Source organism: Anguilla anguilla, chromosome 1, assembly GCF_013347855.1.
Source record: "Anguilla anguilla isolate fAngAng1 chromosome 1, fAngAng1.pri, whole genome shotgun sequence".
NCBI lineage: Eukaryota > Metazoa > Chordata > Actinopteri > Anguilliformes > Anguillidae > Anguilla > Anguilla anguilla.
Window position 1 is genome coordinate 19895438 of NC_049201.1, and position 71103 is coordinate 19966540.

The window sequence follows — 71103 nt, forward strand, 5'->3', positions numbered from 1 at the left end:
GGGGGGGGGTTACAATAAAAATAAAACTCCACAAAGAGCAGTGAGTATTGCGGGTGCATTTCTCTTCTCTAGGTGTGGTCTAGGTTCGCTGTTCCTCCGTGTAATATTACCATCTGTAAAATATAAAAAGTGAGAGGGAGCCTGCGGCTTAGCTTTGCTGCCGGCCCGGTTAGCACGTGGTGAGGCCGGCACTTTGTCCCGCCGGTGCCGAGACGTCGGCCGAACGCTGCCCGGAACACAGGGGCGCGCGCAGAGTGCCACAGCCAAACCGCTCCCCCCGGATCAGGGCAAACAGGCGGAACCTCGCACACCACAGCGCCCACTCAATTCAATAATCTCTCTCTTCTCATATATACTTTAAAGTCTCAATAGTCTTTATTTGTTTCATTTCTCTCTCTTTTTTTTTTTTAAACTCATGTTAATTCGTTTGTTTGTTGGCTTTTTCCTCCCCGTCCAGAAGCCTGTTCCTTTTCGACCTGTGTCCAGGAGAGAGGGAGGAGCTGGGGCGGGAGAGGGAGGAGCTGGGGGAAAGTGGAGGCGGGCGGGGGTCGGCGGGCGCGGCTAGCGGAGCCACAGCTTGAGCCGCAAGGCGTCCACCCCGTTTAAATAGTACCGGAAGAGCCGCTTGTCCCTCACAAAGCCCAGGTTCTCGTACAGCTTCAGGGCAGACTTGTTGGTGATCTCCGTCTCCAAAACCACCTGCAGAGAGAGCGCCCAAAAACAACAGTCAACACGCATTTAAACACGCACACAGTGCATATAACGTGTACATCTACTGCAATCTCTTGGCCACACTATATGCATTCCACCAATTAATCTGTACTGACAGAAACTGCATGTCCAGTAAATTCCAAAACACAATTCTGTTAACTGCAGAACACTTCACTAGATTTTGTCGAAACATTTGGACAGACAGGAGCACATTCAACCACCAAGACATTATCACTTTCGATATCTATTAAAAGTGACAATATCATTTGATTACCACGACTGAGAGAAAATCAGAACCTGCGCTCACTGAATGGAAACCAACTAAATCCAAAAGGATTTGATTTTTCAGCATTTTCTCTGTGCTCTCAATGAGTGAGTGTTTTTTCCGAATGCCTTGGTTTACTCTTTTTCTCTTTTTATTTAAAAGCTAGTAGCACACAAAGCAATGACTCTACACAGGTAACAGAACGGGAGATTATGGGACCTGTCTGCCAAAATTCTACACGTGGAATCTTGGAAGGCTCAGCCAAAGTGCTTGAACAAGCTGGAGATATGAAGCACATGCAGGGTAGTGATGGCATTGGGTGTGTAGTGTTGTATGCGGTGTTTTGCCTTTTTTCTGTGTTTTTCCTTCATTTATATCTGATACGATAGTGAACATCTGAACTTCGGAGGCAACCTGAAATGCTTCCGGAAAAAAATGACCACTTGTATCTTCTGGATGTTGATAAGACAGCCAATCAGCAGTAAGGCTTTGCAGCTTACATGTGATTGACAAAAACAGATCACATGATCACATGGAAGCTCAATGACCTTGCTGCTAATTGGCTGTCTTAGCAACATTCAACAGTCATCTGAAGTGATTTTTTTCCGGGAGGATTTCATGTTGCCTGTGACGTCTGGATTCACTACCGCATCGGGTATAAATAAAGAAAGAGGGAAAGAAAGGCAATAGAATGCATGGTAACGATGACAAATTTTGCACTCAGAAAATATTAATTATCAAAGGACTACATCACCCAGCCCAATGTCGTAGTTTTGCAGTCACTTCAACACATCATTATTTTGACTAATATGTTTTACGTTTTATTAGAAAAATAACTGGATGGGTGATAAGGAGGAGGAGTCGGATCTGACTGCAGAAAGCCCCATGTTATGCAATTTGGCACCAAAGTGAAGTTATTCGAACACAATCGCTACACCCACTGCTTGGCTCTAAATAACGCATATCTAGCGCTAATTGCACTTGTCTTTGTCTACCATTTAGAAGTGAAAGGATTCATTTATTTTACATGCCATCCCCTCTCATGTTCCTATGTGTTAAGGCTGTTCTTGTGCAGCCTTGTGGAATATTCTGAAATATACTGTAAATATGCTGACTGTTGAAAAGTTTCAAGCACAGTAAAAAAAAAACACTGCAATATCTGAAAGTGGCTACTTGCATTTGTCCACATAGCATGAAGTATATACAGATTATATTATGCCGCAGCCATATTATCAATACGATATTTTACGTCAACCTATTTTAAGCACATTCCATTAGGGGTGCACCGATCATTAATTTTTATGGCCGATTCTGGTTGCTGATTTTTTTTTTACAGATTTTTAAAGCAGCAGGCAACAACAAAAAAAAAAACATACGATTGTTTATTTGCTCGAAAGGTTACCAATACATTAAAATTCCAATTTATCATTATTATTATTATTATTATTATTATTACTATTATTAACAGAATTCTTGTTTTATTGATGTCGTAGCCACACCGTGAAGGAGCCCTGATTCAATGTGGCTGAATCTTTTCTCAGCTGCTCTGAGTGTGCTTTGATCGATCGATCGGCCGATCGGTGCACCCCTACACTCCGCTCCTGTCAGGCCTGCTGATGCACTGAGTCAGGAGCCTGCGTGCCGCGGGCCTAAGGGAGCAGCAGGGCTCTGTAGTGCAGCACGGGCCTAAGGGAGCAGCAGGGCTCTGTAGTGCAGCACGTACCTCATCGCAGTCCCCCTCCACCATGGCGTAGATGGCTTTCTTCACCAGATTGGTACCTGAAACACAGGGGCACAGCTCAGGTCAGGAGGAAACGGCGAGACCTCCGAGGGGCGGGAACTGCACCGCGGTGGTGGGCACCATGAGCAGAGCGGCGGTGGGGATGTGAGCACAGCGGCAGTGGGGATGTGAACAGAGTGGCGGTGGGGATCTGAGCAGAGCGGTGGTGGGGATGTGAGCACAGCAGCAGTGGGGATGTGAGCAGAGTGGCGATGTGGATGTGAGTAGAGAGGCAGTGGGGATGTGAGCAGAGTGGCAATGGGGATGTGAGTAGTGGCGATGTGGATGTGAGCAGAGCGGCGGTGGGGATCTGAGAAGAGCGGTGGTGGGGATGTGACCACAGCAGTAGGGATTTGAACAGAGTGGTGGTAAGGATGTGAGCAGAGTGGCGGTGGGGACCTGAGCAGAGTGGCGGCGGGGATGTGAGCAGATCGGTGGTGGGGACGTGAACAGAGTGGCGGTAGGGATGTGAGCAGAGTGGCGGTGAGGACCTGAGCAGAGTGGCGGTGGGGATGTGAGCAGAGTGGCGGTGGGGACCTGAGCAGAGTGGCGGCGGGGATGTGAGCAGATCGGTGGTGGGGACGTGAACAGAGTGGCGGTAGGGATGTGAGCAGAGTGGCGGTGAGGACCTGAGCAGAGTGGCGGTGGGGATGTGAGCAGATCGGTGGTGGGGACCTGAGCAGAGTGGCGGTGGGGATGTGAGCACAGCAGTAGGGATTTGAACAGAGTGGCGGTGGGGATCTGAGCAGAGTGTCGGTGGGGATGTGATCAGAGAGGCAGTGGGGAGGAGAGCAGATCGGTGGTGGGGACGTGAACAGAGTGGCAGTGGGGATGTGAGTAGAGCGACGGTGGGGATGTGAGTAGAGTGGCAGTGGGGATGTGAGTAGCAGTAGCACTGAGCATGCTTACCGATGCCTTTCCTCCGGTATTTGGAGTCCACAGCGAGCATGGCGATGTACCCCCGGCGGAACATCTTCTTGTGCATGTCCAGCTTGCACACGATGGCACCCACACACTCCTGCTGCACCATGGCCTGCACACAACACACCGGTGAGGAGGGCAGATCTGCACATCCAGCGCCCACTCACACCACAGCCCACCCTCAGTCCCACTGCGACGCTAACGTAGCGCTCGGCCAATCCATTTAACCTGACACCCGGGCTATCGACCAGGCCCAGCCTGCTCTGTGTCATAGTAATCTACGAGCCTTTGTATCTCTATGGTGGAGAAGTAGACTCACTTAAGGAAGAGCTACAGAGAAGCTAACAGGGCGATCAGTGCCGTTAAACAGGTGCGCCGGACCTGTGTGAAAGCACAGAGAACTTAACTGGATTCCACCTCCGTAAGAGGAGCCCGGGGCCACAGGAACGGCCGCCGCCGGCGACGGACACGCGGCGCACGCGACCGCTCGCACGTGGCTTCCGTTAGCGACGGCGGCGGTGTCCCGGGCCGCCACGCGGCGTCCGGCGGACCCGTGCAGGCCAGCGGCTCGCGGGGACCCGATTATATATAGATGCCGCGGCGGCGGCGGCGGCGGCGGCGTTCTGGAGCGTAACCCGACACCCCGCTTAGCAACCTTGGGCTGCGCGCCCGCGTGAAAGCACAGCGCGGGCCTGCAGCGCTGCGGACGCGGAGCGGATTACAGGCTCATCCATTGCGGAGGATGACGGATCGCAGGAACCGCTCAAAACATTTACTACTCTGGCACGCACCGCTACCGGGGCGGGAGGGGGGGGCGGTATCGATTTCGTGGAGATGGGACGAAGCGACAATGCATCACGTCGCTCTCGTCAGACGTATCCGTAATCAGTCAGAGGACAGTCTTACGGGAGACCGATCTTCGGTTAAATAGATTTCTTCTCTCTGGTTGTCTTTATTCTCGGAGGGAGGCGTAAAGGTTTCTGAAAAAAAAAAAAGTCCACACAGGAAAACGTTTCGCTGCTTTGTGCATACTCACTCAACAGTACGATGTTTCGCTTTTGCATAATATCTCCGAATTTGAGGCGCTGTGTTCAATATTCACAAGCCACGTCCTCGTGTGAATTTTCAAAGAATATTCATTAGTCCACGGTGACACAAAAGGTCTGAAGCAAATTAATTCATGCACTGCTCAGGCCTGAACAGGGAACGGCTCAAATTCTACAAAGGGAAATGAAACATTCTGCCTCTCCTCCAGCTGATACGCCAGATAAAAGGAGTAATGCTTCAATGGAAACTTCAGCAGAAATCTGAATACTGAGCTGTGTGAATTAGCTGTTGAAACTTGAGTGAATTTGCCCCAGTTCAGGACAGGAACCTAGACTACCAGGCCCAGGGTGCAGATGGCCTGTCATCAATGGAGAAATTCCTTGATTCCGGCCTGCTTCATGAAACAATAATACAACAAAAATACAAATACCTGAACACAACATACAATAAGAATCATTCACTACCCCACCCTCCAAAGTCATCTAGTTTCCTCAAAACTGAGAACTGAAGTAGGGTATATGCAAGCAAGGCATATGCCAAACTGAGAACAAGTGTGACAGGTCCTAGTAAATCTTTCCTCCAGTTAACTCGTACGGCAGACTTTTCACAACCGACCACGTGCCCTCAATTCCAGGATGAATTGGGCAATTCTGCTTTCCTTGCATGTGTGTACAGCTGCAGACAGCACAGTAAACATAACAGCCCAAAGCCGAAACACCACTCATTTTCCCTGCTTCAGAAGCACTGAGTTCGCAAATTTCAGAGCCAGGAGCCAGGCCTCGAATGTGCAATGGGGACTGCTTCCTGGGGGTTTTGAGAGTGTGTGTGTGTGTGTGTATGTGCATGTGTGTGTGTGTGTGTGTGTGTGTGTGTGAGAGAGAGTGAGTGAGAGAGAGAGAGAGAGAGAGTGAGAGAGAGTGAGAGAGAGTGAGAGAGAGAGAGAGAGAGAGAGAGAGAGAGAGAGAGAGAGAGAGAGAGAGAGAGAGAGAGTGTGTGTTTTTGTGTTTACTCGTGGTCAAGGTTCTCCCTTTACGAAAGCAGGACCGCATGAGTCTCAAGTCATCTGGTGCTGTGCGAGCGCCGAGGCGCTATCTCGAGCCCAGCATCGCAGAGGGAGAAAATAAACGCACGCCGGGCGTATCGCCTTACAACAGCATGCCAACCGCGAGGGCTGTGGCATTCCAAAGTCCTTCAGCGGCCCAGCCCCAGCCCCAGCGCCAGCGCCAGCCCCAGCCCCAGCCCAGCTCCCCAGCCCCAGCCCCAGCCCCAGCCCCAGCCCCAGCACCAGCCCCAGCACGGCACTCCCACTCAAACCAGCGCTGGCGGAAACAGGGCCGGGGGAACCGGTCCGCTGCGTCCCAAACGGCGGCTGTCCCAGGACGCGTTTTCTCTTTTCTTTTTTTTTGTGGTTTTGTTGTAAAACCCTCTCACGTTAATGCAAACCCCGCTTTCCTGGAGAAACGCTCGCCAACACTTGTGAGGAAAAACCTGTTTTTCGATGCCCCGAGCAATGACAGCCTCCCTCGAAACGACTGTGAAGTCTGCACCTGCGTTCGTGAGGAGCTTTAGAGTGGAGCTTCTTGTGTTCAGTTATATCACCCACATCTTGCCTAGTATATTTTCTTTTAATGAATATACAGGTAGAATTGGTATGTGGTGATTTTAGGCTGACAACAAAACTCACCAATTAAATCAAAAGGACTTATTTTATCCTCTGCTACTTTCCACAGGGCTAAGAGGCTCTGAATACAGAAATGGGTAATACTCAGTTGTGCCCACCCAACATTACATTACCATCCCTTCTTGAGTGTATTCCTACCTGAATGTAATCATTAATAACATTTACAACACAATGACAAGAGCAATGACAAGGGACAATGACAAAGGACAACAATGACATTATCAGTAGTAAAATTGAATCACAGTGATGTGATTTGTAACTTATTCACTATAAACCACACCTTACAAAAAAACCACCTAGCCACCCATCTGGAGGGCTGGCAGCACGACTTATCTGTACAGCAAGCAATACATTTTGTCAATTCATGCCATTGACAGACCCACATTAACCAACAGAACTGTATACGTACCAGAAAGCACAGCTGAGGCCAATTGTGAATGAAGTACCTATAGGTGTAAATTGAGTAAGGTTCCGACAAGTCCTTAGTGATCAGCCTCATGATGTCCGGCATCTGTAATTCAGACTCGTATCTGACATACTGGATTGCCCCATCTTCCTCCTCAACTCCTTCGGCTTTGGAATTGAGATCTAGCCTCTCCATTTCCGACACCGGGGTCTGCAGAACAGCGGCGGCATCAAGAGCCGCCGCCAACTCTACTCCAGCCCGCTGCGTTTCAGGGCCTCTCCCACCCTCCGCCGCCTCTCCGTCAGGAGGGTCATCTAGGGAGGGTTGCGGTTCAGTCCTGCTATGGTCGCCTTTCCTGCTCCGCTCCTCACCGGCACTCTGACCTAACGTCGCCTCGGTTCTGGCCATGGTCAGCATGCTGTTGATACTGTTGTTGTTTGAATGCGAGTGGTTCTTCTGTACACGCGGACTGTGTTCCTGCTGGTAATCGCCACAATTTCTGTCGTTTAAGTTGTTGCTCTCGGCAGTCCCAACCGGGGCCTCACTTGCGCTGTCACAGTGCTCTACCGGTACTCTCTGGCTGTCAGGCGGTCTGTGAGCCCGGTGGTGAAGGTGGCTGTGCGTACGGCTATGATGGGTGAAAAGGAGGCCGTCCTCCGCCGAGCTGATTAAGCCGTTGAGTTGCTGTTGTGTCGATGTGTGGAAATTTAGAGCTGCCGGGTGAGAGTACAGATGATTCTGGTTCGTTTTGCTCGTCCCCTTACCCTCACTTACGTGTGGTTGCTGTCCTGTCCCGGGGACCAAAGTATCTCCTCTCCCGCAGCCTCGTTCTTCCCCCTCCCCGGGTACAGCGCAGACACCCCCGGGGAAGAGAATAATTTCGGCCGGGGATGCAGGCAACGCGCTAGGCCCAGGCGGCACTTCAGCCATTGCACTTCATTCAGGGAAATTTTGGACGAAAAATAATCAAGACAGGTATATTCCAGCAGCAAGTGGCGTGTGGGCGTAGTTCCAGTTCACCGGTGGTAACGTAAAATTTACCAGAGATTTTCCAGTCCACTATCTCGTGTCTCCTCTAGTAGTTGCCCGACTCAGTACCCTCGGCTTCCCTTCCCTGCTCCCCGCTGCCGGAAAGTGAAGCGACCGCCAGCGAAGGGGGAGGGGGATGCTTTACGACACTCAGGGGAGCAATGACTTAGGTGCTTCAGCTAACAGTATTCTGTTAACCAAACTATGATGATTTATGTTTAATGATTAAATAGTGATTAAATAACATTAAATGTTACACTAGTTGGAAATGAACTCTTTTAATTTAGTAAAATGACTCAATATTCATTTATTTAATGCAGAAGATAACAGTAACATTCAGAATACCATACATTTGGAAATATTTGCTGTTTTAATCTTTGTAAATAACCTATATATGATTACAGGCATTCAAATAAATGGTGCCTTTCGATTCTTCCGAAAATCGCTTATCGCGTGTTGGATGCGTTTGGATTCTTCTATTTTTCACGTTTTAAAAGCAAGATTCCTAAGTGATAAACGTGCACATCGTCTTGCTGGTCCAAAAGAGCAACAACACGTTACATATAATAAAATAGTTGTTAAATTGCTGTAATGTATTGTAGAATTGGTTGCTAAATTCATATTTGGTATGTACCAGTACTAGATAAACTATGCATGCTTTAGAATGTTAATAGCAATGAAGTAAGTCATTATATTATTATATATGGCGCATAATAGGCTCCATAAATTTGAGCAAGTGGCAAAGTGAATTCTTGTGTTGATCTTGGGCTGGTTACTGCTTAGATTAGTTGATTCATACAGAGCAAAGACATCTGCAGCCGACATAAAAAGACATTAGGCCTACGCTAACACACCCAAATGAAGTATCGCTACAGGGTGTGTTGTGCATGCAAGAAGATATGAAAGGAAACAATGTTCTATTAGATTACATTTACCTAGGAACAGTTCGCAATATTTTCCACTAGAGGGAGACATAGTCAAGGTAACAGGAAACGATAAACGAATATGCCAGCGCCAATGCCACTGCTAATGTAGAAATGTTCGATTCTGCGCGCACCTGAGTCTAAATTTTCAGCTCAGAGATTATGCTGAATAAATAGATAGGGCTTTATATTATTTTTATCTTACCATATTCATATCAGAAATCTGGATCCTCCTCACAATATTTGTTTACAAATTAAACATTTTGCATAAATTATATTGCATTCTGTTAAATCTGAACTAAAATTATTGTTTGTATCTTTACATACAAAACAAATGGCTCTTTTTATCAAAGCTAAATCTTTGTTGTAAAAAAGTAAAGAGAAAAAAGTAAGATAATTCACCAATCCACTGGTGACTGACATCACTGTGGTGAAGACTTAAGGAACTTAAAAGGGATCTTTAACTTCAGTTATGGGATGAAAATCTGCCTGTGATATGAGTGATGTGGGAAGCCCAAAATCACTGGTCTGTGTGACTGCAGTAGGACAGCGACTGGCTTGAGAGGAGTGAAAGCCATCTGTGTCATTGGAGCCACTGCCCAACAGCTGATGTCATTGTCCACCTGCTCCTGCTGGTCCTGACTGAGGAATGCGCTTCGGCAGGGCTGTACGGTCCCACAGACTCTCTACCCAGCTACAGCCAGTATTCCCCTTTCCAGTGCTCCCTACACTCCCCAGCTATTGCGAGTCGATGCTTTCCATACAGCACTCTCAAAGTGTCCTGCCCTCTATTACCCTCCACTGCTCTCCAGACCTCTAGTGTCAGGGAGCACTGCACTTCCTTGTACTTTCTACTTCCTTCCTAGTCACCTCACCTGCGACAGGGGCGTGCTCTCGAACTGTTGTCACCGGTCATCTCATTGACCACAGATGTGGGCATTCTAGAAGTTGCCTCATCAAGAATTCACTTAGCTGCACCCGGTGTGCTGCTTCTTCTTATGGCACTGCCTGTGGCTGTGCTGCTCATGTCCTCCTGTCCTGAAGCATTGACTGGTACACCACACTGTCATTCAGTACCACTCACTATTATTGAGGCTGCTGCTTCCCAGCTCTTCCTATCATTAACATTAGCTGACTAAGTTACAGTTCAAATCAATTAGTCAGATATACAGCTAAAACTGACCATTGCTGCTAGGGTGTTAAGCAAATTATTGATACCATTAATACACTATATAACTGCAACTCTGAACTTGAGATTTTGCATGCCAAGTTGTTTCTGAAATGATGTTACTTTCAGAAAAAAGTGGCACTTGCAGGGCATCATGGGTAAACCCCATGGGTAGACAATTTTCTGAATTATTTTTATATATTTATTTTACATCCACATATTTAAACTTTTGGCTAGTTTGCGGTAAATATTTTCACATTTGGAAAATAAACAGAAAATATATTTAATATTAAATATAAGGTGTGCTTTTTGAGCAGGCTCAAATATTTAAATATCGCACTTGATTGAAATTCTGAGTTCTCTAAATGGCTATTCTAGCAATTTTCAAGTAATCTCAATTCCGAAGGAGATGTACTAACACTTTTAAGGCAATTTCACCCATCAGCAGTGATTTCATTTACAGAACGCACTAGAGACTTGTCTTGTCGCTCCTGACACTCCAGCTTTTCAGCGACGCTTTCCACAAGAAACGCTCATTGTTTTTCCTCCAGCTCAGCTGCCACTGCCATTAATTGTTTGCATGGCTTTATCAGCCATTGGGCTCTGCCTTCTGTGAGCTTTCTCCAGTCGGTTAGCCGCTCCTGATTCAATTTGCCATTGGCTTGGATAAATTGCCCTCTTTTTCCCCTGGAATCAATTTCCTCCCTTTAACATGGCGGGGAGGAGAGGCAGACACGGATGCGCTCCCTGCCTCTCTATCTTAAATATTGACCGACTCCTAAATATTGACTGACTCGGTAATGGGCTCACGGAAGCTGCGGCTGCTGATATGTGCGCTCCGCTGAATTCGCCGGCAGTTTCGCTTCCCCAAGTTTTATTTTTCGCTCCCTCCCCGAAGGACTCGCGCATTCTTCCCCCGATGCACCTGCGAATTTTGAAGAGTCGCGCAGGCCGTCGTGCTTCCCTTATCTCCGATTTGCTTCGTCCGTGGCTTTTACAGATTCCTGAGTTCAGACGGAAAGCATTCGTGTGTAGTTTAAAAGCAAATTAAAACCAGCCCATTGACTTAAGATTTATTTAATTAACGACGAGGTCTGTCTGCCAGCTAGATGGAGCCCGGTGACTGCACAGCTTTTTGAAGCCTGTCTGGCAGCGGATTTGGGCATTGTGGAGCCTTACCCCTGTCCCCGGTACTTCAGAAACATTTCCTTTTCCAGCTCAGTTCACACACCCCTCTTCTTAAAAAGGCAAATTAAAAAAAGAAAGAGGGGAAGGGGAAGCTCAGAGCTACAGTATCTGCCGTCCCGTGCTTCTACATAAAAGGAAGCGAGGGTCGCTGCGTGAGCAATTGGTTCCAATTGCCAGAGGATTGGTCACGGTCAGTCTTCGGGGGGTGGAAATCCACGTGAGAATGTCGTGTCTCTATCAGCGAGGGGGCTGGAGCGGCAAGCGGCGGACAATGGAGCTCTCACAACAGCCTGGGCGAAAGCGGAAAACACGGAACCATCGAGGCTCGCGGTCCACCTCTTCGCTTTAACCCCGCCAGCGCCAACGTAGCGCGCACTACCAGCTACCAGCTACCAGCCCCGGAATTACCCTGCTACTCAGCCCGAGCCGCTCTATATGCACACGGTATGAAGCGGCCGCGTGGCGGAACGGCAAAATGGAGGTCCCGGTCAGAAAATGAGGCCTGCTGTGACCCGCGAGATGGGCCTGACTCTCAGACTGTTCCGGAATGTTCCGTTCCGAACCTGGAGGAGCTGTCCATCACGATTAGGTGGCGCTCCCTATCTGTTGCCGCCATACGAGGATTGGGGGGGCAGAGAGAGAGAGAGGAGCATGGGAAGAGAGAAGCGGATCCGGTTTGCTGTGGCGAATTAAGCCGCCCCACCTCCCCAGACTCAAAGGAGGACGGGCGCTGACTCCAAGCAGGAGAGGCCGGCGGGGCGCTCGCGCTGGGAACCTGGAAAGAGGGAAGACAGAGGAAGACAATGGTGGAGTCTCCGCTTTGGGCAGACTGGGGAGCGGGGGGGATTAGCACAGGGGGTCAGAGGTCAACTGGGACCAGGAAGATTTCCCAGGCTATAGGGACATAGAGGTACAGCTCGACATCACATCCCCACACACACACACACACACACACACACATACACAAAGTGATGTCAGTTGACTCCCGTCCCATATTATCAGTGTCAGTGGAAACCACTCAACCATCTCAGGAAAAACGGCCCAGTGCTTAAGATGACCATCTAAACACATCTGCACACAAAAGGGCTTCTCCAAGCCTGAGCAGTGACAAACTGAAACCGCATAACGTTGATTTGGGATAAATGAGTCAGGGCTAGGGACAGACCCTGGTCTATGACATCCCCTGGGCTCACTGCATAGCTATAAATGCACTCAGTGTTTATGTATGCGCACTATGTTACTGAAGAAACATGCCCAGCCCCATTCACAGCAGTCTTGTCAGAACAGTCTTCCTCAATCCCATTTCCTGAATTGTAAGGTTGGAGGCACAAGAGCCGAACTGAGGCCCAGCACAGAGGATGGCCCTACATCACCTACCTCCCGAAAATGTACCCCCCCTCCCCCCCACCATACCACCACCCCACCCCTTCCTGTCCTCTTTTCACAGGAGCCCTCGGCACTCAAGCCCGGCCTTTACATCTGTCGCCCCAATTAGCCATTCAGCTGCCCAGCGAGGGGACCCTCCAGCCCCTGAGAGAAGGGCGCGGCGTGGCGGGGCGGCCCCGGGCCCGGAGAGGCCCTGCCGTCTGAAGGGGCTCGCGGGGGCGCTGGCTGACAGACAGACAGAGGGGGCTGGAGTGGGGGGGGGGGCGCGGGGGACGGGGAGGCCTGCCAGTCCTCCAGACGGGCTCCCTTTGTGGCGCTGACGCGGCCCCGATAAGCCCCCTCCCTCTCACAGCCTGAGCCCTTTGCCAGAGCGGCCCCCGGCTCCGGCCCGGGCGACGGGGCCCCGGCCTGCCCGCTTGTCTGGCTGATTGAGAGGCACTAAATTAGGGGCCTTTGGAGGAGGATGAAGGGGGGGGGGGTGTGGGGGTGTGGGGTGGACGCTCTGGAGACATGGGATGAGGGGACCGTTTCCAAATTCCGAAATCTGCTGAATGGCCACCGTCAATACCGAACAACATTCTTAATGAGGACAACCTGTCAACCCGCAGGACCAACGCAACTTTTTAATGTCATTTTATTAGAAAGGCGCAGACTTGAATTCCACGCCGATTTGCAATTAAGGAAAACGTGGTATGCATAAACAGGCTCTTCATTTGCCTATTATTTTCCCATTCTAATTCCAGACACTGAATTGGACTGAACAGGAGGCGCTGCACTGAAACCATTTCCCATTTAAAATGAAAACTAAAGCAATTCAGTGGCTCTGCTGAAGACAAAACCAGCCCCTACTGTAAGCAGTGTTCATGTCTATGTTCTTGGAACACGGAGAATACTGATTTACAGTCAGGAAACCCAGTTAGATTTTCTTCACTTTCTCTTGCATTACCAAATTCATCACCAGACACTAAGCCGAAGGGAATAGGTCTTTGGCGGTCGCAGAAAGACCAGGCGCCATCACAGTCAGAGTAAACCATCCACTGGTATGTGGTGGCATATGGGGTTCCAGCTTTCCCGGTGTCTTTGGTCTGTCCAACAGCAGGAAGGTGCGTCCCTTCTCTGCATCCCCAGAGGTGCGCTACAGCATCATTCCTGAGGAAACGGGGGCATCGCCAGTGGAGTTCCAGATGTAATACTCGGCAGACACCAGCTCACGAGCTGCAGGGTCACAGAAAGACAGAAGAAAGGGAGAGAGTGTGTCAGGATTTGGAGGTAAACTATGGCAAACCACAATCACACACACTCTCCTGTCGTTACTGAACCCAAGGCACTAAGTGGTTTTAAAAGCAGTAACTTTGAGGCTGCACCACTCTTATTTGGAAAAAACTTTTCTGAAGTTATAATGACACACTTGCGACAGAACCCTGTCACACACAGTCCCTCACACATTACTGCTGCCAAGCAACGACTACCCCAATTAACTACACTGAAATGTGGAAATAAGACATTCAAAAAGTCATTTTGCTTGTAGACCTGAAATAATGAGAGCATTTAGTTTTCCCAAATAGCAGCATCCATATGAAATGAGTTTCCTCGTTTGTACAAACTGCATCTCATTTTACACAAGACGCTCAAGACCGTAAGCTTTCCTCAGTAATGAGTAAAGGCCTAAAGCATTCTCCATATTGACCATGATGGTAACGATGGGGTCTCTGGTCCAATTACACAAGCCTAATGACACTGTTGTGGGCCAGCTGTTCTTAAAGCTGGGGGGAGATGTGGGGGAAGGGCAGGCGTTTCGCCTCCTCGGCTGAGGGTGGCGCTGTGGCGTAACACTCACAGGTGGTGTTGCGAGCCTTTGCCGTGGAGTAGACCTGCACGGAGTGCTGGTCCACACTGCATCCGGACAGGGTCAGGTCCGGAACCCGGAAGTACAGCTGTGACACAGAAACAAATACGCACTGGCATTAAAAATTTTAAAAAAAAATTTTATTCTCCTAGGAGAGGGGTAACACATACAATTCACAGTTTACTTGGAAAGAACAAGTCATGCATTTCCATATGTTCTGTAATGTTACTACTCCGTAGATGAGAGGGAGGCTTCAGTTACATCAGTGTAATAGATAATAAGTCAAGTTAAATTTTCTGTTATATAAAATGATTTTAAGAAGCAGAATCCACACTCACTTTGATGTAGGCCGTCAGCCCTGTGCACAGAGGATCGGTTGGTCCTGAAGACTGGCCGGAGAAACTCACAGACCCCCCCAGAGACACCTCCCGAGACCGGGGAAACTTCTGTCCTGGGGTGGCAGGGAGATTTGGACATTCATTACATTCATTACAAAAACACCAGGCTGTCATGGGACACTGGAGTCCCAGGAGAAGGATAAGATAAGGCCTATACTACCCGCTGTCCGTACCTAGCACCCAAACCAGCAGGCCCTTCTCCCTGGACACCTCCAGCTGCCCTGAGCTCACCTTCACATCCACGTTACCCAGCTGACCCCTGTGGAGAAACAGTTAGGAGCCTGTTAGCTGAGCAACACGGGCTAACAACCTCACTGTCAAATTTTTGCCTACACTTTATGTTCAAAATACAGCTCGATGCACTGCACTGCACTGCATAAAACAGGAATGGCTCCACAGCAGGGGAGGGTAATTCTGATCCCGGAGGGCCAGTGTGTAGCTTTTTCTTTTCGCCAATTACCCTGGCTAAATGAGCTAATTGGCTGTACATGCCAACACTCATAGATCACTGTAAAAAGTTTCATACATAGACATAAGAACAGTCTTTGGCTGTCATTCAAGTGGTCATCAAGAACTGTAGCTAAAATGTCAGACGGTGACAATGTTAGGGCTAATTAAGTAATTAAGGCCAGAAGCTGGCATGAAATCCAGGAATGGATATGGCCCTCATTGCCCACCTCTGTTGCACAGGGTCAAATCTCAGAAAATGGCAATAGAAAATGGATGTGTGCAAGGGGACAATTAATACGAACCCTTCTAAACTTGGGTGACCTGGGGACTTAATATGTGCAGAGATTGCGTGTGCCTGTGTGTGCGTTTCACCTGTTGAAGAAGGGCAGGTGTGCCTCGCAGTACTCAAAGCTGTTCCTCACGCTCTCGTGCAGCTTCAGGCTCACTGTCACTCTGAGCTGCTGCCCCTCCTCCTCCTTCAGCTGATAGGACCCCAGGATGGGCGGGACCGGCACCTGAATACAGACAGCGCTAAGATAGCTTTACATCCGCGGACACTGACACACAGTACGAGAGTCTCTCCCATTCACTCTGTGACCTGGTGGCTCTGCCTGGTCTTTCCACTCTTTCTTTGTATTGACGTGCTGCGTCTCCCCTCCCTCCGCATAGTTTGCCCCATTCTGTATGGATCAGGGTACATCATAAGGCTGCCCTTTTTCCAATACAGTGAAGTTACAAAAACCTGCTTGAAATACCCAGGGGCCTGAGTTATTGATAAGAATTGAAAAAGAGCTGTAAAGTCTACAGGTGGAGGTTGAAAATGTATTTCTGTACTTCAGACCACTCTTACCCTTATCTTACGGTCAAGCTATGCATTATAAAAATTGGGAAACTGAGAGAGAGTGTTATTGCTACACTGAATAGCAGTTGTATTCAGGTCTTGTGTAAAAATGTTGTTCATTAAGTTACAATTGATTGTATATTCATAAAACCTTACAGCACAATATTGAACTTTAATACAATATATGATATTCTGTTATTTTCACAAATGCTTGTTCAGTCTAGACTCCTGAACACAACCTCTAAATGAGCAGACTTATGAAAACCTACTGATCAGTGGCTTAAATCGAAAGCCCTGGTCCAACTACAAGGCCTCCGTACCTGAGACGTGTAGCTGCAGAGGCGGAAGGGCTCCAGCGGGGGGGAGAAGGGGAATTTGTAGGGCCCGGAGTAGGTGGAGCCATCGCTCTCGTCCACGCTGGTGGCCGTCAGGATGCTGGCGTCCAGCGAGGTCACGCAGGGGTGGACCAGGATGTCCTGCAGGGGCGAGCCGTTGGGCGGGAGCGAGAGGGTGACCGTCACGTTGGGCAGGACCCCCTCCACCTCACACTGATGTCACGCCGGCACAGGGACGGGAAGCAGGGGATGAAAGAAAGCAAGCCGCAGGGTTAAGAATAACTCACTCATTTATAGATGAACACACCACCAAAAACACGCACAGATCAGTTTACATAGGGTCTTAAGGCTCATAAATTAGAGACTAAATATGTTTGCCTAGACAATAAACAGAATAACTACACTGGACTTGTTATTCAACAAGTATTTTAAGAAAAGCTTCTAATTTAGTATAATATGAATATGATACAAGTATAAGCTCGCTTAAAAATAAATGACCCTTGTGGTTGGTTGGTATATATTGTTCACTGGTACATGTACATGCACATTTTAAAATGTGCATTTACAAATCACGTATTTTTAAGCTTCCAGTAAAATGGTTCATGGCTGTGTGGCTCTTTCATTACCACATAGGGGGAGGGGTGCAGTTCCAGAGCCCCTGGCCTCACCTTGCAGGTGACGCTGCCGTAGACGTCCCACAGGTCCTGCCGACTGCGGCTGCCGTACTGCATGGACCGCACCATCTCGCTCAGCGCCACGTTCACCACCGCCCTACCCCGGTGGAGTCCCGCTTTCCAAGCGGGCTGCTTCTGGGTCCCCGCCGGGGCGGGTGCAGCGGTAGCGGGCCACGCGCCCGCTTGGGGTGTGTCCAGGGGGGTACCCAGGGGACAGACCTGGAGGAGAACCGAGGGCAATAGGGCCAGGCGGGACGCAAGGGCGTCCCCCTCCGGCTTACCCCCAGCTCCACACAGGAAGCTCTGCAGGCCCGTCAGCAAGGAGAGGCCCTGGGATACGGAGGCCAGGCTGGGCAAGGGGGGTCGAGGTTCGGGGGGAGCCTCCACCAAGGGCAGACAGGCCAGGATCAGCCCTCCCTGAACAATAGCCAGCACGGGCCACAGGGCCCCCCCGTCCCGGGCCTCCAGGTGCAGCTGCAGGGCTGGGGAGCGCTGGGGCCGGGCGCAGTCGTCCCGTGACACAACGAAGGGCTTATCAGGATCAGTTAGCCCCAGCTCCGTCAGGAGGGGGTGGAGGATGCCACAGTCCTCTGGAACAGCCACATACTGCCGTCCTGCCAGACACTTGGCACGCCGCTCTACTGTGGGATACCGCCTGCACACAACACCAGACAGGCAGACAGACAATGAGAAATAACAGGCAAGAACCATAACATCACAGACATTATTTTAGTGTGGGACAGGTTAATGTAAAATTCAACAGCCAGCAAAAGGTTACATACATCTATACCACAGCATTTGTCCTGCTAAGTGGCATTTTAATGACAATAAGTAAGTTAGGCTATGGACATATTAAAAATAGCTTTTTTATTCGGGGGGGGGGGGGGGGGGGGGGGGGGCATAAACTTAAAATGCAAAAATAGACTGACTTACTTTGAAAAGCGCACAGTTCCAGATTGCCCCTTCTCGTGAGTGATTATCCACAATGCACGGATGCTCATTTCCACTTCCTTAAATTCGCAGTGTAGCGAACAACTACCAATATGTGCGAATATACCGTCAGCTGCTTATGCTGTTTCTGCAAAAACATCAACCAATTAGTTCCCCAAGAGGAATTAACTGTTCTGATCACACAAAACAATTATTTTGCAAGCCAGCTACCTACCTACACCTGGCTTACTTTCGTTCTAAATTCACGCCATAAGTAACAAAAATCAGTTTCCAATCTACACTTATATGACTAGTAACTTTTCAAAATATATTCCGTGTTACAAGAAAAGTTAGTCTCCGAAGAATCAGCGTTAAAGTCATTCAACGGTTTGATAAGTAATTGCGAATTACACGAATGTCTCGTTTAAAAGGAAAAATAAAGCCGAATGAATCAACGCATTTTGACCAAATTTTCATCTGCCCATTTCGTACCACAGCAGAAATATCTCTTCCTGTTTATAACTCACGGGATTTAGCGACGCCTGCGCAAATGAAACATTACTGCATGTGACTGCCTCTGTCTCGAGTGCGCGCTCCTGGTGTTAACCATAGAGCGTACTAATGTTATTGGTTAATTAATGAGTAAGATCTTTGGGGACAGGTCTGTAATAATCTCATACTTTGACCGTGATGGAAAAGGTATTATGATATTCACTGTCAAAAACCCATCTCGAATTTCACTTTGTTTCCCCATTAACTCAAGATGTCTCCACAGCCTAATTCCAATCCGTCGTACTGGTTTTAGGAAGCTCAAGCACGGGCCCTAGCATTTCCTGTCTCCTGTTATTTTTCTGCTTGTCCCTGCACTTCTGTACTGCTGCTTATTTACCACGTTATTGGGGCCCCACCAGTGACCCACTGTTGGAATAATCTTCCGAAACGAATTAAAACAGTATTCACTACTTATATCCACAAACTGCCGCTTCATCTGACTCAGATCTCTTTTAAACTTAACTATGATAGCCAAGGAAGAGCTTTAAAATTTATATTCTCTTTTGTTCTTGCCATTGGTCTTTCTGGTCGGTGTGCAAATGGTTATAAATTCTATTTGTGTCTTAGTAAATTGTATACTGTAAAATATTATACTGCAAATCGGTGAAGGCGTTACCCAAATACAGAAACCAAATAATAATCCTCCAGCATCAGCGTTGCCATCCATATTTCCTTATGGAATATGGAATGGACGTATTCAGTCAAAGAGAATCTCTTTGATTCAGTTTACGATAGCTCGGGAACGCGCTTCTTGTGGGTGGGGCTTGTCGTCTCCATTTCCGGCCCGGACATGGCTGCTGGATGCAGGAAGCACAGAGGCTGTTGTGTACAATCTTGAACAACATCAGACATTATTTGGAAATAAAAATTGAACCGGTTGATCTGCAAGTCCACTGTGTTTCCCGGGCCAGTCCGGTTTACTGTTACCGCAGACATAAGATTTCTGTCGGAAACAAACAATGGCAGCTACAGCTCAACTATTCGAGGTGGGGCTACGAACGCACATAGCTAGCTAGCTAACGTTAACTAATTAACACATAGCACAGAGCAAGATGATTTAGCCCTCCATAATAACAGTTTACCTATGCCGAATACGTGCAACTTTCTATTTGATGCAATTGCTTTATTTAGTGTTCGCCCTCGTCTGTTATGTGCCGGAATTTAGCTCGATGGCTAACTAGCGATGTCCTTTTTATTTTCCGGCCGTTGATAAATGATTGATGTTTACAACTGAGGTCTGTTTCAAGATTAAGCCGTTGAATGACAGTGGAGGCCAGCTGAGTATGCCATAAGTCACTATTTCTAAAATATGCTATCCTGTTCATGTGGGCTATTTCGGTCATGTTTTACCGGTGTCCTGTGTATATGTGTAGGAGTAAGCATTGGTACAGTCCAAGAATCTCAAGGGATTTGACATAATTGCTTGGTTGTTTGTAGTAGTTATCTCCGATTATATAGTTGATAGAAATATGAATTTTATTCACAACCGAATAGTTAACCGCTTCATACGAAGAGGAAATGACGAGAAATATGCATTTTTTTCTGACGCTTGGTGCTACCAAAGGTCCACATAGGTCTCAATATGTAGAATTTTCTTTCTATTGTTTTAATGGCAGTAGGATAAATAACTGACCTGAAGTACAGTCCAACCTATATGAGAAGTTGCTTAAGAAAGTCTACGTCTCTCATTCTGATTGATAGCTTTGTGTGTATCACTTCAGTATATATGTAACCTGTTAAAATATTAAAGCATTTGATATTTCAGTTACATCTGTCAGATATTGTCATTTAATGTTTTAACTGTATATGTGTGTTGAAACTGCACTATGCATATAACATAATGTTAAAATATCTAGTTATCATTTTGATATGCATTGCAATTTCTTACCTTACTGTAAGGATCATGAAGGCTAGTGACACTAATGAAGTGCATTTCTTAATCCATGTGGAATAGGATGAGGACTGTTTATATCAGTTTTTATATAGTGGGCCAAGACAGGAATAATGAATAAAATCATATTATATGAAGTGCAATTCCTACTTTTTTGTATTTTAAATTCTCATTAGCATTCCACGAAAAAAGCTTTTACACATTGATGTATCGGTTTGCATGATCATTTGCTTTCTTTCACAGGAACCTTTTGATGCAGATGAGTACATTGAGAGGCTGGCATGGAGGACCCCTGGAGGGGGCTCTAAAGGGGGTGCTGAGGCTTTTGACCCAAAAAGGTACTAGTCCCATTGCCCACCCGTGACCCTGCCTAGTGCCTACAATTTCATGCAGGCGTATCCTCAGTGTCTGTGCGACTGACATTATGAGGCTGCTTCTCTGTGACTGACACATCTGTCTGCGCACTCATGTGACTGGCATCACTGCCGTGGTGTGCATGTATGTGATCTGTGTTTGAGAGTATACTGTGAGTATGTCTGTGTGTATGTGTGTGAGTGAGGGGGAGGGGGAGGGGTGTGTGAAGTCACAAGCTTTTGCTGGGACAGCCGACGGGTAGTTCCCAGCATGTGCTCATCACCCCGCCCCACAATTGTGACAGGCTCTGGCAGATGCTCTGTGTCACGTCGGCTGTTCTGCATAAGAGGAGACAACATAATTCAAAAGTTGAAGGTCCTGTTTACACGCCTGGGTTCCCCTGAGGACCAGTGACGGGCACCGCTGGGCAGTCTTCGCTGGCACGCCAAGCCCCAGTTTCTTTGCCATCTGCTCTGTCTCTGCCAGACTTTGCTGTGTAGACACTTCCGTGCGGTGCATTATGGGAAATGTCTGATTGCAGTCACAAAGCACTGAGTCATGGCTTACTGAGAGAATGTGTTTTGGAAAGGCGAGCTCGTCTTAAGCTGCACTAGCCAGTGTAAAGGGAATTACTCAGGAGATTACATAGTCATCACTTTAGAGTGTTTTTCCCCCCGTAAAGAAACTGGAGCTGACTTGGAAAAGGCTCTGTGGCCCATATGGGACTTATAATGCCGCTGATGCTGGCTGTCAGTATGAGGAACCCACAAATCCAGAGACCTGGAAATTAATTTCTCAATTCTTTTTTTTTCTCTTTCTGTACTGAAGTACTGAAAGGTTAGCAGGAATGGTGGCTGTAATTCGTCTACTCAAGAAACTGACCTTTAGGCAGTTTTCCTGCTGACTCTGTATTAGTTTCTTCATAAAGTGTTGACCGTGGACAAAGTCTCCCAACATCCACTGCAGGTCTTTAATAACGTCAGGGCCATCAGGTTGAAAATATGGTCCCAATTGACCGTTTTTGTTTTCCTGCTCTTGCTCCAATGAGCGCTCTCGTATCTTGTCCTTTCTTAAATGGAGAACATTCTATGGGCACCCTGCCATTATGCAGAAATGCCCTGGCTTTCATTCTGCTTAGGGCAGTGGTTGAGACCCGTGTGCTCTCTGCTCTGCCCCCTGCAGGCTGCTAGAAGAGTTTGAGAACCACATCGAGGAGCTCAAACAGCTGGACGAGCGCATCCAGCGGCGGGTTGAGAAGCTGGAGCAGCAGTGTCACCGGGAGGCCAAGGAGTTTGCCCGTAAAGTGCAGGACCTCCAGAGGAGCAACCAGGTCAGTCCAAACACACAAAGGCTGGGGTAGGGCCTTCTCCATGGGTCAGTTGTACACAAGGTACATTAGGTCAGTTGTAAATCAGGCATGCTCAGGTATGTATCCGATGTGTCTGTCTACTGTTCATCTCTTGGTGCTTTATTCTGCCTATAAAGTCAGCTAAAATATTCAGCCAATCACAAACTTAATCTCTGTGATTGGCTTGGTTGGGCATCCCAGCTGAAGAGTCTTAAAGGACCCTCTCAAGTAGCGAGTAATAACAGAGTATTTGGATTGGAACTAAAAGTTGAGAAAATTCTATAGACCTGCTGGACCAGAATGAACTGAGCCTTAAGTGTATGTTCTTCATGAATTTTTGACAGTGCGTGTCTTTCTCGAGGAAGGTTTGTTACAGTTACTCTGCTATTGTAAGGCTTTGGGGAATCTTTGGCGCTTTGCATGTTTGCAGTGGTCTTCTGTTTTGTTCAGCCATGACTTTATGTCTATCTGTCTTGTCTGTCTGTCCCTACAGGTGGCTTTCCAGCATTTCCAGGAGCTGGACGAGCACATCAGCTATGTGGCAACCAAGGTGTGTCACCTTGGCGACCAGCTGGAAGGTGTGAACACGCCACGGCAAAGAGCAGTGGAGGCCCAGCGCCTCATGACCTACTTCAACGAGTTCCTGGATGGGGAGCTGCGCAGCGATGTGTTTAACAACCCTGACAAGGTCAGGCTACGGCCCAGTCCTGATGTACCTTTCCAACATGAGCACCAGCTGCAGTGCCTGTATTTTTTCTGCTCTGAACAATATCACTGCTTCTTCATTTAACACTAGCTTAAAACACCACCTTCTCTCAGGAGAATTGCATGTCATATAGACTCTTGTCCATACAACCAATACGTCTCCATTAGGTTGTGCCACATATACCACTTCTCATACACTTCCAGATACGTATATAACACTTTATTGCAATTATGTATAACTTTCAATGTCTGTTTAAGAGCTGCAAACACTGACACTCCCAACCCATTGCTTTTAGTATCACTTAAATGGTCATTCCCACTTCTATGACACTTCTGGGTAGATTCCTGACCCTTCTACCAGGCACTGGTTATCCACTCTCAGATTTAATACACACTAAACCCTGAGCCGCCAAGTGGTCCCTGTGAGGTCATTGTCACTTCCATCGATTCTGTTTTACCTGTCATGTCAGGTTCTAGCTACATACCACAGCTAATGAATCATCTGCTCCTTAGTAGTCATCTCAGCTTTCATATCGCATACCTGGCTGTGAAGAAGCTTTCTATCTACCATTCCCACTTTTGCCTCAGCAACATAGCAAACTGCAGAATTTTGTTCTCATTACTGAACTAGGTGTACCACACCAAAAATGCTTCTAAATATAAAAGGGTTGTTCTGTGTAGCTTTCTAATGATGTAGAAACAGCGTTTCTGAACATTGGCATACCATCCTTATAATCTTTTGGGACGAGTTTAAGTAACTTCAGTACCACTTCTTTCCTGCAGAAATTTAGCTTTTGATAATTTAAGGGTGTGTTGTGGATTGGGGACCGGTATCGAAAGGGTTTCTTGCTTGCATGGTTTGGAGCAGGAGAGATTTAAAAATGAAACGTATGCAAGATGAGGGAAACTGAGGGGCCTCATGTTGATGGAGGAAGGACTCTAAGCTGGGCATTGGAATACTCTAAGCAACATAAGAGTTGATAACGGTTGATTCCTGCTGGAGGGAAGTCACGTGAGTTATTGAAATATGTAACTTCTAGTAATGCGTTACTAATTGCCAACCATACTATTTAATCTATCAAAACAGATTTTGCCGTGTCATGTTGCACAAGCGGGCGAGTAGAGGGAAAGCCATGCAAAAGCTGTGTTTCGAATGCCAGGAACTGCTAAGGTGGACCCTAGGGTCTGGCAGCAGGGAATGCTAAATGCTGCTTCCTAAATACAGACACCTCGTACTGTACCTTGTATAGTCCTGTGTGGCCATGACTCAGCTAACTGGGGGCGGGTGGGGGAAATGACCAAAGGAAAACAAGCATCACGCTATGGAAGTAAGGTAATTGGTCTTTTACTTTCTGGCTTGTGTGCGAAGCAGACAAATGCAGCAAAGGCCCATGCAGCCTGACACGGAGCGTGGAGACGGCGGCCAGCACCGGGGGTCCGGAGGGGGTCCGGAGTACGGGCGGGATTTTGTCTTTTTTTTTTTACGAGCATACCTCGAGCCGAGGAGGAAAGCTGTGAGTCAATAGCTGGAGGGGGAGGCTCCGCTAATCCTCCTGAAAGGGAGGGCTGGCCCGCCAGCATGGAGACAAGTGCTGCTAAACCCTGACTGCAGGGAGACGGCTACATTACTTACATGGGATTTAGCTAATCTTAGCTAGAGGACAGATACTTAGAAAGCCTCGCAGAGCAAAAAGGCGGCATCCACCTCACGGGAGTGGGGTAATGACGTTAGCCGAGGCAGGCATGTGCGGGAGCAGAATAGCTGAGGATGGCGGGGCCGCCGCACGTTTCGGGTGAGTTGGGGTGGGGGGGTTAGGGGGGGGGGTTCTCTCGACAAGGCCCCCTTGGGAAGATATCCTGGCCCGGACAGATTACTGAAGGATATTAAGAGTCTTGTGGGATTACGCCCCATTCAGAACGGGCAGGCGATAAAGAGTTGGACGCGTTGCAAACTGGGCGCCGCTGATGCTCAGGTGAGCGGAGCTGGCCGTTATCGGCCGGACGGTGTGCATGCGACGGGTGATTTAATTAAAGCCGATCTCCCGGAGTGGAGGCGCTTCCAGCCCTCTGCCCTCCCCGACGCCTGCCTCACGGGGTCCTCTCCTCTGTCCCTACCCCACAGATTAAAGAAGCCGCTGACATCATTCAGAAGCTGCACCTCATCGCACAGGAGCTGCCCTTTGACAGGTAACTTACCCAGAATGCAGCTGTGCTGCACAGGGGCAGGTGTACACCCAGAGAGGCTCCTAGCCTCCAGCCTTTAAAGAAAACAATAGAATCTCTATGTGTCCAAACCGAGTGCACCAACAAAACAGAGATGCTAAATAACCATTAGCTTCTCGTGTTCTGTAATTAAATAGAACAACCGGTAAGTACCCTGGGAATAGCTTCTGAAATTGGAGCGCTGTCCTGATTCGTTAGTGTTACGCATGCAAAACCAAAAAGGATTCAGCAGCTGTTCACAATGCCTTTGATAACCACTGTTTGTTTTGCTTTGGATTCTTTCTAACATGTGTCTTTATCTTTGCCTTTGTCTCTTAACAGGTTTGCTGATGTAAAGGCCAAGATAGCCAGTGAGTAGCTTCTCCTGAAATATTTGAAGGAAATCGGTCTTTTATACTGTCTGCAGGGGACATTCACCCTAAAGTTAATTTGTGATGGTAAATCAGTCTGTCTGCCAATAACCTGGTTAAAAAGTTGGAATATTTACATTGATGTGTTTTGCATTACTGTGGGAGCCACACACGCAGTCTAGAGCCAGTAATTCCCAAAAAGCCTGCCCCCCACCCACAGGAAGCAAGCACAAGAAACTGTACTTGACTAGCCAGCTTGTGTGTTACCTGTGATTGCCAGTGATATTTGGCTAGCGCAAGCCAACAGTTAATTTGATTGATTTCAAGAGGAATAGGATGTAACATATGATTTTGCCCATGTACACAAGGAACCATGTACACAAGTGTGAAAGGTGGCTGCTTCAGCTGTCACCAACATGAAACAAGCTAGAATATTTCATTGCTTTAATCACTAATCATAAAAGTTAGCAGATAACATTGTGTCAGTTGCTAGCATGCTAGATGGCTGGTCAGACTAGTGTTTATTTAAGCAGATAGCAAGTTTACATACTCTGACACTGTCTAGACAAAAAGCAAACCAGTAGTCTAGGCAGCTGTCGATCAATCATTCAAGCTAAAGTTCGAAACGTGGCACAGGTCTTCAGTAGCTTCTTGCACTGAAAGTTACCAGAGAAAATAACAGCTTCTTCTAAATTTCCATTTTGAACTAAAGATTACTGATCATTCCGTTTTGGATCATAGACATTTGGAATGATCAGTGTCTTTAGTGATGTAATCTTTAACAGCAGTTACCAGCAGCTTCAATTGTGCTCTTTAGGCTCATTGGAAAAGAAAGGCCGATATTACATGTATTATTCAGATGATGAGAAGGTCGTTTGTTTACACACTGTCTCTCATCCCATGCTGAATGAACCACACCCAGCAAAACTCAAAAGAGCGTGAGGAATTGTGGGAAGTGGTGATGCACAGTACAGTAGTTTTGGATGCAGGAAGATATCTAGACAGCCACAGCCTGAAAATAATATTTTTTTAAAACCTTTCAACAGTGCAGCGAACCGTTGCACTGTTGAAAAATTAGGGTGTTCCCCTTCAACATTTTCTAAACAACTAAATGTGTAATATCAGCATTTCTGGTAGGCTGTTTCTTTCTACCATGACTCAGTATTCACTGCACAATGAATAGTTTTGAGGGTGTAACAAAAAACTTAGTCAGGCTAAAGCTTATTGTGGCAGAATTTTCCAACTTTTGGTTGCACTGGAAACAAACTGTTGTGTGTGTGTGTACGTGTGCGCCTGTGCCTGTGTGTGCGCACTAATTCATTTTCAGGTAAATATCATGACCTGGAGCGTCAGCTGATCCAGGAGTTCACTGCTGCTCAGCGCAGGGGGGAGATTGGCCGCATGCGGGAGGTGGCCGCGGTGCTGCTGCACTTCAAGGTGCCTCATCAAACGCGCACTGCTCCGCCCGTTCAGCTGCTGTCCGCCTCGGGTTCACTCTCGCCATTTACAGTACTGTGCGAAAGTCAGGCGGCCCTTCTGTTTATCCAGTTTCCAGCTAAAGGAGAAATTTCTGATGAGAAAGTAAATAAAAGAAAGGGTGGTCTCTGACTTCTGCACAGTACTGTATCTGCAGTAGTTTCATGTTCCACAATAGTGCCTGTTTTAAATCTTTGTTCATATAAACATATATTGCTTTAATAAATAATGAAAACTGCAGTGGTTCTGTGAAATGGCATCAAGTACTAGAGTGCCTTTTAGCTGTCTGCCAATCAAGAGGGTCCTGGTCTACAATCAGGCCTGAAAATGAGGGGCACAGTATGGTGTGTGAGATCCTGACTGGCCTTTCTGTTCTTACACCCGCAGGGCTACGCACATTGCGTCGACGTCTACATTAAGCAGTGCCAGGAGGTGAGCGCGGTTTTTAATCTGAGCACGCTCTGTTTGTGCCGATAGGCCTCTCTGCGAAACCCCTGTTGGGTACTTGTTTGGTCTGTGGTCTCTGTAGGCATTGTCTTGTGCAGCCATACGGCAAGGATTATAATAGCTTGCGTGACTCAGTGTTTGCGGCGCCGCTGTGTCATGGCCGCTCTCTGTGTTCTCAGGGGGCCTACGTGCGGACCGACGTCTTCGAGGACACGGCCGTCTTGTGCCAGCGGGTCAACAAGCAGGTGGGCGAGGTCTTCTGCAGCCCCGAGACCGTCATGGCCAAACTCATCCAGAACATCTTCGAGAACAAACTGCAGGTACTCCAGCCATTCGCTTTCTGTCTGTCTGTTTCTGCTGTTTTTCCTCATGTTACCTTCGATCTGATGTGTTCTCTTTCCTGCTGATGTCCATCTTGGTGCTCTCAAAAATGGGGAATGAAATAAATGGGTGACTGCACCCCTTAGAATATCCCTGAAGATCCCTGTTTTAGAGCAAGAAGTTTAATAAAAGTTGAGAGCCGGCTATAATAGTACACATGGCGCAGAGGTTAACAGTATAGATATGCATTTGTACTGTCTGCCACCCAGACAGAGTGAATAATTCGAATTTCTGTACACAAATTTGGTTTACACTTTAAGCTGATATTATTACTAGGATTTTGTGTGACTTTTCTTTTAGTAACTAATACAAAATGTTAATGTATGCAATATTTAGCTTCTACACCAGTGGTTGCATTAATGGAGGATTCTGCATTTTTTACACAGAAAAAAACTGGAAAAACGTAGGAAAAAAATACACTGCATCCATAAACGCAGATATTCTGAGGTCTTTTTTTAAAGATTCAAACAGGCAATGACCCAGATTGAACCACAGCAAAAATGTTACTCCTGTTTCTCTGAGACAGTTGTTTTTTGGGGGCTGTTGCTCTGTCAGTTAGCATTTGATTAGCTTAGCTGCAGTTTAGGACAGTTGAACTGGTGCTTTTAGAGATTTAGCACGCAGCTGACGTGCTAAGTTTAATGTGATTGCTCGGTCAAAACAAGCACAGATTCAGCGGAACCGCAACTAGACTGCAGTTAAACCGGATATACTATCAGGTGACCTTAAGATCCGTCCAACTGGGGCAATTTAATGGAACGTCACATAATAATGGTGCGTGTAATAAGTTCAATTTTCTCACATCTATCAGCAAATGGTGAAATAGAAATTTGGTCTCAGTTTGTTAGTTTCTCTGATATGGGCTATTTCACTATTTGCTAAAGGAAGTCAGAAAATTGAACTGATAATCATTACATGGACCAATAGGCCTGCACATATCTCATCATTTGAGGCAGCTAATTTTTGATTCTCACAAATATCAAGCCTATTTCTGATGGTCTATTAGAAATAGAAATAAATACAAATTATGTCCTAAAATAACTGTGAGATAAGGGTAAAGAGAACTTAGGATATTTTTAATGATCAACATATCTTACGAAAAGACCGAAACGTACAATTAATTTATCATACCAACAAGTAGGCGCATTGTCCATCTAGCCAACGCTGGGTATAGTCAATATCTCGGCAGTCATTGAACTCCATTGTTGTCCAAAAAACTAACTATTAGGTATGCTAATTAGAGACTCTAAATTCCCCATAGGTTTGAGTGTGTGAGTAAATGTTGTGTGTGCCCTGCGATAGATTTCCGGCCTGTCCAAGGTGTATTCCTGCCTCATGCCCAATGCACGCTGGGATAGGCTCCAACAACCCACCGCGACCCTGCTCAGGATAGGCGGTTATAGATAACGGATGGATATATCTAAACATTGCATGTTGAAAGTCTGGCCAGAGACCCCTTGCAGTAACTTCAAGTACCCCCTGTTGAACCCAAGGTCCTAGTGCATAAGTCACTGCCATAGTAAGACACTCCTGACTGACCATTTGTTCCCAGACCCACGTAAGAGAAAAACTGGAGGAGACCCGGCGGTCCGACTCGGAGCAGTACCTCAAAAACCTGTATGACCTCTACACCAGGTGAGACCGCGGTCTGTCTTTTATATCTTCTTCACCCCTCGGGCCCATCACCGTGACCCTCCACCGACCCCGCCTGCTGTGTGTCTCCAGGACGACGGGTCTGGCCACCAAGCTGACGGAGTTCAACCTGGGCTCGGACAAGCACACCTTCCTGTCCAAGCTGATCAAGAACATATTCTCCTCCCACCTGGAGAGCTACATGGACATGGAGCGCGAGTATCTGCGTACGCGCAGCGCCATGATCCTGCAGCGCTACTACGACTCAAAGAACCACCAGAAGCGCCCGCTGGGCACCGGCAGGTAGGCGCTGCTCTTCTTTCCCTCCCTCCCCGTGCTGCCTGGCTGTTACTGTGACTTCAGTGCAAACGCACGGTGTTATTGTTAGCTCCTCTCTCAGTGGAGCAGCTCAGAGCTCATTGATCATCTAATCACTGTGTGCGTTTTCATGCACGCTAATACTCCATCTTACCCAGATTATAGCAGTACTTTGATTATTGAAATGGTCATGTAAGCACCTCTATCTTATTATCTTAATCAGTGTAAGGTCATAGTCGGCATATTCAATACCGGATTAAGACACCTGGATTTTTGCCCAATCTTTAGATTTTTGGTACTCGTAGACATCTTGCTCCGATTTCTTTCGGCTTCTTGAAACTGCGCTTGGCTGACTCATTTTTCCATTGAGGAAACATCTTCCCTCCTCAGCCATTCTGTGTTTGGTCCGGATAACTCTTTAAGTCATTACACGTGGTATCCTTATGATGGCGGCGAAATTGAACTGCCGTAATGTGGTGTTCACCCGCAGTCAGTTGAGCGCTGCTTTTATAAGACAGGGGCCCTTTCACAAGGGCTTGGCTGTGATTGAGACCTGCATGTTCAGCCCCCGCGTGTCCAGCAGGGGGCCCCCCACCATGAACCCTGTCCTGTTCCCCCACGCAGCATCCAGGAGCTGAAGGAGCGGATCCGACAGCGCACCAACCTGCCGCTGGGGCCCAGCATCGACACCCACGGCGAGACCTTCCTCTCCCAGGAGGTGGTGGTCAACCTGCTGCAGGAGACGCGCCACGCCTTCGAGCGCTGCCACAGGGTGAGTCGCCGCCAGCCCCCGACAGTCACCTCACACGTGCATTCAGAATGCCCGTCCATTTCTGAGCCGCTGTTGCCTGGATACTGTGGCCAGTCCTGGACACAAACATATACTAGCTCTGGCTGGATACACACCCACCATTCCTCTGAATCTGTGGGTTAGAATGTAGTGAGATTTCTGTTCTGTAACTGTAAATTAGACCCCCGTTTGGTTCTTCTTCTCCAGCTGTCAGACCCCTCAGACCTGCCCAGGAATGCCTTCTCCATCTTCCTGCTGCTGGTGGAGCACCTGTGTGTAGACCACATCGACTACGCCCTGGAGATCGGCCTGTCAGGTATACCCAACTGTCAGATTCAATTACAGCAGAAGTGTTAGGAATAGTGTCAGGTTAAATGGAAACCTGGGATGCCGTCTACCCAGAAGCACTCTGTATGTCCTGCTTGTCTCACATAACACAGTGGCCCAGCCATGGGTGTCCACCAGTGTGGTGAGTTCAGTGGTGCAGTCACTGGAGCTGAAGCAGTCGTGTTCAGGTTTTTAATCTGGGTAATGCATCAATGCATAATGAGCATTGTGAAACAACCCTGTTCCTGGAGATCGATCCTCCTGCAGGTTTTCATTTCAACCCTAATTTGGCACACCTGATACTACTAATTAACACTGGAGTGAAAGCCTGCAGGATGGAAGATCTCCAGGAACAGGGTTGAGCAGCCCTGCTGTAAAGAATGACGAACTAATTTATATACCCCTGCCCTGCCTGCTTTACAATGGCACAGATTGGCGATCCTTGTACCTGCTTGGAAGTCCTCTAGCCGGGTGGGAGTTGTCAAAGGTAAATGTGTGATTTGGCCTTTTCCCTGACAGCAATCCCCTCGGCGGACGCCAAGAACGCCAACCTCTATTTCCTGGACGTGGTCCAGCAGGCCAACACCATCTTCCACCTCTTCGACAAGCAGTTCAACGACCACCTAATGCCCCTCATCAGGTAAGAGAATGCGAGGACTCCAACGCTGTTGTGCGTTCCTGCCACCAGCCCCTGCCGCTGGTCCCCCATCCCAGCCAACATTCTGAAACCTGAGGGCTTCCTCAGGACCAGGGTTCAGTATCACCCCCCCAACGTCTTTGTTCCCTCTCAGCTCGTCCCCCAAGCTCACCGAGTGTCTGCACAAGAAGAAAGAAGTGATTGAGCAGATGGAGGTGAAGCTGGACACCGGCATCGACAGGTCAGTCACTGGCAGTGGCCCAGCTGTACAGTATCCACCACACACTGTTCTGTGCTCTGTTCTGACCAGCGCAAGCATATAATCACTACGTTGGTCTGTTTATGTGCACAACAGTGGGACGGTATCCTGTGTAGTGATTGAAATGGGACCGATTACTGTGGGCTCCATTGTCCCAGGACCACCAAGCAAATATGTGGGCAGAAAATGTTTATAGATGTTGAAAGTCACCATGGATAAGTTCTGTTCATGCAGTGACCATTTTCCCTCTGGAGGCTGGCAGCCTTTGTTTGATCAGCAGCTTTGAACGCCATTTCCCCTGCTTTCCTGTCCAGGACTCTGAACTGCATGGTGGGCCAGATGAAGTACATCCTGACCACTGAGCAGAAGAAGACGGACTTCAAGCCAGAGGACGAGAACAACGTCAACATCCAGTACACCACCGTACGAACTCTGCCACTACACCGCTTTTGGCTTCACACGTACTGCGCATTGAGCCAGCTGACCTCAGTAGCATGATGTTACACCCTCCCTCTCTGTTCTCCGCCTGTTCCTCCTCCCCCCCCCCCCCAGGCCTGCTCCAAGGTTTGCGCCTACGTCAGCAAGCAGGTGGAGAAGGTGCGTCAGTCCATGGACGGGAAGAACGTGGACACGGTGCTGACGGAGCTGGGCGTGCGTTTCCACCGCCTCATCCATGAGCACCTGCAGCAGTTCAGCTACAGCTCCATGGGCGGCATGCTGGCCATCTGCGACGTGGCCGAGTACCGCCGCTCCGCCAAAGACTTCCGGGTGAGAGGTCGAGTGACACGGCTCAGAACAGAGAAAAAGTGTATTATTAAAGTGATGGGGGGTGAACATTGTACTTTGGTCATTGAACATTGACCAGTGTCGATTTTTCTGTTCCCTCCCCATTATTCTAAAATGCTGACCGCACACTGTCTCCCCCTACAGGTCCCTCTGGTCCTGCAGCTCTTTGACACTCTCCATGCCCTCTGTAATCTTCTTGTGGTTGCCGCTGACAACCTCAAGCAGGTGTGCTCAGGAGAGCAGCTTACCAATCTGGACCGAAACTTGCTGCACGCCTTCGTCCAGCTAAGAGCCGACTATCGTTCCTCCAGGCTGGGCCGACATTTCAGCTAATGACCACCAGGGGTCACTGTAACTTCCTCGTAGCCAATGACACTACCGCCCAATCACACCACACCTTCCATATTTCTGCATCTACCTTCTATACTCCACAGCATCATCCCCACAAACAAACATACCCAGCTTCCCTAGACAGCCAATCAGGAGTGATATTAAAATCCTGCACCTTGTATTTCAGTCAGCTTCCTTCTGGCTTATCGTAGACTTTCAGAGGAACTCACCCAGTGAATTACAGAAACCTCCAATGGGTCTGGACTCGTGCACTTTTCAAGATATTCAAACCTGCACTGACTGCAATGCCATTCTGCCCATTCCTGTTTTACTGGGCCTAGTTTAACTGTCAGAAATGTAATCCCTCTAATATTGACAGACACCGATAGAGAGCATTTCATCTGTTCTATATCCTGGCTGTTTCTAAAACAACCATAGCTGTATTAGATAGACGAGAATGACTGAACAGTTGAATTTTTAGGAGCTCACTTCTGTTCCTTTTTTGTTGTTGCTTTCATTGTGCCAAATATGAGTGCTGTGAGGAAGAGCTGCTCTGAAGGAGCCTGCCGTTCAGCCTTGCTAAGGTCTCCAAAGCACCTCTTATTTTGGGATGGGGGGGCGGGGGGGGTCGCTACGGGCCAGCTCTGCTCTGGGAAGCGGACTGGAACTAAACCCCGGCCGCGGCACATTCTCCACGGCGTTCCCAGGCCAGAGTCCACCGCGCCAGGCGCGGAGAGGAACGCAGCAGCTGCCTTTGCCCTTTGACCCCTCGGGGGAGGTCAGTCTCATGTCGAGAACACGGTGGTCTCCCCGCTAATCGCGTCTGACGTATGTCCAGGTGACCGGCTCGCCGCTCCGGTCGAGGTGGAAGCCCCAGTGATGTCACCGAAAGCCGTTTCGCCACAAAGATCAGAGAGTGGCTGAGGCTCACCAGGAGACACTCTCACACAGACACTCCCATGCACAGGAGTAGGCTCTTTGCTGCGATTCAGAGCGGGCTTCTCTCTCGACTCCCCACAGCATCTTAGCATTTTAAAGAACCTTTGTTACAGAAACTTTTTTTTTTTTTGTCCGCGCTCTGTAGAATCTACAGTAGTTGATGGTCACATGATTGGGGCAGCATGGTTGGTGTTTTGTTTCTGTTGAGTCACTAAGGCCCAAAGCAGGGCTGTCCTTGCCTCCATCCCCATGCTGCCACTGTACAGCTCCTCGCCTTTGTTAATGATTAATAAAGAAGGTTATGTTGTGTTAAACCTTGGCATTCTTGGCCTCATCCTGGCTTTGCATCTTTCACCATGGTTATTGGGCATCTAGCACCTCATAGGTACATTTTTATAGGTTATTTACGTTAGGTTTCTATAAGCTTAGGGAGTTAGTAGTATAGTTAGTAATTAGTATATAATTACGTTTGTATATTAATCAGTCAAAATAGTTGCCTTGTTAATAGACATTAACTCTTACTCTACGACTTAAAAACGTATACATGCTATACATACATACATATAAATATATCCAAAAAAGCACAAACCACATTCAAGTATAGCATGGCATTTCAGTATGAGGGACGATCTGTGATACACATTGTAAATAACTGTCCAAATGTAAAAACGAGTGACAGAAAAGAAACAGACATTAACTATACTGAAAGCCGGGAGAAAAAGGGAAAGGCCATTCTCATCCATATCTTGGGACAATGCAAGGAATTGAAGGGAACCTCTCATTTAACCTTGCTTTGGTAATCCCCAGCCACTGAAAACGGCATGCAAGCAGTATTTTTAATGTATTCTTTTTAAGAAATATTATTAATCCCCTTCGCCGACACCATTTTCCAGGGCAATTTCGGAGAGATTACCTATTATCCATGGGAAGCACTAGGTATTTACTGACGCAACTGTGGTTAGCAACCTGCTCCAGGATACAACTGCTCACCCAGCAATTTAGCTCACGGCCTTCAGAAGGAGGTTCCCACCCCCCATTATTCATTAAGGGACTTCAATCTTTTGACTGGGGACATACCTTTTCCAGACCTTTTCCAGACTTATACAACAGCCATACATGATCCCTCAAACCCTTGCCACCCCCCAGGACTGGCTTGTATCAATCCAGAATCATAGGCTCCAGTGGTCTCTCTCAGCCCTGCCCCAGCACCACCGCGACTACTGAGCCCCTTCGGTCTCCCACACACCCAGCCTCTCCACACCATCCCCCACCCTCCTACCAACAAAAAACTAACGGCAACATTAATTAAAAAGTGCCAGAACTACACTAAATGGGCATTACTGTTAACTTGCAATTCAGCTCTCAGACCAAAACCAAATTATACTTGCAGAGTAGAACAGAAAGGCCAAAAATTTGCCGATTCTTGAAATGGATGGAGTTGGGGAAGACGGGAGAGATGGGAAAGCTAGAAGAACACAGAGTGTAGTGTTCTGTAGAAGGTACACAGGGCGCTTGGCAAAGTCAAACAACGCAATTAATTAGGCTAATATTAATATTATTAATGCCTCGGAAATTCAATTCTCTCATCCCTAATCACAACTGGATAGCTTGTAAAAACTATTTTCTTAGGCTTGGGCGCAAACACCGCCGCTTTCCAAACATTTGAAAACTATTTGTTTTTGCGGCGATTAAAGCGGGAATCCTTGGAGCCGGGCGGGGGGACGTGGGGCCTAGCCAGGGCCGATAACTGAGAACCCAGCGCAGCCGGCCCCCGGGGGCCCCGCAGAATAGGCAGGCGGGAGGGGCGCGGGGATTGTTTTGGGGTGTGTTTGAGCAGGTGGAGGGGATTAGCGGCACTGTCAATACTGGGGCGCCGGATAAGGCCCCACGCTCTCGCTCTCTCGTCCGCTTCCAGAGTGCGTGTCTCCTATAGATACACACACAGCGAGTCTGGGGACTGGGGGATCACTGTTAGAGTGCTGAACCGACTGCTGCCGTTCCTTGTTTAGTAAAAAAAAAACCTTTGGGAGGGGCGGGGTGGGCACAGGGTGAGTTGGTTCTTTAACTCTGTACTGTTTCCAGCAAGAATTGCAAAGCCATCTTTCTGAAACATGCAGGCAGATAAAGACAAGGGAGGGCAAGAGATTGCCAGAGCGTGGGCTTGTTCTGAGATGTGGAGCTGGTGTACACAGTCGTGCTCCTGGAGGGCAGCAGTTCTCATCTTCTTCACTCGGTCACTTGCTGCAACTGATACAGATTTTTCCAACTCGGGCAAGCGTTTGTCAGGAAGCTCAAAACCTGGTTTTTCAAGATGTGGATCAAGTTTCTAGTCTATGGTATTGAATCGATGTTTCACCAATCAATCGTTGTTCAACAGCAGTAACTTTTGTATGCTTTAACCTAGTGAAGATGTGGATGGGTGTTTGAGTAGTATATGAGTAATGAGTTTAAATGTTCTAGTCTATGACTAATATTATTATTGACTTGATAGATGTTCCTATCAAGGGTGAGGTATAGAGAATTAGATATAAGCACATTTTGAGTAGATAAACATGTGGCAATATTATAAATAATTTTAAATATACCAAATATTTCCCCATCTCTTGATGCCAATGCAATGCTTAGCATTATTGGATAGACCTTTGCTATGAGTCCATCGAGCATCACTGAGAGGGAACAATGAAACAGAGGACATGTAGTCATAAGATACCGAGCCAGCGTGTATGTGTTTGCCAAGGTTAAGATGAAAAGGAACACAGGGGGGCCGGACCAACAGAACCAAAAGTAACAGCTGCGGACGGTAAGTGGGGTGACGGACATGTATTCAGGAGGTGTGTTCTGACATTAGCACTGTCTGTCAGACCAGCAATGCATCCGGTGCTTCATTTGGTGACTTGGAGGAGACAGGCAGAGGCAGTTTGAGTGGATGAGGCTGTCCAAGAGGAGTCACTGTGCAGTATCACCAGTGTTAGATTAGGGAGGTACATAAATAGGAAAGATCTATGTATCTCCAGCATGCCCAAAAGAGGCTTAAAGGGTGACGTGGGGCATAGGCAGAAGTGAAAACTGAATATGTGGAATTATTGCTGGGGTAGATCTGTGTGAGAGCAATGAGAATGAAAGACATATTTGTAAATGGGGACATTCCAGAAAATGAGGTCAGCCATGTTGAAGCCCTATTGGTGGACCGAGACCTCAAGTCATAAGCTGATTGAGGTTGTGGGGAAATAAGGGAGACCTGATGAAAATTGTCATGTGTGGTGCCACAGCCTCCCCTGCCCTCAATAAGCACTGCTGAGCATGCTCAGTGCTTCCCCACCGCAGCTGGAGCACAACCAGTGATTACACCTTTATTACTCTCCTGTTACCACGACTCCCCTGTTAAACCTCCAGCCTGTGATGTCATGAGAGTAATTCTTCATCCATCCATCAAGGTGCCTTCATAAAGAATTATTCCACTCTCTGTAGTTCAGTAATATTAAAAAAGGAGGATTATTTGTTGTTGCTGTGTTTTGTATTCAAATGTAACGCTGTCAGTGATTCAGATACTAGCCTCACTGCTAAGCTTAAGCATCACTGATCCTTGTACAGCTGCCAAAAGAATGCTAAAGATCTTTTTGTATGCAAAGGAAAGAAGGGAGCTGCAAATTTGGCTTTGGTGTACAGGGACAAAAAAGAACACCCATGACTGGTGGATTCAGAGTTAAAATATTTGTCTGTTTCCCTTCTTCAGTGTGGGCTGAATAGAAGGCTCGCCGTTTGCTCTCCGAAGAGCAACAGCTTAACATATCCCAGGAGCCAAATGTGGATGAGCCATTGGGAATGCTGATCCCCTCAGCCCGTCCCTTGTCCCTAGACCTGTTCTGTTTTCCCACCTCCATGGCAACCCCACAGCCCTTATTTGATTAAGTATCCCCCGAAAGGGCCCTGCCATGTTCCCAGGGAGAGGGTGGAACGGGAGCCTGCGTCTATGGCCTGGAGAGAGTTGTCCAAGTACTCAGGTCTGCGTTGACCAAAGCAACCATTCCAAGGAAAATACACCACAGGTTTTTATACAAAATGAAGGGCTGCTGAAATATAATTTGTTATTTTGTAACTAAGTGACTATTATAATTGAAAGTTGGGGTGTCCAGTCTTTTCTTAAAATGTTCTCTGTGGGTGTTGGATTTTGTTTCAGCCCATCATTTAAACACCCAGTTCAATGAATCAAGGTGTCGTTGCAGTTCAGATTGAATTCTTTATGAGTGTCATGCTTGGCTCTCTATCACTGTCTCAGTGGCTATAACAATGAATCAGTACTATATTTATAAAATGAACTTTTAAATTATAATTTAAAAAATAATGTATAATTCTCACTCGCACATTTTGACTCACCAAAAATAACTAGCTTGTATATAACTATGTATCTCAATGTTGCTAGCTATTTCAGCTATTTCCTTAGCTACCCAGATAGTTTGGTAGTTACTGAAATTGCCAATCAGACACCAATCAAGCTACACTTACACACAGAAATGACCGCAGCTTCTTATATGTAGTGAACATGTTAGGATTCAGAAATGCTTACCATTAGTTTCATTTGGAGCAATATTTATGAACTGCACTGGCCTTTTGTCTCCCAGTCTAGCATTTTCCTACCCTGGAATAAACTGAGTATTGCAATGGATATCAACCATATCACTGCACTTTGACTACATTCCCAGCTAATGATAAAAATGTATAACTACCAAAACCACTTTAACACAAACATATCATATGTTCATAGGAAACTGCAATTGTACAGAAGCACTTGCTCTAGAATGCAATTTTTGTCTTTAGTGAAATGATTGTTTGGCACAGCTAATGATTTTCACCAACATTTCCACCCTGAAGCAACAAGTGCAGTATTGCATCTCTATCCATATAGGCTACTGTTTAGACAGTATGTTTTCTTTGATATCTGTCTCAATAATCTCAACATTGAAGCTGCCATACCTCAAATGTCTACCTGGACTGGGATTCTCTACTCAAACACTCTCTCCCTCTCATGCTGCTTCTTCCAGCTTACAGGACCACCACTGTACCAGTCATTACTTTTCATTCTAGTTCCTATTCCAAGTCCTCTCAGTATCTCTCCCTCCCTCCCAGTGGCAGCTCAGCTCTGACTCCTACTGGAAGGCCCAGTCTGCCTCCGAGCCACCAAGTCTTCCAGCGTCCCACAACCCCCTCCTCCCAGTCCCACTCTCCCCAATATACCGGCACTCTCCCTCTACTTCCCAGAGCACTGACAATAAAGCATTACAGCAGTCAATCCATGTCAACAGCAGCTTTGCTTAATTCCCTCTAAACACATTTAAGCTAAATCTTTGCCTAATGATGTACGATGATTAGTACTTGCTCTTTATTCTGCCAACGGCTCGTATTAATTGATTTATTTCCTTGGCATTTGAGGAAAGGTAGCAGTTGATGCCAGGGAAGTGTGGGGTTTCGTTGGGGAACCCCACTACAAAACAGAAAAGGAAAGTGGCAACCCCAGGCATACTTTTCCTGTCTAACTAAATCTTAATGCATTCTTCAAAATATTCACAAAAACTAAAAGCATACCGAGATATGCGCAAGAGTGGTTGCCATGTTGGATGATTTGGCATCATCTGCAGGTTACTTCTGGTCTCGGTGTGTTAGACCCACCCTGGTTCAGTGGTGTTTGGGCTGAGGTGAGGTCTAAGGTCGCACAGAGAACACGCCTCTCCGAGGTCTGTGGCATACTGTAATCGTAAGCTGCTCACACGCAGCTCAGTGGGGATAACTGAGAGGGAATCTCAGCACGGGCCCCCTCCCCGTTCCAGATGCTGTACTGGCCACTGACTTGTGCGCGAGATATGCCAGGCCCAGCACGGATCACGGGCAGTGCCAGGCTCAGCGGCGCGGCAGCCTGCAGGTGAGCGGGGGGCATCGTGCCAACGTTGCGGCCTGCCCTTCAAGGCCCCATCCCTGACGTTCCCTCATCTGCCAGGGAGAGACCGACTCTTGTGACACGTCAGTCTCCCAGGGGCCAATGAGAAACGTCCTCTGCCGTCGGACATCAGAGAATGCGATGCCACGGGCCGCAGAGGGCAGACGGAGTTTGCCGATACTTTGAAGAACAAACTTCAAATTTCCCTTCTTTCATCTCTCACTATTCTTTTTCCTCTTCCCTTATTCACAAATATTATCAGCGCCGTACCACTCTGGCTGCTCCGGAGACGAGGTCCTGGCGCCGCGCCCGCACTCTGCGCCCAGTTGGCCGCGCCCGGTCGTCTCGTTGCCCTGCAGGAACAGGCTGGCACTCACACTGAGGGCCGGAGAGGGAGGGGTGGTGGAGGGGAATGGGGGGGCGCACTCAGCTCTGACCATGCAGATTGCAGGCTGGGCAGGGACATGTAGCCCAATGGTACAGGGGGCTGAACCACACTGAAGTGTGACTGTACATTTTGAAGTGCACCCCTCACTGCTGCAAACCTTGGTGTCAGTTACATTTTAATCTAATTATGACCTATTTTGGGCCTGACACTCAATGCAAAAGCAGAACCCAAATAAACTACCAGCCATACATAATCCAGTAAAATACAGTAGGTAATAAATGAACAGGTAGTAAATTATTTCCCCTGGTACATTTCTGTATGTGGTTTCAACATATACTCCCTGATTAATCTGACTGGGCTGTGCAAAAAAAATAACCTCACCAGAGCAATTCTATCAAAGTAAGATTCTGCTAGTTGTACGAATTTGGTGTGAATATCATAAACCAGTAAAATTCATGATTTTGGGTGGAGACCATTATATTTCGTAAAATATAAAAACATTCAATACTGAACCCATCAAAAGATCACTTTATGTAAGGTTAACTTTTTTGGGCAGGTCTGCCAGTCCAAACTGTCTCAGGTCACTGTTCTGATTGTCTGGTTGGAGGAGGAGACCACAGCGTCACATATCTATTGAATATTCATATTCTTACATCTGCAGGTGTTGACTAAGATTACTGTAAAAGTGAATGAAAAACATGGCCCCTCATCCTCTACAGTGTAAGCTTAATGCTTTATCAATCCACAGTATGACTCAGATGTCATTCCTGTGTGTATACGAGAATGTGAAACAGCATATTTGTGAGTGTGGTGTACAGAGTGTAAGCGTACAGTACCGCTGCAGCGTAGGCAGGGGGCAGTAGTGCTCCAGTGATACACTCCTCCCGGGCCAGCCACCTCCTGCTCATAGCTTTTCACAATGGGAATCTGCCGGAGGGGGAAGTGTTGCTTTTTTAGGTCTGTAAGCCCATATCCCTTAATCCCCAGCCATGATTGACAATCATGATTTAGAGTATATGGTGTCCCATTCTAATCCACGAGCACTGATTTCATTTGCATAGCTTCCGTGGCCTCATTTTGGGGGAGGAAATGGCTGCCTTTGTAAGTGATGCAGAGTGTGAGTGTGTGTGTGTGTGTGTGTGTGTGTGCGTGCGTGTGTGTGTGTGTATGTTTTTGTGTGTTTGTCTGTGAAGGGGGAGAGGTAATGTAGGCAGCTTCTTTGCCTGCCTGTGCCCAAGCAGACCCTTAATGTGCCATTTGCTTCTATACCCCTCCTCCTTCTCTGCAGCCCTAAGTCCCTTTGGCACACACACACACACACACACACACACACACAAACACAGACACACATACACACATACACATTTTCCCTTAAAGACCTCATAACCAAAATAGCACTTTAGTTTCATGTCAAATTCAGAACCACATAATCAAGAGAGGGGTTGGCCAACCATACACAGTCCCTGAAAAACAACAAGAAATACCCAGGGTACACTTCTCATTCACTGCACATAGAGCCAATGCAAATACCCATGTAAACTGATTGAGATGCACTTCCCTTCTGCCCAAACTGCTCCTCATCACACCAAAAACACAGCATGCAGCACATCTTCAGAAAAGGGCTCCGTCGTGAACATACTGGTCTTCAGAGGAACTGGGCTGTTCAGGGGTGTGGAGTATGTCTGTAGCCAACCGAAGCAGCGATTACAGATGGGCTCCTGACCAGAGTTCAGACTTTGAGATGAGAGAGTGTGAAAATGGCCTCTTTTTCTTCACCTGTCCTCTGCAGAGCATTCCATCCAACTCACTCCTCCTTTTTTCTGTGGAAAAGCTAATGGCTGAGCTACTACAGCACTTCCACCGGTCACTAGGGAGCTATGAGGCAGGGGGTTACCCTGTTGACAGTTACCCTGCCTCCCTGGGCCACGCTACCGGTAATTATATCTCTCTGTGGGATGGTCGGAAACGGCAGGCTCGAGATTCTATCCAGACCAAAGGGCGCACCACTGCTCTCCACACAAGTGCCTAAGCCGGGTACTGTGCTCAGGAGCTCGTTATCAATTTTGCTAGCGCGCCCCTCACATATGAAATGGCTTACATCTGTTCAGCCACATCCTTGACTCTAGGTTCCTTTGATGCCCTCGTGTACGTCAACGCATGACTTGAGCTCTGGCAATGAGCTTCAAATGTTGTGCCCTTGTGACAGACCACCACCTTCTGGGAATGTATCACTAGCTTAAAACTGCTCTTATCTGCCGTCTGTTTAACAACAAGCTGCTATGAGCAGCCTGTAATGATGGCGGTAATCCACATGGCACTGTCTCCATGCAGGCTGTAGGAGACGGCACCCAGCATGCACCTGGTTACAGAAGATACACCTCGCGCGCAGCAGAGAATAAGGGAATACTGGTCGTGTTTGTGGCCATCGTGCCGTGCAGCATCCTGCACACTGTGTGGATCAGCTGATGTGAGGGCACAGGATTGGATGAGGCATCCCGTTATATCAAGTGAATCTGTGCAGAATTTTGCTCAGTGTGATGTTCCTAAATGCAATCAGTTCCACTAAGACTGGACCTGGTGACAGCTGTTGCCCATAAGATACAACCTGGGTACTACAAATACAGCAGATACTGGGTGCATTCACACTCAGTGATCATGTTATTCGCAAACTGAGGTGATATTTGTTCTAACAAAAAACAAAAAAAACAAACAAAAAAAAACATTTAGATCATTTCTGTTTTTTGTTATACAACTTAGTATATTTGTTATGCACATTAAAGCAGCATTACAGTTGGAAGTGTCCTCAATGTGCATGTACCTTTAATCATTTCCATAAACATATAAGAAATGCACTCCTCAAATCTGTAAATCTATCAGCCTGGCCTCAGTACAACTCTGACACAGACCTGCACGGTGGAATTTTACACAGTACAGAACATTCCCAATGTGGTTCAAACATAAAATACAGTAATTAAAACTCAAAAGCAATGCATATAACTGCATACATATTATAATCACGCACAAACACTCTCAATCGCGTTCGTTCGACAACCGCAATAATATACTGCCCGAGGTAGCCTACTTACGTTTGTTCTTTCACACACGAGCGAACGGCTCTGTCGCATTTGTACGAAAGCATGGGCTGTGCTTGCCAAGGTTTTTTTTTCCACTGTCGTTGACGATGGGAGAGGTTGGTTGATTTAACTGAAAATTTTAAATGGCATCATTATTTTATCTTTCTTTTAAACTGATTTTAAAGATTCATAAAGTACATAATACACTGATTTTACACATTTTTTAAATTACATAATATTAATGCAATTTCATGTGCTTTAATATGGTGTAGCCTATATAAAACTATTTTTTTCCTTGGAGAATCGAATCTACCCTGCCCATTCAAGTACAAGTTCAGTCGCATATTTATGTCATAGTATTTCCTGACGCGTTCAAAAGAACGTCTTCGCAGTAGCCTATCACGATAATTTGATGGGTGGGCTTTCAAATCTGGCGGTGATTAAGTTGCATGTCCGTAATAAGACTAGACTGTTCTTAGAAACAGTGCCCTTGAAATTAAGCTAAATGACTAATTGCTGCAAACTTTCGTTATTCGGAAACTCTGACTCCTACGGGAAGGTAATAAAGGGGTAGGTAACTTACTTAACGCGACCTTCATTAATATTGCAGTCGCTCAGAAAGTTATAGACGTTTTTCTTTTTCAAAATAACGAATAAACAAATAAATGTTGAAGCATATACATACTGTAAATCTTGATCTACATCTTCTTAATATGAATTGTTATTCTTGTTTTATGCTTACAAATATGTTTATAGTAATACATACATTTAATTTTGTTTATTTAAAATATTTATAATATAATAGCATTAAAATATATATGTTAGTTTTATATATTGCATATGAGCTATTTAGGTAACTAATATATTGAATACAAGTAGTTTTTTTTATTTATGTATTATATTTTTTATTTCTTTGGTGTATTCCTTTGTATTTCCTTTAGTTGACTTGCCAATTAATGGATGTCAATCAACACTTTGGTGGGAACAATTAATTTATCATAAAAATATGATATGAGCGCTTGTGTACCTCTCTTTGCTTATATAAATATGGATGCACAGCTCAAGTGCTCAATGGAGTTGGATTCTTCAGTTCTGTTGATGACACTGACTGGCATGTAACCTCATAACTCTGAGCCTGCTTATGACTTCTCACTGTGATGTAGTGTAACTGACCAAATTTTATGAGTGTGCTTTGTTAATAAACCAGTGGTCTGTTAGTACTTTTGACAAATCCTGCAATAGAGTGTTTGTGTGGAAATATAAATCGCCTTAGCCAACCAATTCCACTATAAAAAATCTGCTAGCACCAATCAGGTTGCAGGAAGCCTAAGCGAGAAAGGTTAACAAAATTTACCAGATGCTCTATTGTGAAGAACTAGCTTGTAGTTGCTCATCTGAATACTGAATCCCTACAAAGTAATTGATTGGGTGAATCGAAAGGTGGCTATTGTTTAGCAAGCACTGTAGCAAACTAACTCCTGTCACAACTCCTCTCACTTATCAAGCAGGGCAGATAACTAGCTAGCTGCAGTGGAAGTTTGGGAAAATAATGCCATATCTCTTTTGATGAACTAATGATCAGTACACCATCACTAAACGATCAGTCAGCCCTCAGTTGAATGCACTTAGCTAATCTAACTATCCTGGTGGGCCAATAGTAAATGGAATTTACCCACTGGAGCTTTGACTGCCATCCATTCATTTGTGTATCAGAAGAAGGAAATATGCATAGAAATAAAAGAACCATAAATAAAAGAATGAATACACAAATCAAATAATAAATAAACAATTATATTGAAATGTTTATATTTTTTAACAGATTTGTTTAGCAAAGTATGTATTAATGAATGTATTTATTAATTAATGAATTAATTAAATTATATTTCCACTATTATTTTCTTTACTATTCATTTATTTTTTATTTTAGCAGGAAAAAGCATTTGTATTAAGCAGGCATAATGTATGAATTTATGTAAGATGTGATTAGTTTTACATTAAGAATGAATAATATAACAGTGATTTACAGCCATTGAAAGTACAGTTCCAAATATGTGACTGGGGTGTAAATAATTAACTGGGTTGACTTAGAAATGTCAAGTTTGCATTAGTTGGTAAAGTCACAAGCCTGTAAAAACCCAATTATTCATTTTTAAGCTAGATTCATTCACATGGAATTGCTGTTCTTTGATTTACCAAAATGCTGCAAGTACCAACTGTTCAGTTCTGATTGAATATCAACATTGTCTGTTTTTTCTCGGAACATCTAGTAACGAAAATTGTGTTTGGAACCGATGCATAAGCAGAAACGTGTTTGCCGTCCCAGCTGCACAACCTAGACACAGTTACTCAGTCATTCTTCTGCTGATTTCATGTGGGAATGGGTGAGAGGCATTGGGCTTGCGGATGAGTAGATTCAGATGACAACAGCAATGAACAAATTAAAGATGAAATTGCCTTTTTGTTTGATTCTCTTTCCTCTTTGCAGTGCTTTTGCAAAAACATTCCCAAACGAGAAAAACAAGACCCAAAAATAAATCTTAATATTCAATGTTGTTTTTTAATCAATCAAATGTAAAAAAAAAACAAATTCAATCATAAAACATCCATCTCATTTTTCATGTTGCTTTTAATCGTAATAATTATCCATTCAGCCATGACGGGAGTATAAATATTTATCATTCATAAGTCCTGTTATTTAACATTTTTGCATCTAATGTTCTAATTTATTTCAAATCCTCTGCATGGATCCACTGAAAAAAAGCATTTGGTTCCTGACTAATCCACTTTAACTATAAATGACATCTCTATATATGTGTGGTTTTTAGAACGGGAAAATTGGGGAAAATTCCCCATTCATTCGTTCACCTTATTTCTCAGCTCCCTGGCTTTGTAAAAAAAAAGAATCTATAGACCAATATCATCAACAAATATTGCTTAATATTACGCATTTTAATATAATTTCACCTTGGGCATCCCAGGTTGTGCCCTGAAAACAAAAATCAGTGCTTTGTGGGATGCACTAAGCAATTATAAATGCTTAATGTGCAGTTAGTGTACCCAGCTTAACGGTGTACTTAATTACATTTTTGTAAACATGGTAAATTATGATTAAGTAAAGTTTTCCATTAAGAAATGAAAATTCCATTTGCATAATCTGATGATATGAACTTGCAGAATGCAGATTGCAATGACAAGAGGTTATTATTGCCATCAGGCACATTTGTGGCCAGCCCTCAAGGCTGGGACAGGTGCAGTGAGCCCAGTGGGTTTCTTGTGGTCTTCATTCAGGCTACTGTAGTCCAGTCCAGCCTAGCCTATTAGCGTAGGAGTGGGTGTCCTATTATCAATAACGGGGTGGCGGTGTGGGAAACACAGTGCCGTCTTTCATGTACGGTACCCGTTAATGCTATCACCACTGTTTACTGGTTTAATTGAATCCCTATCTCTTTACTTAATTTTGTTATTAAGAGAGAGAGAGCGAGAGAGAGAAAACCGCTCTCTTCTTTCTTCCATTTTGAGAAATTATACTCTTGTACTTGATCCAGCTAACAGGATTTTCTTAAATTACTTTATAAAAGACCATCTTTTAACTTTCCTCTTTCTCTCTCTATCCATTCATTAGCAGGTCTGCCTGAAGGCCTGCTAGCATCAGTTTGTGGGGTTAAAGTTGCAGAGTTAGGCGGCTCAGCGCTCACGGTGGTTTGTGTGTGTGTGTGTGTCTGTGGTGGGGCGGGGTATGTGTGTGTGTGTATATGTGTGTGTGTGTGTGGGGGGGGGGAGAATTATTAATTTCTGAAGTATTAGAAAAAATAAAGAGATTGGATTAAGAGTATTGGCACTCTGTTATCCTTTACTGGTAGCCCCAGGGACTTACTGTGGTGGAGGACATTATGCAAATGTTCCCTCTCACTCTCTCTCTCTCTTTCTCTCTCTCTCTCTGTCTATGTTCCTCTCTCTCACTTCGTCTCTCTCTCTCTCGCTGCCTCTCTCAGTCAATCTCTTCTTTTCTATAATCTCTCCCTCGGCCCATCTCCTCCCTTCGTCTCTCTGCCGTCTCTCTCTCCGTAATCTCCCCCAGCCAGCGCAGCGCTGAGACGCGCAGTGGCAGAGCAGAGCAGCGAGCAGCCTGGGAAAAAGACAGCTGTCGCAGCGACTCCTGTCATCCCGTCTCTCCTTCTCCCTCCGCAGTAAAGCGTTGATTGCGGCCTCGAGATTTCTCAGAGTGAACGGAGTGGGGGGGGGGGTGTAATCTGCATCTGTCCTCTCGCTCTCTTTCTCTCCCTCCCTCTCTTTCTCCCTTTCTCTCTCTATCTGTTCCCAATGGGATAAGGAAAAATGGACAACTCATCCTTTTTTCCCGCTCTCTTTTTCCCTCTCGCCCTTTTCTGTGGTCTGAAGGTACAATAGCAGTGACAAAGAGAGTCTCTCTCACTGGCCTGCTTCCATACGGAGGGCACACTTTCAGATTCCATTTGCAATAATCCCTAAACAAGGCCAGTGTTTGGGGAAGAGGCTTTTTTAACCAATCTCAAAAATGGAGGCTGGCACGTTTGCACACTCATAACCATTTCACACAGTCACAATCACACATGGTCAGACACGTTTGCGAATGCTCCAACACAAACACACGTGTGCATGCCACATGCCTACAACAGTATGGTCTTGCTGGGATGGCCCTGGAAGAATCTGTAGACAATTTCTTTTCGTTACACAACACGGTTCCAAATTGAATATTATTGCAGTTATGCTGTTTGTACAGTGCTTTGAATTTCTGTCAAAAAGAGGGCTTTAACAATAAATGAACTAATCATTACAGGAGTGAGGAGAAAAAGAAAAGTCTTAATTAATTTGGAGACGTGTCTAACTTACATGCACAGCGGGAGATGAGGCACTTGTGATTTTGGCTCTCTCTGGCTCTCTCCTTCTGTTTCTCTCCCTCCTTCTATAAGCTGTGTGGAGCCCCTTGGCAGGGCATACTGTGCGATTGCAAGGCCTGTGTGGAACTAAGCAGCTGCCCCACCATACCCCCACATGCCAGTCCCCAGCTTCTGGACAATGCTCATGCTGAGACTGGCATGATTGCATCATCTCCCAAGTTAATTACAGGACAATACTGGTCTGGAACTGGAATTCTTCCCATGTAACTTCAGCCCAGCTACAGGATGTAGTTCCCCATCTGACTTCACCATTATGCTTACAAACATAAGCTTAATGTTCTTGAAACTCCTCTCTTCAAACTCAAAACTACAATTCCCACAGGGCAGTGTGACAGTGCAGTGGTGTTTTTTCTTTATTATAAAAGGAAAAAGCTATACCATGGTTCAAGGTTTTCATTTGGATGAGCTCAAGAACAGAAATGGATTTAGTGAGACAAACTATTTTCACAATTATTGGCTACACAACAAAAATTACAATAGTAGGGCTGCTTACCTATGATAAAATAGCCTGAGTAAGATTGGTATTACTGTCTAATTTTGTCCCCAGTAGGAAATAAAAATGTGGTGCTGTATCTAGTCTTTCTATTGTTTATATATTCTTTCATATCAAGTTATTTCTGTTAAATAACTTGTTTTGGCTGGCCTGTATCTGATGATCATGTGACACAATGAAAAGTTAGAAATGTACTGTGGTACTATTAGTAATTGGATAATTGGACAAAAGTAATTGATAATAAAATAGTCTTGATGGGACACTACCAGTACTTTCCTCGGTATGCTTTCTGAGATCAACTTAAAATTACATTTGTCATTGCAATTTATTAATTATTAAGCTAGTTGTATAGCACGGTGGTATGCTTCCATGAAAGAAAGTTCTCCTATATGATATGAAAGTGAACATAGCCAAGGTTAACTGCTTAAATGTTACAAAGATTAAGAATTAAGATTTTAATATATAAAACATTAATTTGTCTCGTTAACACTAATCTCTAACCTAACATAATCATCCAAGTCCTTTACGTGACCATATAAATTCAGTACAGATCAGTGGATCTGCGTAAACAGCCAGGCCCAGTGGAAAATCTGCATAATTGGATTGAAACTGTCAAGGCCACTTGGAATTTTTGTGCTCACTAGAGTGAGGTCTGATAACATACATTTTTTTTGGATGAGTGTGAGCCCTACAGAGAGGGCCTTTAAGCATTAGTGTCATGGCAAAAGTGTTAGCAACCCTGCCATTTAAAGTAATGAACCCTAGATCTATGGACAAAATTCAATGATTTACACTGAGACAAGAGTGCCTGCTCTATGGATTTTCTCAGAGCCAAACTATTTTGTCTAAAAGCATGCTCTGTCGGTGTGCCCCAGGGACTCATCCATGGTGCAGTGAATTTGCCATCAGGAGTTCGTGGCTTGGTGGGGTGACAAGGAGTGAGGGAATGGAACGAGGGAGGAAGGCAGCAAGGCAAGATGTCAGCACCGGGCATCTAATCGCGCCGGGGAGGAAACGGCAGCGGTGTTTGGCTGGAGCCACTTGCTGCGCGAGGGGGAGAGCAGGCGGGTTTGATGTTCGCAAATATTAGCTTTGTGTGGGAAGTTTTTCCTTTACGAACTCATTGCATATTCAGAGGCAGATGTTGCGATGGCTGCAGCGGGGATAAGGAGGGGGCTGGCAGCCAAATGAAAGGCTGAGATGACGAGTTGCTGTCGGAGGAGCGAGTAATTGGCCCCTCGGCGACGCGGTGGCAAAGCGAGAGGCACTTGCACTCTCTCTCTCTCTCTCTCTTTCTCTCATCTCCTTTCCTTCTCTTCCCCTGTCTTCCTCCCCTCAGATCTGATAAAGGTAAACATGTAGCAAATTTGCCATTTGATGAGGCAGGATTTCCGCAAACGGAGCCGACATGATGAGGCTGTGATCTGCCCGTGTGAATGTCAGTGGGGGCCGCGGCGGAGATCTCAATTCGCTCCCCCTCTCGCGTTCTTGCTCTCCCTCCTTCTCCCCGTCTCCTTCCTCCTCTCTCTCTCTCTCTCTCTCTCTGTCTCTGTCATGTGAAAGAAGCTAACAACTCTCTGTCACTGCTCCTGGCCCTCATATATTTTTCCGGCCTTGTGATTTTCCCAATTTATTTATCTCTCACCGTTTAAGGGTGGCCATTACTTATTTTACTCCCTTTCATTTTTTGTCCTATGCCCAGCACTAAGCCCATATCCTCGCATAGACACATGCTTAGACACCCCACTGGGCCAGTTGTTTGAATCTCTGTCCTCTGCATATGTCACAAAGACCTCGAAAAAGAGAGAGTGCCACGCTTGTAGACCCAATTCAGAGTGAACTGAACTGAATTGAACTGAATTGTATTTAGGCTTTATAATCCCTCATAAAGACGTGCTCTTGGCATTCTTGTAGACATTACATTCATGACATACTAAAAACGTGAACAAATGGCAAAAAATGAAATGTGTTGTTAAGCATTTTATACCATGCCAAAATCAATGGAGAGAACCGAGTCAATCTCGTATATTACAGTAAAACAGGGAAAATAATGAATTATAATTTTTTCTGTAAATTTCTACCAGTATAAATTTTGTATATATATATTGGTAATAGGTTCTGGATTGATAACAATAAATAGTAGCTGTTTAAATAGGTCTTGGGCAGGCATATTACAGAAGTGTTATAATGGCAAAAATAATTATCACTTATTAAAATGGGCTTTGTAAAAATCAGCGATTGACATCAGGGGAAAGTCATCACTTCCCTCAGGGAACATTACATTGTAGTTTTCTCATTGTTGCATTGGATCCAGTTGCTTTGGATAGCGCACAGTGGTGCAGTGGATGGCACTCACAGCAAGAAGATCCCAGGTTTAAATCCCAGGGAATTTCTCTGTGGAGTTTGTATGTTCTCTCTGTGTTCACTTGGGTTTCCTCTGGGTACTCCAGTTTCCTCCCACCATTCAAAGACATGCAGGTTAGGTTAATTGGAGACTCTAAATTGCATAAGCGTGTGGGCCCTGTGATGGATTGGCAACTTGTCCAGGGTGTATTCCTGCCTCTTGCCCAATTTATGCTGGGACAGACTCCAGCCCTCTCCACGTGATCCAAACCAGAAATACACGAGTTAGACAATGGATGGATAAATGTATGTATGAAATATAAACAATGCAAGTTGCTCTCTACGTGCACAAATGAAGAACCAGTTACTGTCATAGAGTTGTGTCCTATACCACATGCCTTTTTGCCTGTTTTGTATTTGGTTTGTCCCATTTTCAAGATGGTTAATTAAAAAAATACTTTTACATAAACATTATAAATTATGACTGTAAGGTTTTCATAATAAAAGTCTTTCTGTCTTTTTAAATGCTTTTCATACAAAGTTGGAATACCCAACTGCATGCATCAACATTGCTCATAGCTGCCACCTCTGTTACAATCATGTGCTCTCATCCAAAGCACGAGGTCAGCCGCCACTTCTGAACACACTGAAGTCTACAAGTTGGACAAGCCCACAGACATGAGCTGGAAGAAGACACTGTATGTGTAGCGCAACAGCTGGACCACTGGTGCCCGGTCGACCAGCGGGTGTCACCAGTGCTCGACCAACCGAAAGCCCCAACCCTTCCCAGGGCGATGCTAGTGCCAGTTGCGCATTTCCCTCCAGGCCTGCCAGCCGCAGTCAGCACTGGCACAGTCCAAAATTGAAACAAGTCCTAATTTTTCTGATGGTCCTTTTAAGTTCCCTTATCAATGCATGAATGGTTTGTGAGATGTCTGGCCTTGACACAGTTGGTGTTCACATTTCCAGTGGTGACACCAGTCAGCTGATTATGAAGGTGATCCTGCTGTCTGTCTCAAATGGGTAAAAGCACTCATGGCTCTTTCCCCAATTGCTTATCTTTTTTTCACAATTTTTTTTTTCAAATGGTCCCAGGTCTCAGTACTTCCTCATGATATGGGAATCGGGACGGACCTCCTGAATAACAGTTCACGTGCTCTCTACCCTGCCTCAGACTGTGCTGTGGTCTTTGTGGACTGAGCTGTGGAAGGGACTGAAGCAGGCAGGGGGACTGGGGGGGAGCGCCGCGGAGAGCTGAACTTTGTTAATGGAGTGTCTCTGTGTGAGAGTCACCCAGCTTTGAAAGCCAAGCCCCCCAGGCGAGGGCTCTGAAGCGCTGGAATCAGACATGCACAATCAGTTCCACTCCTTAAATCTCCTTTAGAAGCATATCTATTTGAACAGCCTCTCCTTAATTAGTTTCTCTATCAGTTAGTGGGTTGTGATCTGGCGGAGTGCTTCGGCAAAGTGGAGTGTCGTTGAATGGTGGCTGTGCTGTGATCTGTACCTCTTTCCTTCCTTTCCCCTGTCCTTTTTTCTCTCTCCCTCTCTCCTCTCCTCTCCCTCTGGCCTTCTTGGCTTTCCCTCACTCTTGCATGTCTCTACTTCTCCTCAGCTCGCTCTCTCTCTCTCCCTCTGTCTCTCTCACTCGCGCTCTCTGTCTCTCTCTCTGTCTGCCCCTACCAGTCTTTTAGGCAGAGGCTCCAGCTAATTTGCCCATCACGCTCCTTCTTGAGTTCTTTACGGTTGGAAACGTTTTGACGTGCTTCACTTTGCTGGCGCTGTCTCCACACTTTCCGCCGCGATTAGAGAAATAATAATAATAGGCAAATGAGGAGCGGTGCAGCTGGATGGTGATGGAAGTGGTGTGTGTGTGTGTGTGTGTGTGTGTGTGTGTGTGTGTCTGTGTCTGTGTCTGTGTCTGTGTATGTGTGTCTGAGTGAAGGAGAAAAAGTATAAATAAAGAACAAAAAGACTTTAAAATAAATAATACAAATAACAAGCTATATTTTAATTCTCAAATGTGGAAAATTAATTGACTTTAGTAATGATTGCCTGTAATCAAACAAAGTAGCACTATTCTCAAAGCATATATTTATTTACAAACAAAATAAGCATTACAAATATTCATACCCCTTCGATCCTTCAAATCCTTTGGTGTGTGCATATGTACAAATTGTTGACCAGGTTCAAGTCTGGAAACTGAGATGGCCATAGCAAAACAGTAAATTTGAAGGCAGTTTAATCATTTCTTAGTTAATTGTCAGACATGCCTGGGGTCATTGTCTTTCTGAAAGACCCATTTGCAGCCAAGTTTGAGCTTCCTGGCCAGGGAACTAAGTTTTAGGGCAAATGCTGGCATTTAGTTGTTCACAATTCAACTGAGGCATTGTCCTTAACAAGAGCCCCAGAACCAGTAGATTCTAAACCTGACATAACATCAGAGATCCACCACCATATTTCATCGTGGGCAGGACAACATGAGCATCTTTGTTCCAGTGCCAAACCCACCAACAATACGTATAGCCAAAAAAGCATGATTTTTAAAATTTTAGTTGATTTCTCTCAACAGAGGCTTTTTCCTGGCAACTCTTCCAAAAAGCTTATTGGCATGAAAGTGGTATGTGATAATAGATTTGGAGACTTTGTGTAACCGAGATACAGCCAATTTTGTAGATATCCAACTGCAGCCTTAGGATGTCTACAAAACTACTGGACGGTTTTTTTCCTCCCAAACCACCTGCCTCATTCTGCATGTCAATGTGCACTTGCATCCTATACCAGGCAGGTTTACTGTTGTTCAAGTGCTTTTAAAGTTCTTAATGTCAGCTCATTTAGCCCAATGAAACAGGAAGCCAACTGCTACAGTTGGATATCTACAAAATTGGTTGCATCTCAGTTACATAAAATCTCCAAATCTATTCATCATTTACCACTTTCGTCAATATAGTTCACTAAGATGTAGATTTAATTTGGATGCTATTTAAAATAATTATCATGTTATTACTGAAATTAATAGTATATTATATAATATTATGGCTGTGAATAATTGTGAAAATCTTTTTGGAGAAAAAAATGACTTGTTAAAGTCAGTTTCTCTGAACAATAGCATCAGAATACAATAATAATGTATTTTGACCAGCTTATTACCTGTATTATTTTCTAAAGCTTTATTTGCTTTTGTTTTGAGAACACTGTATGTATTTTTTTCATGAGTGTGTTTTTGTGTGTGCTTCTGTACGTGAATGAGCATTTTTATCAGCGTTTGAAAATAGTATATACGAATGCATGTTTTCATGCCAGTTTGTGTGTGTGTGTGTGTGTGTGTGTGTGCGTGTGTGCGTTTGTGTGTGTATGTGTGTGTGTGTGTGTGTGTGTGAGACAGAAGACTTGAAAATCCCAAGCATGTTCGTAAGCCTATCTCATCACTACGACATCCTCTGTCATTGTGGGAGAGCACTGAAAAGCGCACGTTATCCCCTAAAGCATGTTCTGCCAGACTCAACTCCTTTTCACTCAGCAGTCTATCATCTGACCCGTGTAGTCATTGTCCCAGAGGTGTAAACTTCAAGTGCAGCTCCCACAGGCAGATGCAGGTATCTGGTTGACAAGAAGACATGCTCTTGGGTGATTAATCAGAAACAACTCTACTGTTGTTACTGGGTGACACTATAGCCAATTACCTGCCACCCTGTGGGGTTGCCTGTCCACGTTGGCCCTGGTATGATTAGGATATAAGTCCACAAGATATGTTCCTATGCTACACAGAACCAGTTCTTTAGCAGGACAGGCCATTTATAAACCAATATTTTTAAAAGGTTTAAGTTTCAGTCGCTTCTGTTTTTCAATTATTTGATACCAAGCCCTGCAGAGCTACAGACACCATAAAAAATGTTTTACTAAATAATATCAAATAAGAGAAAGAATAGAATTGATCTGTAAGATTGTCAGTTAGCTATCTGCTAGAGATTGGGTTTGAACTTGACCTTTGCGAGAGAGAGCTGGCCTGGTCAGACATGGGGCCAAATTGGACTTGCATTGGGCCAGTGAGGAGTGTTGGCCTGGCTGTGGGGTGTGGTGGTTTGGGCCATTGTGCATCCACGTGGCCCAGTTGGGCATCACCAGAAGACCTGGGTCAAGAGCCCAGGCAGTCCGAGGCCCACTCAGGAGGTCACCCTGCTTGACTCTTCCCACAATCCCCTGAACAAAGGCGTCATTGATGGCAGGAATGCGCCCGACCACCGCGACGGCCCTCCCAGTACTGGGCTCACCCAAGTGATTAGTTGGGGATTAAAATATTTGCTGCGCAAATATCTGCCTTGGCTGTCTGACCCAGCACTGCAGTTCAAAGACACTGCCTGAACCCCCCCCCCCCCTTTCCTTCCACCGTCTACTAAGACCAACCACCTTCCCCAATCCAAACTCAAACTTCCTATTAGCTGGCAAATTGGACAGACTTATTGACTTAACTGTTAAAGTGCCGAGGTGAACAACAGTTTGGGTTCACATGGAAATGGGAAATGGTGTATGTGACACTGAATGATCTTTAAAAGCCGTAACCCAATGGAGATCTGTCTGTCTATCTTGGATGATACAAAAAAAGGTCCTGCCAGTTCAATATCAAGAACTTGGTTGCAACATGGTTACTCCTGGGTCTCAGTATGCAACTGTGAAATTACTGATCGCAAAACTTGGAGAAATAAACACCTCTTGAACCAACGTAGAGTCAAGCTTCTGGTTGAGGGAAGTGACCAGATGAACCCAATCATAACTTTCAATAGCCGTAATGCACATCAATGTATTGGTAAACAGATACACTTGTGCTGTATTTGCTCTTAATGTTTTCTTTCACAATTGTACATGCGAATATTTCACTGGACGTTTTGCTATGTAGACGGGATGCAGATGTTTGACATATCCTGTTGAAGCTGTTCAGTCAAGCAGTAGTCACATGTCCCAGACTTCTGCATTCTCTGTCACTGAAACAACCTATGCCCCACTGTTATTATGGGGTTAAGCTCCTGGTGGGAGCATTATTAGCTATAATGTTGTTCCAAAACTCAGCAGATTGAGACTATGGGGCATTCTGAATATTAGTACTTGCTTTTATTCTTATATGTTAAAAATACCGACAGTACAGGTCATGACACACTGGAGTGGAGTGCTGTCAAGTTTAGCATACATTTAAAAAGACAGTTTATTTAAATACCAGTACTTCTACATGGTATTTTCCACAAAATTTCAAAATATCTAATCAGGGGCTAAAATTACGTACATTTGTACATGTAAACGTATCTGTCAAGCTTGACAAATGAAGTACAAAGATCACATAAGAAAGAAATTACCTGGGTTTTTTTAGTTCAACAAAAGTACTCTATGAATACAGCCTGCTCAACAGGCTAGGGTATCAGTAAATCTCACTCGTTGTATGGGTAAGAATGGCATTGCAGTGAATCAAGAGGCACAAGTGACAATTATGCAAACTTCAACAGAAAAGTAAACGTTTTAGTAGCACATGCATGTCTTTGTTTGACCATAGAATTTTAAGGATGCAGAGGTTAGACAATGTACTCATGTGTGCCAATATCCACAATATAAGCTTAAGCAGACAATGCTAAAAAATATTGATATTCCAAGGCTTTCCCAGAAAATATATTTGTATTTAATCCACACATCCCCACACGCCCCTATACATCTACCCACACACACACATACACACACACACACAGTTCCCACTTTGACACTGGGGTTTCCCTCTTGTTGGACTGGGAATGCAGGCATTATCTTTGAGTCACACTCACATGCACGCTGGCACGGGGTGACTGGAATTCAGCCTCATCTGGAGGAATGATGGGCTTTTCTCCCAGATGTAGAACTAAAAACGATGCCGTAGGTGACAGATATTACAACTGTGCGTTGTAGGGTTGGGCCTATGAGCACAACCTCCTAATTTAGCCTCAGATTTCTCATTCTAGAGGTTAAAGGAAAAGTTAGCAATTGCATGGCATTGCTCTAGGGAAGAAGGGCAAGAGATACTGTCTGCATGGCTTTTATTTCTCACCAAACAATCATAGCAAAGCATGTTTCTTTCTTCTTTTCTTTCTTTCTTCAAACATGCTTCAAATTCATGTCCTCTTTTGAAAAGCATTTGTAGAAAATGAAATATATACCCTCCACTTGTAATGTTTTACATCATGTTCCTGATGGATGTGTGGACAACCAAACTTTGATGGGTTTCTGAAGGATCCATCCAAAGCAAAAATGAGGCAGCGATATATATGTTAAATGACCAAGCACCCCATTTAGTATGACAGATCAAACATTTTGATGGAAGCACTCCGTTAATCCACCTGATGCGCTGACCTCATCAGCGCGCCCGACGTTGACCGCGAATCTGCCAGCATAGATGAAAAAAGGAATTACGGGAATCAATTGAGTGCTTTTGATTGTGATTGAAATCTGTGTGCGCTTTACGGGCAGAAGCAGCATGGGGATTACCCCCCTGCGACCGTGCATCCCTCACCACGACCACCGTCTACCTCAGTCTGGATACCGCTGTCCCTGAGCTCAGTCAAGGTAGCAGCGGACTGATGGGCTTACTGATTGGTTCGCTTGTTAGCTGTGATACTCTTGCATCTGTAAGGCTGTGTGCAAGGGTTTCACATATCTGAGAAGTTAAAGACATGCCATGCAGGATTTTTATCTTGAAAATATAAAATAACCATGCATAAGGCATATCTATGATGCACTGGCAAGCTCTGTCTATGCACACTTTTGCCAAATTTACCTGTATTTGGGGATGAAAAACCAAGGGGATGAAAAGCGGTGTGGAGCTGCCTGGTGTTCTGTTGGACCTGTAACATTACCTTTAGCTGTGCGGCTAGGGTTGCCAGATGTCCGGTTTTTGACTGGAATGTCCAGTTTTAAAATTATTTATACATATCTGGTTCAGGGTCCTGATCGGACAATGTAGCCTAATGTCTGGTCCGAGTCATTGATGGAGGAAATTTACTGGTAGTTTATAATTCATTTGTGTGTCTGTGACCCAGTCGGGTACTCGGGGGTGACTGGGCGAAGTTGAAAGTGGAGAAGGAGACGTCTTTGATTGTAAAGACAGGCTATAAAATCCTGCATACAGTGCCTTTAATGAGAATTTTATGAGAGTGCTATTAGGTACCTTTGGTTATTGTCTTTACGTATATAACTGCATGTGTTTTTCTAGGTGTGTACTTGAGGAACTGAGATGAGAAGTTTCACATGCGCAATTCCACTTTAAGGAAGAGTACAACCAAAGTGCTTCTCCGGAAATAAAAACCCACTGCATGATTTTTTTTCAGACCACACCAGAGGAACCTCAAAATACCTTTATGTGCTTTCTCTCCCTTTCCTTCACTTTTGTCCAGGAATCGATCACTTTGGCCCTCATCCCTTACTGGATGACCCCTTCATCCCTTCCCGGAGTTCTGTGTGAAAGAAGCCGTCAGAAACTCGCTATCAGGGCCGGTGTCAGATTTTGGGAAGACCGGCCTGTTTCCGACACAGTGTGCAGTTCGGAACCCAGCCCTGTTCCCCGCGAGGCCTCCTGCGGCACCGCCATTCTCAGAAGCCGGGGGGACACAAGCACGGCACGCCGCTCCGGTCACCTCAGACAAAGGCGCATTAATCTGCTTTTGTTTGAGCCGGGGGACGGGAGTGGGGGGTGAATGAAAAAGCCCCTCCAAAAATTAACAGCAATGAACAGGAGGTTTTTAAAAGTGCTTCATGGGGGAAAAAAGTTTGGACAAAAGGCCCGAGAGTGCTGCCTCCGACGAGGAGAGGAGCCGCTGCCAAGTGCATTATTGCCTTCCAGCAGGAACAATGCCTTTCCTCGAGGCCCCGCGCCACTCCGCAAATTAAGAGCCCGGGCTTGTTTCTCCTGCCCGCGCCGGAGGAAGCGCCACCTCTCCACCTTTCCACAGAACAATACGACCTGCGCCGAGGACCCAGTGTTTTAATTTCGGCTTTTATGCGTGGTCATGTTATTCTTTTTAATAAGAGCCGTGGGGACTCCGGGGGCTAATATTGTTTTGCTCCCGACAGTCGGCTGGCACGGAGTTCTTAATTTCTCGCCCCCGTCGTACCTTTCCCTTTGTGGCGGACGGGGCGCGAGGCAGGTTGGTGAAAGCAAAGGTTTAATTAGATTCTTTTAAATTAATTAAGGGGAAAAACTTGCGAGGGCCCCGGAACAAAAGCGCGGCCGGCTGGAAGCGGGGCCGGCCGGGCCGGGAGTGCCGGGAAAGGGCTGCAGCCGCCTGCCAGATTCCACAGCTTTAAATTAAACTGGGCTCCCCGGCCGGCCTGTCTCCCAGAACCCCGGCCCCGCGCGGACCTCCGGGAGGGCCTTATTGGCGCTGAGCACGGAGCCATCCATCACTGTCGAGCGACCGGGGCCTGTTCAGCGCCGGGGCCCCGCCGGGGCCAAATGCCTGGGGTCGGCCCCACCTCGCGGCCCGCACCGCCGCGGCGCGCAGCCTCGAGCTTCACAGCGGGGTGCAGAGCCGGCTCCTCGTCCGCTCTCTCTCTTTTCGCATTGGCAGGGCGAGATATCACACAAATTTGAAACTCTTAAAAAACCTAATTTATACATTGGGAGCTGTGACGTTAAATAAAAGGGCGTTTTCAGTTGCATCCCTGCACGTATGGAAAAACAACTCATCCTTCGACTTGGTTTCCTTCAATCGATCCAATGTGCATTTCTTATTTACTCTCAGTTTGCGTCAGTATGTTTTTAAATGCTCTTTGATCATTTCCATTCTCAGAGAACAGGTTCTGACAGGTAGGAAAGATGGCTTAACTGTCAGTTGGCTCGTTTGCTTCTGCCTTTCTTGATACTTGCTAACACTATTCCATTCTTAACAATCTCCTTTTTTACATGATGCCTCTATCTTATTTTAGCCAATAGTAATGGCCCTTCCTTCCTTCCAGTGCCCCACCCAACCACCCCCACACCCCTTTCCCATTGCAGCCTGTGTATCAGAAGAGCTTCTAGGTGCACGGTCCAGAGCAGCAATTGCAGGTTTGGAGGCGGGGCTGAATAGGGACCGATTCTGCTGATGGTAGTGGAGAGAGTAACCGGAGGGGGGGTTGGTTGAGTCAGCACCTGAAATGGGGCCACTGCTTAATTCTGGTTCTTGGGCTTGGTCCAAACCTTTCAGGACTGCAATCCCTTGCTCTAATCTGTGCTCCGTCAGCCCGCTGTTGTGCTGTTTTTTCTCCGACACTGTTTTCCGTTTTTTTTTTTCCTCTGGCTTCCCCCTCCCTCCCTTCCCTTCCTCCAAATGTTTTATCCAAATGTCAGTTTAGGGAATGCCTTTATCGACAGGCCTAAGTGTATAAGTTTATAGAAAATAATGAGTCCGCAATGAATTACTTGCTATCTGGAGTAATATTGCAAATGTTGTGAATATATTAATATGTTACATGCTCAACTGTGGTGGCATGAGTCAGCATCAGTGCATTTTAGCAAGAGCTGCAGCTTCACATAAACAGAGCACACTGGCACTACATGTACTCTGAGTTGCTCCCCCAAGGGATATAACAGACCCCACAAAGTAGTCTAAGAACTGAGTGAAGTTTGGTAGCATAACAAAGTTATCAGAATTTTGCTATATATTTATTCACTTTTTTTGTACACATAACAGTAGAAACATTCACGTTTTATGCTCAGTTTTGCTGCGTACTGACACGTGTTCAGTGTTAGTTTAAATCCAAGAGGGATAAACGTATACAATCTGAGGTCATTCACCACTGAACGTTTCTGTTTCTGTGTTTCTGATCTGTGATTCGACTGCAGACCTGTCCGTTCTGCTCTGTGCTACAGTGTACAGTATGCGCAGCGGTAGCGGCACCACGGCAGATGATCCACTTACCAGGTCGGGCCGGTCTCAATAAAAGCAAGACACTTACCCCGCAAGTGAAATGAAAACCCGGAGAGGTATCAGTGCTTAAGAGAGAGGGAGTCCCTGCCAAGGCTCCACTGCCCTGTTAATGGATTCCCAATTAAAAGCAGTGTAGCGTAACCTGTAATCTATAAGTGCACACTGTTTCGAGGAGACCGGCTCCCCCCTTAATCACGCTATCAAGTTGTGAGATCAATAAAGCTTAGTGGTTAAGCTGTGTTTTATTTTCCGGGTAAAATGGAGGCAGTGTACTCCGTAAATGTTCTTAGTGGCACATGTGAATTTCTTTGCACTCAAATTAAGAAAGATTAACGGGGGGACCACACGGCTGTTCAAACCAACCCCCACCCCCCCAAATGCCCCCCCCCCCCCCCCCCCCCCCCGCCCCCCCCCCCCCCCCCCGTCCAGCTTCCAGCTCATGTGACAAAGGCTGAATGGCTCTCAGTTTGGCTGGCCAAGCTCTATGTCCAGGAATAGTCCCGGACTTGTTGAGTGTCCTTCTCCCTGCAGTGTCATCACCCCCATGACGGTACTGCTACCAAAGTTCCCATATAACCTGTCTTTGGGCTGATACCAATACAATTACCAGTGTATAGCAATGGTACACCATTAAATTCAAGCCATTGGTTGAAAGATTGATTAATCCGCTGCTCACAATTACCTTAAAAAAATTGCTATTTTAATAAGTAACACCAGTTAAACTGCATATTTATTTGTTATGCTACAGTACATCCTCACTGCTTAAAACTCCAAATCCAAATATTAATTTTCCTGGAAACTTGCTGATAAACTCAATGGATGCCATTTGCTTATGACAGGTTCCAGAGCTCCCAAGACCTTTCAGTTTTAGAGATATAGTGGTATAGAGCTGTTGTGGTAAACACCTTAAAAAGTGACACTCTAAAAATAACACAGTGTTCAATCAGATAACAAGAGAATGTCACATTAATAATATCATGAATGATGTAAAAGATACCCTGACAAATCTACTTAAATCCATAGACTACAATCCAGCTTTTATAAAAAGCCTGCAAACATGCTCTACCTTAGCATAATGCATTGATCATGGTGTTTCTGAAAATACTGTGTTAATGCTTCTGTCTACATATATACAGTAATGACTTACACCACGGTGAGTCAAAACACAATCATTTCAACTCCATTTCATTACGAGCAACTAAATTAAATCAAATGTAAATAAAAGAAATTAAAGCTTGATCTATGCTGACAACCAACCTTCCACCTTCCCACACACACACACATACAAATACACAATTCAGATTCAGAACTCCATTCTATGTTTCATGTGAATTTTGATTAGCTTCATCAAGGAAGTGCAGCTGACGGAGCTGCAGAGAGTAGGGAGCCATTGGGGTGAAGTTCAGAGCTATGCACCCTGAGGCCTTGCTTGCGTCACTTGCTTGGATGCTTGCTCGGAAGCTGGGGTCGCGCACTGCCTCGCTGTTGCCATGGGAGAGCGATCGGGTCCGTCATTGAGCCATAGTCTGGAGGAAGGTGGTGATCACGATTGTCTGATGCCGCAGCAAAAGCATAAGCCACAGGGTAAACATTGTTCCACAGCTCCGTGCATCCACATATATACACACAGGCATTGCTACAGAACCTAACACACACACACACACACCAGTACATGCACGGGGGAAAGTGTGAATGGTCAGTATGCTATATTCAGAAAACATCCGCACAGTAAATACTTCATACATTTAAGCATGTTGTTACCCTCATCAGTGAAATAATGTAAATGCTGATGGCAGTCATAGACCTAGCTCTATAGCATTACCACAGGCTTACACAGAACTGGCTTGTGAGTCTGTGGAGCCCTAGATGACATCTTAAAAATGGGCCCCAATATGATAAATAATGAAAATGATGACTACAAAAACACCACACAGGGCCCCTTAACCACACCAGAGCCCTTGGTGGTCACCTACTGTATATTGTTCCAGTCTATTATTGAGAAGCAGCAGGTCGAATAACTAATATACTTTTGAAATTGATTTGGGCAAACTAATATGCTACCATGACACCCAAATAAAGAAACAATATAGTGATATTCAGTCTCCATAACAAGGCTCATACACACTTATACAAGGTTACGCATACTCACACTGACAAATATACAGCATATTACCAGTATGCAACCAAGTGCAATAACACCCGATCCAAGGAAAAACAGAATCAAAAAGATAAACTCAGTTACTATGCCACTCCCTTAAATGTCTGGCTGCGAGAGGTAGTCTACATTGTTTGTAACCGTTTTTTAAGTAGACTGTTGGAGTAGCAAATACAGTGTATATATCATTTAGTTTCTATGTGAGGGTTAAATCTAGGGTTAAAAATAGGACTAAGACTATCTGAGTAAACACTGAGAATAGCTGGGTGTTTTCCAGGGCCTCAGCGGGGGTTTTGATGGTGAAAGTTGAGCATGGGGGTTCATCATGGGTGCAGGAGCTGGTGCAGGGCTGAGGGGAGCTGTGGGTGGCTGGGAGGCCAGGCTGCCTAATCCGCTGTGCCTCACTTCACCCCAAATAGGGATTAGACTCCAGTTCCAGGCCTCATGATCACCCTCCCCCTCAGAAGTGACACACCTGCGCAGACACACACACGCACACACACATACACACACACACACACAAGGGAAACCATGAATAATCGCCACATTTTCTTTACAGTAAGAGCTACATTGATTTTCTTTCAGTGGATAAACAATAAATCATAGCACCTATATATGACATAACGTCAATGTTACTCATTACTATATGAATACATAATGTTTGCTAAATAGATAATGTAACCTATATTAACTGACATTGTCTAATGCTACTGCTTTGGGTTTACTGTTATTTGTAATGGTACCTGTTTGAACAAGTTTTACCTGGTTATAACCTGGCTACATCCTAGTTGGCCTGAAAGCTTTTACTTTCACCCAAAGGACTAGATCGCATTTCACTGACTTTTCACCACAAAAATGTTCATTGGTTACTCCTCTTATCTCTGCTTATGTTAAAGGCAGACTGTACAGGATTTTTCACTTGCAAATTTTATAAAATGACCATGCTAAGGCATATCTATGATGCACTGGCAGTCTTTACTTAATTTCACCAAATTCCTGCACCTTTTACCTGTATTTGTTATTCTAAAATGTGTTTGGGACGTTTCTGGGCGTGGCACTCTTTTCTGTGTGGGAAGGGGTGGGCGTGGCTACAGAACCTGTGGTTTGGGATCAGATTCCTGAAGTGTTTGTTGCTTGTTAGCTGCTGCAATGACAGATGCTAAGAAACCTAGACACAGCAAAGCAAAAGGACAAACTGACAGGGCTTGTTCAATAACTACATCTGTGAAATTGCTTTCCCTCTGAAGTTTCGCCAAGGGGGTTTTCTGTTGGACCTACAAATAACTTACTTTTAGCTGGCTAGTTAGGTTAGGCAGCTAAATGCCCAAGGATGGGGAGCTTTAGTATTGAATTGTGTTCTCCCATCAAGATGTCTTCGTCCCAATGAGAACTGCTGTTCGTAACTGAATTACATTCTATCTAGCTACGTGTAGCCAACTTCACTAACAAAGCTAACACATTTACAAACAAAATACAAAAATGTAAGTGTATTAGTTCGCAATAATGTACCTATGGCCTGCTAATGTTACTTATTCCACACACAATTCCATGTTCATATGCCAGTTCTAACTAAATATCAAGAATAGCTAAATACCAAACAAGGAAACACACAAAATAGCTGCACTTAGGAGTACCATATGTTCTCACACATTAAGGGGTGTACTCAGTGTAAAAGATTGTTAAACACACTGCCTAATTACTGTTACCATCTATATGGATTCATTTATGTTGCTAAAAATGCAATTTTCAATATCTCTGACTCTGCTTGTAGTGCTTGAGGGTGCATCCTCAACGGAGGTGTGGGTGTGGTTGAGGATGGAGGAGGAGACAAACACAGTCTAGATGGGCCGCAAAAAAACCTGCAAACCTTCAAACTCAAGAATATTAATTGGAAACCTGCACCAGAAAGAACATTGCTCAAGATGCAAAACTAAAAATAAGTTTGGTTCCTATTTCAATATTCCCTATTTATTTTGTTATTTTACAAGTAAAAATGTAAATGAAGGCAGTGGTCTGCCTCATGAGGCAGTGCACTTTGGATTTGCTGGCTCCTTCAAGGCTCCCTTTTTAAAGGGGGCCTCCTCTGCTCTCTGGAGCCAGAGGTTGTGGTTTTAATAGTTGTTGATTTGCATTCAATTGAATGCCCAGCTGAGCATGAAATCAATGCAGTAACCACACAGCTGAGCTGGTGGACTGCAGAGGGGAAACAAATGGAAGCTGGCATAGAGTTTCCATCCATCTGGTTTTTATCGTTCTCTGTTTTTTTCCGTCAGCTTTAATATATTTATATTTCCAGGTGATATTTTAGAACCAAAATTTGCAACATTTATTTAAAATGGGACTTGTGGGACACAACATGCTGTTTCTTCTTGTATTCCAAACAACATATACACACAAAATGCTCGCTCACATTATGTCTAAAATCTCACCCTGATACAAGGCTAAATTTAACTTGGGACTGTAGTCAGCAGAGTTTAGTTGACCTTAGTAGAGTTAACACCTGTTGTTCCCCTGTGCAAGAACCTGTAGCCTAATTGGTTATATGACAAAGGAACTTAATAAAAGGGGGAGGGGGGGGGGGCTGTCACACCCATCAGATGGATGGCCTGTCTATGTGCACTGAGCTCTCTCAGTCTTGACATTACACTGCATGAGGGTGGGGGAGAATGGCTAAATCCAACATGTTCATTGCATTTAACATTTGCCCTTGTCTGTTGAACATTGTGTCAGGAAGAGTGATCCACCAGGATGGCAATCATATGTGGCAGGTGCTTGTGCGTTGCTGCCCGAGTGTTCAGAATATCATTCTCTTCCCTTTTTCCCTCTATTTTCAAGATGAACTGTAGGACAGATTACACCGGCAATGAGATGTTATCTCTGGAAGGACAAAGCTGTATGGTTTCTGACAAAACTGACAGTCAAGACAGCCATCTTTTAAATGGCTGGGCCTACTGCTCTACAGATTTCAAGAAGAAAAACGGTATTTTAGTGAAGTCAGGTGAGTCTAATTGTTTCAGTTCAATTATGTGTCATGTTTCCCAATGATGGCCTGTTATTATAATTTAAATATTAAAGTAAATGCTTTACAGTATTACCAAAGTCATACTTCCCAAAATTACTTCCCAAAGAAAATAAAGGAAAAAAGGGTTTGCTTGGTGATAGAGCTCTAGTTGAATAGTCTTGGAATTATCCTGGAAAACTTGATATTTTTGGGCAGTCTTCACACACCTAAAAAATACAATGTGAAATAAATTATAACCAAACTGAAAAACATGTTTGGTAGAAACATTAAGAATTTATTAGGCTCTGGCAAAAGCAGGAGTTTGACAAATCTGTCTGTAAACAGATACCATACGCCCAATGGAATAATAAACAGAGAAATATCTTGGGAGCTTGAAATAAATATTTGGTGATGTTTTGTGTAGCGGAATTGTTAAGATGTTTATAAACTTGGATCAGCTTCAGTAACTTTTGTGGGGCATCACAAGGCTCCAAATTCATTTCTGAATACTGAGGTACTGACACAGCATATGCTGCTTATTCAAAACTTGTGTGGCCACTCCCCTTGACTCCTCTTGTTCTCATAAGTCCATTCACACATATAACCGCTTGGACTTCATTTTCAACAGTTACACTGTAATACATGCTCCTTGCTTTCCTTGTCTTCTTCACCTCTTTCTTCTTCCAGATTAGCTTTATTTGTCATGAATGATGAAAGACCGAGCAGCCAAAACCGGGCTTTGTTTTTGAAGCTCTTTTCCTCGTCTTGCTCGTTAGCACTGGTGCGGTTGTGCTCCAGTTTAGGTGTTTCAGCCACCCGTTTCAACGCAAGTCAATGGTAACAATACGGCCAAATACGTCCCAGTCAATAATTTTTCCCGCGAGAAAATTTACTTGCACTCTGTGTTTTTTCTTCATCTAATGTCTCCCCATGTACCAATTTGTTAAACTGTTCTGTTATTTGGACAAGATTTTCAATATTTTGTGGTCAAATCGGGGACAGTTTGTGTCACTGTAGCCGAGTCACTGTATCCCACGTGCTTAGTGGACTTGGCTGGACTTCATGCCCATATAAGGGCCCCCCTTTTCCCTACTGTGCAGTCTCTGGCTCCAATTTGTACAACATGTTGCCGCCCGAAAACTACACTTCCACATTTTCAAAATGCTTTTCACCAGGCCCATGGAAAATCAATGGGTGACATCACAGAGACTTGGTACATATTTTTCCTACAGTCTTTGTGAAAGACACATCCACAGCCTTCTCTATTCATGAAGTGTCTGAAAAGTGATTTAAACGCTCTATTTCTGCATTTGCGCATTAGATATATATTTATGCAGTTGGAACAGGTGCAAACTGTTGGCGCTTTGTTGTTTTATAACCATGTTTTAGATTTGTTGGACTATAACCATAAACATACAATTTATCAGAAACCAAAGGGCTCGGTTCTGTTCCTGTAAGTTTTAGACTTTTTTTGACCACAGTTTCATTATTACAGATTTAACAATAAAACATCAAGCTGTAAAATATAAGCAACGCAGGAATATTCCAGCCATGAGTGCTATTTGCTCCCTCACTTTTAATATTACAGAACCCTCACCACAAGCCTTTGTGCGAGCAGATGAATCAGAGCTGATGGACTGAGGGCAGATAATTCCATTGAAGCAGAGAGAATTGGAAGGGCACCACTGGCACAGATTCTAAGGAGGAGGCCAGGCATCTAAAGTAAATGTTCCAGAGAAATCCTGACAGTTATTTGTCGAGGTGTCTGCTTGCTCTCCCTCCATCTCTCCGCTGCTTGAATATTCATGAAGATTTGGGGAGGTATAAATAGCCGAGGTGTCGTATCACCATAGCATTTCCATCAGGACAGAGAAAGCTTAAGAGGCCTATTATGAATTGCATTACATCACCGCTGCCCAATTAAAGATCTCCAAAGTGAAAGGGTTTGAAATCAAAGTCACTCTGCCATCAGACAGAAAAAAACACAACTGTGGTGATTCAGTGAACTCACATCCAGGACCTGTACAGTTCTGGCTGATTACTGTCACTGTATCAGGTCACTACTACAAAGCAGTCAAACACAACCTATTTAAAAATTATGCACAGAACCACTCCAATCTTCCCTTTCTTTCATTTTCTGATAAAGCGTTCAGGTGAAGACTGCTCTCCATTTCAGGGTCATGAATATTCATGAGTAATCCAGCCTGGAATGCTTTTAGGTTCTGAGGAATCGGTTGATACAAAACCACCTCGCATTCAGACTGTGATTAGAGTCATGAGCTCTTGCAACGGTCCCCTTGTTTTTGAATATTCATAAGGACCTGTCTCTCTTGCCCTGTCCTCTTTAGGTTCGACAATGACAGGACAAAACGTGCAGTGTGAAATACAGAGTCAAGCTTCTTACCGTGCCTTTGGTACAGCACTTCAATCTCTGTCCCAGCATGCACCCTGGCCCAGTTTCCTCCAGCCCCAGTGGGACTTTTCTTCCAGTTAGGGGTTTTGCTCTACTTCCATACTCAGCACCACGTTGACCCAGTTAACTTACTTTGAAGGTTGTCCAGGTTCAAGGTCATAAATTAACCAAATCTGACAAATTGACGAATTAATTATTTGCCAAATAGACTCAGCTAGTGTACACCATCCCTCCCAGCTCTGGGCTCCATGCAGACCCCTCTGATTGCTATCTGAATAGTGTGTGTTGAAGATGTATGACTCCTTCCTCTGTTATTTCAAGTTCTGATTGGAGTATTACTGCAGATACTCAGATTGGCCCACATTTGCTGATAGCAGGGTCTTTTACAGGAAAACGTAAATAGACCAAAGCTGTTGGCTTGTGTGGCAAACAAATCTAACAAGTTACCACCCAGTGTGTAACATCACCTTGTGATGATTCATTATACCAAATTAACAAGAGTGGGCACTATCCATTCAACGACATCTGGTAGCATCTGTGGACGCATGATAACATAATTTAATCACCCAATGGATGATTATTTGCCTGGATTTTAAAATATATATTTCCATATCGCTCCTGCTTCTTCCACATCGCTTTCCCTGCTGTGGAATCGTTCCTGGTTGATTTGTTTTTGTCATGTTGCCTAGAGATTTTTTTATAATCCCAGGTGATGAATTCATCAACAAGCACTTGCTCCAACCCACAAATGTATTCCAAAGTCAATAAAGCTGCGTGATTCTGGTACGGAACGTAATTGTACCTATCAACAATTGTTTTAAGTGAACATGATGAAGTTTGGTTTGATGTGTAAAGTCCAGAGGGGTAACATACACTGCCCCCCACCCCAACAACCAAACCATTGAAAGGGGAGAAGGTACAAGATGGATCACAGAGCCAAAAAGAAAGAGAGCAGCTGAGATAGATGGACAAGGGAGATATGGATCCCGGTATTGGAGAGTAGATGGGGAGCGTGCGGGATAGGATTTGGAGATGGAGCAACGATCATGCGATAAGCATGAGACAGACAAAGGCTGAGATCAGACAACGCATGGATGTGGAGTAACAGGAAGAACTCAGCCCCTGGCATCCCTGGCACCATGAGGACCCTTCCTCGCTGGGGTGTCCCAGGGCCCCATCAGTGGGCACCGGTGCAGACGGTGAGAGGGAGAGAATCGGGTGGGTGACAGGCTGGGTGCATGGGGAGGGAGAGCGCGAGGGAGAGAGCACCATCCCCGTTGCTCTTTATCGCAGCCATTGATCGTGGCGTGTGTGCATTGATCCAAGTCGACCATCTGCTAGAGTTAGATAAGCGTGCGAGGGCCTGGGCATTGTGCTGTCACTCAGGGAGTGTGCATGGAGAGAGAGAGAGAGAAAGAGAGAAAGAGCAGAAGAGGGGGAGAGAGAGGGAAGGAGAGCGAGATATAGGGGGGAGTGGTGAAGATGTGGGGGGGTGCTTTGGCTGGAGGGAATTATGGGGGCAGGATTAGCCTCTTCACTTGCAGGAAACCGAATTTTAAACAGCTCTCTCTCTGTCTCTCTCTCTCTGTCTGTCTTACACATATATACATGCATACTTTTTCTGTTGCTCTGTCTTATTTCATCTCCCTCTCTCCTCAACCATTCTTTGCAGTGAACTTCACCAGTAGCCAGAAGGCGTGGGGTGTCCCCCTGTGGTGAAAGGAGGGATGGCCCTTAGGGGGCTGCTCCTTGTCATGAGGTTTCTTCACCGACCCCTGACCTATGACCCCCTGAGTCCTCCTCTGTGCCCCTCCCAATCCCTTGCTAGAAATGGGTGGAGAGTGAAAGGTCTGAGGGGTGACTAGTGATGCCAGGCCCTGATCCTCAGGTCCTTATATTCTAGTACAATTTTCCCTCTGCTAGAAATTTCAACTGTCCAAATACGGCATCATCACCATGTCAGTATTTACTGCCTGACCCCTTATCTTAGTTAAGTTGTGCTGTGTGCCGCTCAGAACTAGCACTTGCATTAGACATAGCTCCTCTCCTCCAAGAACAACCACTCTAGTCACTATGTATTGTGATTATTACGTGGATCACTGCCAAGGCACCCAAGCCCCAATCCAATGTTCAAAAATGATAAGGCCTTACAGTCTGTTACAATGCATCTCCCTTCCTAGCCTGTGGCCTCTTCTGATCTTCTGTTGGGGAATCAAGGTGACACAGTCTTGAACTTCAGTTGGGTCTTGCGCATTCTCACATCGTTAAACAGGAAGTATGGCGGTGCGGCTGATCTGCATGTGCATCACAGTGGTGCGTGTTGTCCGCCCTCGTGAGCGTGTGAGAGAATGGCTGGTTGGCCACTGGCACAGAAGGCATTGTTGAGCTCCAATGGCAGGAGTCTCGTCAGAGGACTGAAAGGTACGGGGGTCTGCGGAATATATTGGTTGCCAGGGGACCCCCACAAAAGAGCAACAGCAGCAGGGTCTTGGCCTGGGGGGAGCAGGGAGACTGGCGGGGCAGGGCTCCTGCCATGTACCCCCTAAGCTCTCCCCATCTTCTGTCCAACTCTTTTTATACCTCCTCGTTCTGTTGTTGTAACTTTTTTTCCCCCACATTTTCCTTTTTAGAATGTGCGCATTGAGGTCCAGCTGACAGGGCTGCAGCATTATGGGGGGGCTTCTTCAGGAGGGGGGGGGGTGGGTATGGTGGGTATGGGACGGATTAGC

At 45.5% G+C, this 71103-nt stretch overlaps 3 protein-coding genes across 5 annotated transcripts; 1 reads left to right on the forward strand and 2 right to left on the reverse strand.

Annotated features, from left to right (window-relative positions):
* Positions 1–353: 353 nt before the first annotated feature.
* On the reverse strand, positions 354–7958 carry naa30 (N-alpha-acetyltransferase 30, NatC catalytic subunit). The gene is made up of 4 exons (XM_035432783.1): positions 6815–7958; positions 3666–3789; positions 2700–2755; positions 354–699 (listed from the first exon to the last, which is right to left on the reverse strand). The coding sequence occupies exons 1-4, from the start codon at positions 7739–7741 to the stop codon at positions 562–564; spliced, it is 1245 nt and encodes a 414-aa protein (XP_035288674.1). The 5' UTR covers positions 7742–7958; the 3' UTR covers positions 354–561.
* A 5156-nt stretch (positions 7959–13114) lies between these two features.
* On the reverse strand, positions 13115–18529 carry ap5m1 (adaptor related protein complex 5 subunit mu 1). Of its 3 annotated transcripts, none has more exons than XM_035382367.1 (9): positions 18472–18529; positions 17983–18127; positions 17044–17704; positions 16361–16588; positions 15572–15714; positions 14923–15008; positions 14690–14802; positions 14343–14439; positions 13115–13720 (listed from the first exon to the last, which is right to left on the reverse strand). In XM_035382367.1, the coding sequence occupies exons 2-9, from the start codon at positions 18048–18050 to the stop codon at positions 13641–13643; spliced, it is 1476 nt and encodes a 491-aa protein (XP_035238258.1). In that variant the 5' UTR covers positions 18051–18127; positions 18472–18529; the 3' UTR covers positions 13115–13640. The 3 variants fall into 3 exon arrangements, with proteins under 3 accessions (XP_035238258.1, XP_035238108.1, XP_035238186.1); XM_035382217.1 differs by having other exon boundaries at positions 18215–18500; XM_035382295.1 differs by having other exon boundaries at positions 17983–18500.
* A 760-nt stretch (positions 18530–19289) lies between these two features.
* Positions 19290–34042, forward strand: exoc5 (exocyst complex component 5). The gene is made up of 18 exons (XM_035384204.1): positions 19290–19517; positions 20666–20760; positions 21959–22106; positions 22618–22812; positions 24952–25016; positions 25374–25402; positions 26730–26839; positions 27266–27310; positions 27505–27645; positions 29259–29341; positions 29432–29641; positions 30281–30428; positions 30654–30762; positions 31293–31413; positions 31565–31651; positions 31984–32092; positions 32222–32437; positions 32600–34042. Exons 1-18 carry the CDS (start codon positions 19491–19493, stop codon positions 32786–32788), a joined length of 2127 nt encoding a protein of 708 aa, XP_035240095.1. The 5' UTR covers positions 19290–19490; the 3' UTR covers positions 32789–34042.
* The last annotated feature ends 37061 nt before the right edge of the window (positions 34043–71103 follow it).

Excerpts from the sequence above, each read along its gene's own strand:
- naa30 (XM_035432783.1), bottom strand. The coding sequence starts at position 7,741 with ATGGCTGAAGTGCCGCCTGGGCCTAGCGCGTTGCCTGCATCCCCGGCC. Across the intron at positions 3,790-6,814 it reads GGCCTCAGCTGTGCTTTCTG|GCCATGGTGCAGCAGGAGTG; the intron begins GTACGTATACAG and ends TGTTGTGTGCAG. Across the intron at positions 2,756-3,665 it reads ATACCGGAGGAAAGGCATCG|GTACCAATCTGGTGAAGAAA; the intron begins GTAAGCATGCTC and ends CCTGTGTTTCAG.
- ap5m1 (XM_035382367.1), bottom strand. The coding sequence starts at position 18,050 with ATGAGCATCCGTGCATTGTGGATAATCACTCACGAGAAGGGGCAATCT. Across the intron at positions 17,705-17,982 it reads GGAACTGTGCGCTTTTCAAA|GCGGTATCCCACAGTAGAGC; the intron begins GTAAGTCAGTCT and ends TGTTGTGTGCAG. Across the intron at positions 15,715-16,360 it reads TCTGCAGCTACACGTCTCAG|GTGCCGGTCCCGCCCATCCT; the intron begins GTACGGAGGCCT and ends GTCTGTATTCAG.
- exoc5 (XM_035384204.1), top strand. The coding sequence starts at position 19,491 with ATGGCAGCTACAGCTCAACTATTCGAG. Across the intron at positions 22,813-24,951 it reads TGTTTAACAACCCTGACAAG|ATTAAAGAAGCCGCTGACAT; the intron begins GTCAGGCTACGG and ends CCTACCCCACAG. Across the intron at positions 29,642-30,280 it reads CGCCCGCTGGGCACCGGCAG|CATCCAGGAGCTGAAGGAGC; the intron begins GTAGGCGCTGCT and ends TCCCCCACGCAG.